Source organism: Megalobrama amblycephala, linkage group LG20 (assembly GCF_018812025.1).
Source record: "Megalobrama amblycephala isolate DHTTF-2021 linkage group LG20, ASM1881202v1, whole genome shotgun sequence".
Lineage (NCBI taxonomy): Eukaryota > Metazoa > Chordata > Actinopteri > Cypriniformes > Xenocyprididae > Megalobrama > Megalobrama amblycephala.
Window position 1 is genome coordinate 25,530,226 of NC_063063.1, and position 72,089 is coordinate 25,602,314.

The 72,089-nt window shown below is 37.9% G+C and overlaps 1 long non-coding RNA gene across 2 annotated transcripts; it reads left to right on the forward strand.

Annotated features, from left to right (window-relative positions):
* Positions 1-8,821: 8,821 nt before the first annotated feature.
* On the forward strand, positions 8,822-50,726 carry LOC125255418. Of its 2 annotated transcripts, XR_007181892.1 has the most exons (7): positions 8,822-8,877; positions 12,846-12,954; positions 34,719-34,855; positions 39,293-39,556; positions 43,001-43,876; positions 45,072-45,216; positions 49,709-50,726. It is a non-coding gene; the product is annotated as an uncharacterized LOC125255418 (long non-coding RNA). The 2 variants fall into 2 exon arrangements; XR_007181893.1 differs by lacking the exons at positions 8,822-8,877; positions 12,846-12,954 and adding an exon at positions 32,373-34,174.
* The last annotated feature ends 21,363 nt before the right edge of the window (positions 50,727-72,089 follow it).

Genomic DNA, 72,089 nt, shown 5'->3' on the forward strand with positions numbered 1-72,089 from the left:
CCTCAACCCATCCTAGGTGTATGACTTTCTTCTTTCTCTAAACACAATCAGAGTTATATTAAAGGTGCCCTAGAATTAAATATTGAATTTATATTGGCATAGTTGAATAACAAGAGTTCAGTACATGGAAAAGACATACACTGAGTTTCAAACTCCATTGTTTCCTCCTTCTTATATAAATCTAATTTGTTTAAAAGACCTCCAAAGAACAGGCGAATCTCAACATAACACTGACTGTTACGTAACAGTCGGGGTGTACGCCCCCAATATTTGCATATGCCAGCCCATATTCTAGGCATTAGACAAGGGCAAAACGTCTGGATGAGCACAGCTGAATCATCAGACTAGGTTGTCACGGTGCACACAAGAACAAGATGGTAAGATCCAAGTGCAGCGATGTTTATTACAGGAGACTCCAAGCATGTAATCCAGAACACAGGCAAAGGTTAAACTCCACAAAAACAGTCCAATACAAAAAGCCAGAGAAACAAAGTGCACGTAACAAAATACAACAAACCACAACCAAGGACAGAAACAACTGAGACTAAATAGACAGACACTGATAACAAACACAAAACAGCTGAGTGCAATGAGTAGGATAATGAGTCCAAGAGTGAGTATGGGTATTGTAGTCCAAGGGGTGAAAACAAGAGTCCAAGATGGAGTGCCCTCTAGTGGCTGATAGGGCACTCTCACTGGTGATCATGACATTACCCCCCCTCAAAGGAGCGGCTACCAGACGCTCCACCAGACAAAACAAAAACACAAAAACTCAGGAGGGAGGTGGACAGGAGGAGGATCAGGGGGAGGGATGGTGGGCCAGCTCCAGGGTGCCCAACTGATAGCCAGGGTGGTGCTGGAGGAACTGACCAGGCTGGTTCCAGTGGTTCTGGAGTCCTGGCTGAGTGCCAGGGTGGCGCTGGAGGAACTGACCAGGCTGGTTCCAGAGGGTCTGGAATCCTGGCTGATTGCCAGGGTGGCGCTGGAGGAACTGACCAGGCTGGTTCCAACGGTTCAGACGGCCTGGGCAGTGGCGGCAGGGCAGAAAGCCTGGGCGGCGGCGGCAGGGCAGAGGGCTTGGATGACGGCGGCAGGACAGAAGATCTGGGCGGTGGCGGCAGGGCAGAAGGCTTGGACGGCGGCAGGGCAGTAGGCTTGGACGGCGGCGGCAGGGCTGGCCAAGGTGCTTCGTGGCCATATCAGGGAGAGCGGGCAGCTCGGTGACGGCCTCCGTGGCCGTATCAGGGAGAGCGGACAGCTCGATGACGGCCTCCGTGGCCGTATCAGGGAGAGCGGAGGACTCAAGGACGGCAGCGGGCTCAGACTGGAACTGCTCTGGGACGGCAACGTGCTCAGGCTGGGGCTGCTCTGGGACGGCAGCGTGCTCAGGCTGGGGCTGCTCTGGACGGCAGCGTTGCTCAGGTTACTGGGGCTGCTCTGGGACGGCAGCGTGCTCAGGCTGGGGCTGCTCTGGGACGGCAGCGTGCTCAGGCTGGGGCTGCTCTGGGACGGCAGCGTGCTCAGGCTGGGGCTGCTCTGGGAGCATCCTCCAGGCACGCAAGACCGCCAAAACATAGAACGTGAGGACAGCCCTCTTAGCCATCACCGGACTGATAGGGAGAGCATGCCGTGCTGGAGCGGGCTCACTGGCTGGAGCGGGCTCACTGGCTGGAGCGGGCTCACTGGCTGGAGGGCTCACTGGCTGGAGCGGGCTCACTGGCTGGAGCGGGCTCACTGGCTGGAGTGGACTCACTAACTGAAGCGGGCTCTGGAGTGGATAATCATGTGCTGACTGGAGCGGGCTCTGGAGTGGACTCACTGGCTGGAGCGGGCTCTGGAACGGACTCACTGGCTGGAGCGGGCTCTGGAACGGACTCACTGGCTGGAGCGGGCTCTGGAGCGGACTCACTGGCTGGAGCGGGCTCGGGCTGTTCTGAGTGCATCCTCCAGGCACGCAAGACAGCCAAAATATAAAAAGTGAAGACAGACCTCCTGGCCATCACGGGACTGACAGGGAGAGCATGCGGGACTGGAGTGGACTCACTGGCTAGAGCGGGCTCTGGAGTGGACTCACTGGCTGGAGCGGACTCACTGGCTGGAGCGGACTCACTGGCTGGAGCGGACTCACTGGCTGGAGCGGACTCAGTGGCTGGAGCGGACTCACTGGCTGGAGCGGACTCACTGGCTGGAGCGGACTCACTGGCTGGAGCGGACTCACTGGCTGGAGCGGACTCACTGGCTGGAGCGGACTCACTGGCTGGAGCGGACTCACTGGCTGGAGCGGACTCACTGGCTGGAGCGGACTCACTGGCTGGAGCGGACTCACTGGCTGGAGCGGGCTCTGGAGTGGACTCACTGGCTGGAACGGGCTCACAGGCTGGAGCGGGCTCTGTAGGGGACTCACTGGCTGGAGCGGACTCACTGACTGGAGCGGACTCACTGACTGGAGCGGGCTCTGGAGTGGACTCACTGGCTGGAACGGGCTCACAGGCTGGAGCGGGCTCTGTAGTGGACTCACTGGCTGGAGCGGGCTCTGTAGTGGGCTCACTGGCTGGAGCGGGCTCTGTAGGGGACTCACTGACTGGAGCGGACTCACTGACTGGAGCGGACTCACTGGCTGGAGCGGACTCACTGGCTGGAGCGGGCTCTGGAGTGGACTCACTGGCTGGAACGGGCTCACAGGCTGGAGCGGGCTCTGTAGTGGACTCACTGGCTGGAGCGGGCTCTGTAGTGGGCTCACTGGCTGGAGCGGGCTCTGTAGGGGACTTGGACTCACTGACTGGAGCGGACTCACTGACTGGAGCGGACTCACTGACTGCTACGAGCGGACTCACTGACTGGAGCGGACTCACTGACTGGAGCGGACTCACTGACTGGAGCGGACTCACTGACTGGAGCGGACTCACTGACTGGAGCGGACTCACTGACTGGAGCGGACTCACTGGAGCGGACTCACTGACTGGAGCAGGCTCTGTAGTGGACTCACTAACTGAAGCGGGCTCTGGAGTGGATTCACTGACTGGAGCGAGCTCTGGAGAGGCCTCCGGGTCTTGGGGGATGGAAGCCTTCCTCCTCCTCTTCCTCCTTTTAGATGTGGGAAGCGGAGACTCAGTGCCAACCTCCTCTGAAGCCTCTGAAGCGGATTCACGGGCTGGGACGCACTCATGGGCTGGAGCAGGCCTTGGAAAGGACACACGGGCTGGAGCGGGCACACGGGCTGGAGCGGGTGCTGGAGGTAGTCGAAGCGGCCCATTCCCACGCAGATGCAGGTAATTGGAGAAATTCCAAAAGTTTAACCCCCTTACCAGCTCCATCTCCCACTGCGGCAGAGGTTTATCCAGACAGTTATTAATTGTGTCTTTGAGGACCGTATCAGAGAGACCATACCCCTCCGCCCGTGACCAGAACTTCTGGACGAATGCCCGCACTCCCATTCTCCTCTGGCGGAGAGTTGCCAAAAGGGCCTGAGCCTCCTCAGCCCCCACGGATGACCGGAGTCTCCTGCTGCTGGATCCTTGCATAGCGGTGGTTTGTTCTGTCACGGTGCACACAAGAACAAGATGGTAAGATCCAAGTGCAGCGATGTTTATTACAGGAGACTCCAAGCATGTAATCCAGAACACAGGCAAAGGTTAAACTCCACAAAAACAGTCCAATACAAAAAGCCAGAGAAACAAAGTGCACGTAACAAAATACAACAAACCACAACCAAGGACAGAAACAACTGAGACTAAATAGACAGACACTGATAACAAACACAAAACAGCTGAGTGCAATGAGTAGGATAATGAGTCCAAGAGTGAGTATGGGTATTGTAGTCCAAGGGGTGAAAACAAGAGTCCAAGATGGAGTGCCCTCTAGTGGCTGATAGGGCACTCTCACTGGTGATCATGACATAGGTAAGCAAGCAAGGACAACAGCGAAAAATGGCAGATGGAGCAATAATAACTGACATGATCCATGATAACATGATATTTTTAGTGATATTTGTGAATTGTCTTTCTAAATGTTCCATTAGCATGTTGCTAATGTACTGTTAAAGGTGGTTAAAGTTACCATCGTTTATTACTGTATTCACAGAGACAAGAGCCGTCGCTATTTTCATTTTTAAACACTTGATTACTGCTTACTGATAGTTAGTAAGTTAGTTGTTAAGTTTAGGTATTGGGTAGGATTAAGGGATATAGAATAAGGTCATGGAGAATAAGGCATTAATATGTGCTTTATTAGTACTAATAAACAGCCAATATCCTAGTAATATGTACAGTATACTAATAAGCAACTAGTTAATGGTGAGATTTGGATCCTAAACTAAAGTGTTACCGAAAGTTCAAAACAACAGCAGTTATTTGAAATTTTACAATTGTTTTTCTATATAGTCACTTTTGTTTTTTGTTTTTCCTCAAACATTTATATTTTTCTCTTTTTTGAAGACTAAATATTATTTAGTATGTAAGATGTTTTATTAAGCCGTTGGGGACCATTGGCTGCTACTCAAAATCTTGTTTTTTCTATCCGTATGGGGACATTTGGATCCCTCAAAATCAGTTAGACAGCCTTAAAGTCTTCTTTAACACTGACACACTGTCTTATAACAAGAAAAAAAGCATTTATTCTATAAAATGGGCAAAAACCACCAAAAATATTCCTGGTTTTAGCAGTCTAACACTGTGGTCTCAAAGCTTCAGATCCAAACCACAATTTAATCTCTACATCTCAATGGAATGATGTAATCTCAACCGGCAGAGCTTTTCCTTCTTCTCTCATCACCCGTTCACTCTAGATTCATCTCTCTCTTGTTTGGGTTAGAGAGCTCTGAGCCGGTACTCGCTATGTATTTCTTCCTCAGATTATGAGTGCTACGCTTCAAAAAGATATAGATTGTAGATGTAATGACTTTGGCTTTTCCCCCTGGAGCTCTCTAAGGGCTTGACAATGTTTGTGTTTGTGCTATGAGGGCAATGTGGGTTTTAACATGGCTCGGAACGATGATACAAAATGAGATGCTTGGTTTGAAAACACTCATGTGTGCATGAGGAATGTTTAGTGGAAATTCCTGCTCTGTGTTTTGCCCGTTTTCCCGAGGCAGTGTGGCCTGCTACCTATCAGCTTAATAAAGAAAATGCAAGGACAATTTCCCTATTCTTTGCCTCATTTGCACCAAGTTTAGCAGCCTGTGCACATCTGCGCAGCCTCTGTCATATTTTTAACTTAATATTGCTCAATTTTTCTCTCAAGGCTCATTAAAATCTAAACTCAGTTGTAAAAAAATGTTCTGAATGTTGAAAAAGTTTTAGCAATCATTTGAGACACTGTGCCACACCACTAAGTCATGTCATCACGCACTATATTTTTATGTCATATTCCAAATGTACCATAATAAAAAACACTGGATTTTATTCATGCAAATCGACTATCGTAACTGTCCAGTTGCTGCAACTTGACACCGGTAATAACTCACAACAAACGACAAGGTATAACATTACTCTTCTTTAAACCGATTTATCCTACTATCACATTCATCCATCTCCGATCTGTGACCAATGAGGGAGGATGTGGATAGACTCGCCGTCTGTCTTGCTGTCTGTCTTTGACATTAGGCTGCTTTTATGAATGCCTGTTTGTGAGAGGGAAGAATCATAAATGGAATGATGTATAGGAAAAGGAATGGATGACCAGACAGTGTCAAGGGCATGAGTCTCTTTTGAGTTATGCTCCCTCATGCACGTGACTAGGTACGCATACACAATGGATCATTTCAGAACCTTATACTCTTTACACTAATAGTAAATTCTTGCCATTCCAGATTTTCCTGAGGGACACATTCATCTGGGATCCACACCTGCTGGATCGCTGTATCTCCTCGGGTTTGATTTTGTGCTGATTTTGATTGATTTTAGCCAGCTGATGGATGTTGATACGGGCGTCGTCGCGCTTCTCTGTGTGTTGTCAATCTAAACGAGACGGAAAATGAGAATTAAAAGTGATCCGTAATTCTTAGGCATGACACGTATAATTATGATATCCATCAGGGAGTTTTTGGACAGGACTTAAATCTGTTGAAGACTCAAGCCAAAAATGATATGATATTCAATTTCATAGGACTAGTTTCTCATTTGTCATTTAGATGATCCTTTTATCTAAAGTAATTCATAATATACTTTATATAGGTTCAGTCTCCCTGAAGCATTCCTTTTGGTTTCCCAGAAAGATTGTTAATGGCCTGTGAAATCAAAACTGAAGTTTTGTTGATGTCTGTTAACTTTGACGGTCTATATGGTCTCCTAAAAGTTGATTAACTTTTGTCAAATATACTTTTATATGACATTTTGTATTTATTCTTAATGAGTATTTTTGTCTAATTTTCCAGTTAAAATCCTTGAAACGACATATTTGCTTAAAGCAACGTTCTGTAAGATATTAATACTTTTTTTCAGAAAATGTAACTTTAATATGAGTGTATTTTCACTTGTTTAAAGTGTAAACAATTTAAAAACAAGCGTGCAGTATGACAAAAAAAAAAACACAGTATTGCCAGTATTGAAAAATGAGAATTAAAAGTGATCTGGAATTCTTAGGCATGATATGTATAATTATGACATCCAACAGGGATTTTTTGAACTGGACTTTCTGTTTAAGACTCAAGCCAAAAAAATATGATATTCAATTTCAGAAGACTAGTTACTCATTTGTCATTTAGATCCTTTTATCTAAAGTAATTCATAATATACTTAATATAGGTTCAGTCTCCCTGAAGCATTTCTTTTGGTTTCCCAGAAAGATTGTTAATGGCCTGTGAAATTAAAGACATCTTTATGTCTATTAACTTATGTTAGTTTTATCAAATATACTTTAATACAGCATTTTATATAAATAATACAATATTTATTCTTAATGAGTATTATTGTCAGTTAAAATCCTTGAAACAAGACAATTTTTCTGGAAGGATCATTCCGTAAGATATTAAAGGGATAGTTTACCCAAAAATGAAAATTTGATGTTTGTCTGCTTACCCCCAGCGCATCCAAGATGTAGGTGACTTTGTTTCTTCAGTAGAACACAAATGATGATTTTTAACTCCAACCGTTGCCGTCTGTCAGTCAAATAATGCGAGTGGATGGGAACTTCTACTATAAGAGTAAATAAAACTTGCATAGACAAGTCCAAATTAAACCCTGCGGATCGTGACGACACATTGATGTCCTAAGACATGAAACGATCGGTTTGTGCGATAAACCGAACAGTATTTATATCATTTTTACCTCTAATACACCATTATGTCCAACTGCGTTCAGCACTCGCTTAGTGAGGTCTGATTGTGCTCTGACAACGGCAGTGATGTCTCGCACTCATTGAGGTCTATGTGCGAGACATTACTGCCGTTGTCAGAGCGCGATCAGACCTAACTAAGTGAGTGCTGAACGCAGTTGGACATAATGGTGTATTAGAGGTAAAAATGATATAAACGAACCGACATCAATGTGTCGTCACGAGCCGCAGGGTTTAATTTGGATTTGTCTATGCACGTTTTTTCGACTCTTATTGTTCGAGTTCCCATTCACTCCCATTATTTGACTGACAGACCGCAACGGTTGGAGTTAAAAATCATAATTTGTGTTCTACTGAAGAAACAAAGTCACCTACATCTTGGATGCGCCGGGGGTAAGCAGATAAACATTAAATTTTAATTTTTGGGTGAACTATCCCTTTAATACTAGATACATACAGACAATGTATCTTTGATATGAGTGTATTTTCACTTTTTTTAAGTATAAGCAAAGGATTGAAAGAATCTGCCATGTAGTAAGACAAAAAACACAAGATATACAGTCTATAAAAAAAACAATCTTTAATATGCAGTGTTGCTTCTTAAATAAATTTGTTTTGCTGTAAAGATTTTTGGTATGGGGAACACATTCACTAATAACTACGACTTTTGCCTCAATAAACTATTAATTTACTGCTTATTAATAGTTGGTAAGGTAGTTGTTGAAGCATTTAAGTTTAGATTTGGGATAGGATTTAGGGATGTAGAATATGGTCATGCAAAATAAGGCATTAATATGTGCTTTATAAGTACTAATAAACAGCTAATATGCAAGATAATAAGCAACTAGTAAAAATTGAGAATTGTTCCCCATACTAAAGTGTTAGATATATATATAGATTTTAATGAAAATGCTCATTGGAAACTCATTCAGAAATCATTTTTTAAAATATATGTAAGTATTCGGCCACTGTGGCGTATCATGAATAAGTTAGTTCTAATCATTTCTGCTTCTTGCATACTGTGTATAGCATGGATTGTACCCAAAGCACCTGTCCCTGATGCATTACTGGTGGTTGTGAATGCTATCTACTTGTTCCTAAGCAAAATGATCAGGGGTCTCATTTATAAAGCGTGTATACGCACAAAACGGGGCTGGAAGCGTGCGTACGCCAGTTCCCGCGCAAAGGTTGTGATCTATAAAAACAAACTTGACGAGAGAATGTGCGCACCTTTAAGCAAACTTTGAGCCGTGCGTACGCACATTCTGGAGACAAAAGTGATATGAATTGAGATAGTAGATGTGCTACTTTCGATCACTTTTCCAGTGACACGCTGTTTTATGACAGCGAGGAGCGCTGGGAGCACAATAATTCCTCTTTAAACTAAACTGCAGATGTTATGACAAAATATTTTTTTTGACGATCAGTGATGCACACTTAACTTCGATATTATGGAAGACACTGCTGGATTCGGTGGTCGACCGGTCCGTTGACCAGTTTGAATAGGTCCAATGATATCTTACTGTACAGCCACAGCTGCAGGAGGTGTTGATGTCGTGTAGGATCTTCAAACAATTACCATTTGATGGATATAATTTGAGGAAAACGGTAAGATTTGCATGTTCTCTTTTTAAAATCCTTTGTCAGTGACGCGCCGAGTCAGACAATTGTATTTACACTGCAATAAATAAGTAGGCCAATCTGTTTCCACTAAAAATAGCCTATAAACTTCCTAAAAGATATGTTCACCTTATCAGCAAAACTGCATAAATTTGATTTGAATTGTTTAAAACTATTCAAATACTATTTGGCCAGTGGAAATGAATGAATCAACTCTATTCTAAAATCTTTATCTGAAGTATTTTATACAATTTTGTTTTTATGGATATTTTGATATATTTATTCTAAAACATAAAGAGGATACTGGATGATCTTTATCAATATAATGTGTGGCACAAATGGCATTTATAGTCCATATCTAATATTTTCCAATGTCTTGTACCTTTGACGGTGTTAACCATGGTGTCACGTGGTTGGGAACGTGTATGGAAATGATATGCAGATGAGGTTATGCATAGTAAAACTAGGCGTCGTAAGCTCCATATATGGTGATTTCGGGGAGGAGACAGGGTGGAGATGCACGTACGCACAATCGTCCGCTGACTGGGATTTATAAAGGGATTTGTGCGCAGGTTCTGGCGTACGCATGGTTTTATAAATCTGATTTTTTTTGTGCGTACGCAGAATCTAGCTTTTGCGCGTACGTACACTTTTAGTAGGGATCCTACGCACAGTTTTATAAATGAGACCCCAGGTCCTCAAAACAACTACTGTGACCTTTACACGACACACAGGTCGCCTCAATTTGTGTGAAACAGACCATTACATTTAGAGCTCCCTAATTTGGTACATTGTCAAATAAATGAATTAGGACCAGACTGTGTTTCCTGTTAAGTAACTTTGATGTTATTTGACATGATGTCGACATACGTGATCACACGCACACATGCGCTCTCTCCTCAACATAGTACTTCAAAGCGTGTTGGGAGAGAGTTTAATAGAGACAGATTATGGGGAGTCAACACTCATGGCCATTTGCAGTGCTGATGGTTCACAGACTTCATATTTTAAACCAGCTCAGCTAATTTACAGAGCTGAGCACATCATTACAACTGACGGCTCTCTTTGGTGTGGGGTGCACTCATTTGTGTGTGCATGCGTTTAAGATGGGCTTGTTGAGCAAAGCCAATGATGGATGCTCTTAAAGACAGCATCTTAATCTTCAAAGTAATTCCAAAATGTTATTTTCTCCCTTTCTTTCTAATGGGGGAAAATTGGGAGGAAATCAAGAAAAGAATCGGTTGGTCTTTCTAGTAGGTTCATTTGAGTGTAGCTCAACATGAGTAAGGATGGACTCAACCAAATATACTGTATATACTACCATTAAAAAAAAAAATGGAGAAATTTAATGCATCCTTGCTGAATCAAGGTAATGACTTTCACGTTGTTACAAAAAACGTATTTTGAAATACCTGTTCATCAAAGAATCCAGACAAAAAAAGTATAACTGTTCTTCACAAAACTATTGAGCAGCACAACTCTTTTCAAGGATAATAATAATAAGAAGAAATGTTTCTTGAGCACCAAATCAGCATATTAGAATGATTTCTGAATGATCATTTGACACTGAAGACTGGAGTAATGGCTTTTGATCAAATACATATTATTAAAGGTCCCGTTCTTCGTGATCCCATGTTTCAAACTTTAGTTAGTGTGTAATGTTGTTGTTAGAGTATAAATAAAATCTGTAAAATTTTAAAGCTCAAAGTTCAAAGCCAAGCGAGATATTTTATTTAACAGAAGTCGCCTACATCGAACGGCCAGTTTGGACTACATCCCTCTACTTCCTTCTTTAATGGCGTCACTAAAACAGTTTTTTGACTAACCTCCGCCCACAGGAATACACAAAAAAGGGGGGCGTGGTCTTGTTGCGCTCCCACGGAGAAGAGCAAGAGTTGCGTTTGTTGAGTGTGTTTGTCGCCATGTCGTCGAAACGCTGTTATTTTCATCCCGTAGTCCAATCACCTTTGTTTGGCCTTCCCAGGGACGCTGTACTTAGAGATCAATGGTTACAATTTATGTTTAACTCGGTTCCCGAAATTTATAATCCACATGTAAAACTATGTGCAGCACACGTTATGGCAAGGTGCGCTAAGATGCTGTCGAATCACAACACAGGAACCGCTGGCACAATCAGAACTCGTTACGTATTTCTGAAGGAGGGACTTCATAGAACAAGGAAGTCATCAGCCCATTTTTATGACAGTGGAAACAGCGGTATACAGATAAGTAAATTATGTGAAAAATACTGTGTTTTTTTACACGCAAAACATGAACACATGTTATATTGCACACTATAAACACAATCACAGCTTCAAAAAACTACGGAAAACGGGACCTTTAAAGTCAAACGAGAAACTAGACTATTTGTATTTGACTTGTTTTTTTAATCTTATGTTACTTTTAACGACTTATTGGTTTGTTGGATAATTTAATTGGTTGTATAGTTGGTTGGCTGTTTCTTTTTTATGACATGTCTTTATCCTGACATTTAAGAAAATATAGGCATGAATAGATTTTAAATAATAATTTGATTGTTATCCTATAATCCATTTCAGCATTCTTATGCTCTGTCCACAGATCAAGGCACTGAAGGGACAGTTAGCGCTTTGACAGAGCAATTAGTTTGTGTCTTTGAGGGACAGATGTAATCTGAATATTACATTAAGTCGGCCACCACTGCAAAAGAATGATAAGAAAATAAAACAGATCTTTTGGACTTCTTGGAGTTCTTTGAACATTAATGATAACAGACTAATTATAATGGACCACCTCGGGATCTCTGAGTATTTCTATGATCATCTGAATGTGGAGAAACTGTGTTTTGATGCATAACTTGGTACAGATTGTGCTTTATTATCGCTTAGATTATCAGCAGAATGAAGAAGGCGCCATAATAACCCACAGTGGTTCATTTCATGGACAAAGACTTCATGTCTGCATCAACACACAAAAGTCATTAAAACGAGTTAGTGAATATTCCTCTTGTTTTAGTTTTCATACTCCACCCTTAAAACACTTCTGGAATTTATTTCCGTCTCCAAATTTAATGGCGAGAGAACACAAAGGATGGAAACAGAATCTCCAGTCAATTCCAAAACTGGAATGTGGAACTCTTTCCTGTGTTTCATGGAATCGTCAGGCTGGCATGAACCGCACTGCTCTCAGAAGGTTATATCTGCCCCATCATAACTCTTGTCATGAGTTGACATGAAGCAGCTCACTGTTTCTTTTTGTGGTTAGTAAATAGATGAAGTAGTTTTTCCCTCATGAATTTTAGTTTGAGGAAAAATATGAGATTTAAACCATGATATGTAAGATGTGTGTTTTTATGAGTAGCCTATATTTAAAAAGGCCATATTATGCCCTTTACAAAGTCTTGATTTTGTTTTTTGGTGCACTAGAATAGGTTTTCTTTTCTGAATTTTTTTTTTTTTTTCACATATTTTACATTGTTGCAGCACCTCTCTTTCCAGTCTGTCAGTAACACTCGGTTTAAGTTCTGGTCTCTATGAAGCCCCTCCTTCTAAAAAGCACATGTGCTCTGATTGGTTGGATGGACCAGTATATTATGATTGGTCTAACGCTTTGAGCGAGTTCTGTAAATGTCACACCCCTTACCGTAACCGCGACATTCAACACACTACTAACGCAACTCAACCAGGCCTTGCCCACTTTTTTTTCCCTATGAATTGGGCGGGAATAATTTAAATGAGGGATATTATAATGTGTACATTTGTGGAAGAAAACTCAAAACTACAGTCAAGGCATTTCAGGGAGTTCAGAAACAATGCTAATATATATTACTGATATAGAGAATAAGTCTTTGCAGTAGACTTTGTAACTGTGTGTATATCTACATTAAACTGTGCAATATGACTGATGTGCATATTAGCTCACTTATAATCTAAAAGAGCAATGGAAAAGAATAAACATATCTGGTTTTCTGTCCTCAGGGTTTCAAATACGACACTCCACATAAGCTCACAGTTCATCTCCGGAACAAACTATATGGAAAATAAAGCTGGAGTTGAAGGAGGGATGCCAGAAGAACTATGTAAAGAAGTGAGTTATGTATTTGGCTGTTTATATACCCTCAGCAATGTGATTGGTTGGATTTTAAGAACATACTGCTTCTGAACTTTCCTTTAAAGCTCCAATATATGACATGTATATACACATATTGTAATTAAGAAAATAAAACCCCTGCGACGTGATGTTTACAATATTCTGATGCATGTCAAGATAGGTCAGTAATTCCAGTGAGTCACCTCTCTTATAGAAGTACCAGAGTGATGGTTGGGTTTGAGTAATTGCGATCTGAGGAAATAGGCTGTGAAACATATGTTTGTGGGCGATTACGGGGGCTGGGGTGGGCCTGACTGATGTGGTGTGACTTCATCAGCGGTTGATGGACCTTTCTGACCCCACCCATCACTCTTGAAGTCTTCCAGTCTCCTCCCTCTTCCTACTTTATGAATCCGAAGAACATTAATCTCCACATATTTATGTTCAGCAAAGTAGCGTTGGTCCATCTGTAACACTTTTTTGGTGTGTAATGTGTACACACCAAGCTCAAGCTCTACCATTGTGAGATCAATTTTAATTTTGAAGACTAGATCCAAAAAAGCAGCAAGATTGAAAAATGATGAATGTTTCATAGCTTTAGAAGAATGACAGAGTTAGCTGACAGAAGAAGCATTTTTCGTTTTGACATGTTTGGGTGATGTATAAGAAGACATTGACACAGATTTGGGTTGCTGTCACCATATGAAGACTTCAGATGCAAAAGCCTCCAACTGCCGTCTAAAATTTTCTTCTAAAATATGCATTTTTAACAAGCTTGTATGTTTATGTTCAGTTATTCCACTTTAATGGCAGTTAATAGGTCCTTTTCATTGCCATTAAAGTGAAATAAGTGAGCATAAACATACGAGCTTGATAAAAATGCTTATTTTAGAAGAAAATTTCAGATGGCACTTAGAGGCTTTTGCATCTGAAGTCTTCATATACTCATTACCATTCAAAAAAGAAAAGTTTTAATTTTTAAAGAAATTAACACTTTTATTCAGCAGAGATGCATTAAACTGATCAAATGTGACAGTAAAGACATTATTAAAAAAATGTAATATCAGTTTCCACAAAAACTGTTCTTAACATTGTTAATAATATGAGATGTTACTTAAGCATATTAAAATGATTTCTGAAGGATCATTTGACATTGAAGACTGGAATAAATTACATTTTAATTAAAATAGAGAACATAAAAATATTTCACAATATTACTTTTTATGAACTCTTTATGAACTTTTTGAAGCTTCAAAATGGTAGTTGTGTAGCTGTCTATGGAGGGACAGAAAGCTCTCAGATTTAATCAAAAAGATCCTCATTTGTGTTCCGAAATGAACAAAGGTCTTACGGCTTTGGAACGACATGAGGGTGAGTAATTAATGACAGAATTTTCATTTTTTTGGGTGAACTATCCCTTTAAATATCTAGATTCAGTCACAATCACTGATTAAAAGATGTTTGTGTCATTTTGAGTGGAAAGTAGTAATTTATGTTGGTTCAAAGAAGTCTATATTACAAAAGACAGTTTATAGTGAATTTCCACTGTTAAAATGGGCAGCAAATATCATGCAATGTGAAACAGGCTTCAGGCTGAATGTAAACAGTGTTGTGTATTTGATCCTTGGCCAAATTCATCATATCTTCTGCATATTTAACTTTCAAATACTCACTCGTGGTGATATGACCAATCATTCAAACAGGACAGACACCCCTGTCATGCTGGCATAAGCAGACTTGCACACGCCAGAGGCTCTGGTATGAGAAATGTTCCCTCTGTTATTCCGTGTGTGAGATTGATTGGGGTCTCTGATGAATCTGCTGATTGGTTGGAAGAGTTTGGAGCTCAGCTGGTGGAGTCCACGGGTGCTCTGGCAGTCTGTTCTTTTCTCCATTTCAGAGAATCACGCCCTTATATGCCACCTAAAAACAGAACAAAAACTATTGTTGGTGGCTTTACATGTCAATCAGGTGTCTCTTCCTGTTCAATCAGTCAAATGCATCGTAGTTAAAAATCAGCGACCAGAGATTAGTTTATATAAAACCAGAGGATTTGTAAGTGTGTGTGTCCAATAGGACATGGAGGCAGTAGAGCATCAGAAGGCCACTCACACCCCAGCGTTCAGCCTCTCTCCTTTAGGAGAGCTTTGATTAATGAGCTCTCATGCTATAATGAAAGCATGTGAAGAGGGGGAAGGATTTCAGCGTGACGCAAAGCTGGCAGGAGTCAGACTTGGGGGTCGGGCCTCCCTTCAGGATCAAACATTATTGTCTCTTTTTCGTTCCTGCAGTCATTCTCCTCATATTTCTCTGAGTCTGACCTGCAGTTACTCATTACCTCTTTTTTGAAGTGCCTCTTGTCATGGCTGCTGTTGTCCTTGGATCTCCCCGTTCCCCATCAACTTCTCAGGATTTAGGCAAATACATCTATCTTCTGTATTGCGGCCTGCTGAAATGCAAACACCAATGAGAGCCAAGTGGAAAAGTTGAGCTTTCAGAGTCGGAGGTCAATTTGAGGGTCTTCAAAGGGGGGTTGCTCCATCTTTTTTTTTTTTCATGCTTTTCAGACAGGTTTTTATGCAAAAAGCGCTGTAAACCCTCCAGCACATCATGCATTTGATTGTGAGAAACGTACACTTTGTTTTTGGTCTCCAACAGCTTATAAAGCATACTAAATGATGTTTTTTATGTAAATGTGCAAAAAAATTTCTGTGATTTGTAGGTTTAGAGGTTGGGTTAGGGTATAGAATATACAGTTTGTAAAGAATAAAAATCATTATGTATATATCATATATGGAAAGTCCCCATAAAATGTGGAAACCCAACATGTGTGTGCACTGTGCAGGTGTTGCAGAAATGGTCCATCCATCCAACCATCCATACATCGTTTTATCATTCTCTCTGTCCGAAGGGCCTAAAACTAACCTTGCCACATGTACCAATGGCCAGTGACTTAAGAAAATGTACCAGCCATAAATATTTTTCACCGGCCATGAACATTTTTTTTTTTTTTTTTGCAAAAACAAGCAGTAATGACACCAAAATTTTAGATACTAGTGAAAATTCACAATTCTCTATTCTAATTTTATACCACAGCTAAAACTACTAGCCTAACTAATGTAAATTTAAAACATTAATAAAGACAAGTAAACAATCAGTAATTAAATAAGAACAAATAATCAAATTATAAGAAACATCACAAATAAATACATTATAACAAAGATACAAATGAAATAAACAGTACTTTTCAGGAATTTCAGGTATGTCTGGCAGTAGTTTTCAGGTACATAATTTAATCAAGTGGCAACACTATAGTATAGGGAACATGTATTCACTGTTAACTACGACTTTTCCCTCAATAAACTGCGAATTTACTGCTTATTAATAGTTAGTAAGGTAGTTGTTAAGTTTAGGTATTGAGTAGGATTAAGAATGCAGAATAAGGTCATGCAGAATAAGGCATTAATATGTGCTTAAAGGGTTAGTTCACCCAAAAATGAAAATGATGTCCAATCAATTTTTGTCCAAAAATAACAAAAACTACGACTTTATTCAGAGGGTGAGTCATTAATGACATAATTTTCATTTTTGGGTGAACTAACCCTTTAATAATTACTAATAAACAGACAATATTCTAGGAATATGTATGCTAATAAGGAACTAGTTAAAATACCCTAAAATAAAGTGTTACCTAAAGTTACAAAAGTTATTCAGTCAAGAGCAGTGAGTGTTTTTTTTCTTTGTCCGTTGTTGTTTGATTAACATTAAAAACATACAGCAGCAGGAATATTAGGCTGCTGTCACTTTAAGAGAGAAATGCACAGATCCAGTATACTGATACTGTACACATGCGTTTACTTTCTCAACTGTTTATGTTCACTTAAAGGTCCTGTTCTTCGTGATCCCATGTTTCAAACTTTAGTTAGTGTGTAATGTTGTTGTTAGAGTATAAATAAAATCTGTAAAATTTTAAAGCTCAAAGTTCAATGCCAAGCGAGATATTTTATTTAACAGAAGTCGCCTACATCGAACGGCCAGTTTGGACTACATCCCTCTACTTCCTTCTTTAATGACGTCACTAAAACAGTTTTTTGACTAACCTCCGCCCACAGGAATACACAAGAGTTGCGTTTGTAGAGTGTGTTTGTCGCCATGTCGTCGAAACGCTGTTATTTTCTGATTCCGGCTCAAATTGATAGGGTAAAATTAAAGACATGTTTACAATAACACTGAGCGCGTGCATCTCCACGTTATGGTAAGAGGCGTGACCTTTCCGGGCAAGGTTCGCTAAACTGCTGTCGAATCACAACACAGGAACCGCTGGCACAATCAGAACTCGTTACGTATTTCTGAAGGAGGGACTTCATAGAACAAGGAAGTCATCAGCCCGTTTTTATGACAGTGGAAACAGCGGTATACAGATAAGTAAATTATGTGAAAAATACTGTGTTTTTTTACACGCGAAACGTTATATTGTTATATATGTTATATATATGTTATATTGCACACTATAAACACAATCAAAGCTTCAAAAAACCACGAAAAACGGGACCTTTAAGACATAACCGACTACGTTTACTTGGATACTCGCTATTTTTGACATAATTTTGTGTGAATTTGTCTTCTCAAGTGCAAGAAGATGTAAAAGAGAGCTCAGTTTAGTATTCACGTGCTGTCTGAGACGCACTGTGGTTGCGTGCACACACTAAACTTCCCACTCAGTGTGCGATTAACCAAATGAGCTCCCTTTTGCATCTTCTTATGCTTGGATATTTAAATTATCAAGGCTGCGCTGGACCATCAACTCTCATGAGCGTTGTTCAAGTTCATTCAGTGTTAGAATTCATAAAAATGTTACTGGCCAACTGGCGAGTGACACCGTTTCATATTATTTTTGCTAGCGCAATTAAAATTCAAGAAATCAAATGGAATGTAAAAGGCATTCTCAATTCAGTTTTGAATGGCTCTCGACCCGTCAAGGCATTGTGAGCCCCTTCACTGATTGTACTGCACTGGAAAGGAAACTTCTCTTTTTTTATAATTTTTTTGGGCAAACAGTTCAACAATGTCTAGAAAACCTAAAGTAGAGCTCTCTAGTGAATGTACAGATAATGGATTGATGGGGAGAGGAGAACAAGCTGTAACTGTGGTTTGAGATGTCTTTTCAAGGAGAGCTAGAGAGAAAGCGAGGAAAATAGAAGGAGAAAGATGAACGTTTTGATGGGCGCCGTATCAAAGATGAGGTGGGTGGTGTAATTGGTACAGCTTGTGAGTTTTGGCACATAGTGACCCATCGTTGGGCATGAGAGGGGCAGCATATGGCCCGCTTAGCAAGGGCTTGGCCCACCTTTACGTAACCGACTCCCTCTGTCGCATCCCCAAAGACATGCAGGCGTGTGCTGGGTGCCAAAAACCACAGGCTTAGTACTGTTGCCAAATCCTTTACAGCAAACCAAGCCAATGGTTAAGTTAAGAGACGGCCCAAGACTAAGTGACTTTCATCTTCAAAGTTAGCCCTTAAGGATAGATTGATATTGTAACAGGCTTGTGGTAGCCAGGCTTCACACAAAATGGTGAAGTGGCCTCAATTTTTAAGTGATACTGATCATTTGCACGTTTTAATAAGTGGTTCAAATTTGTTTGGTAACTACATTACTTAATGTCAAGATGTTTGCTGTATATTATTTGTTTAGAACAGTAATATCAGAGGCACATTTTTTTCCCAATGTTTCTCTGACATTATAAACCTGTGATTCATCATTTGATCCAGACAGACAGAATAGTTTTCTCTCTGTCTGGATCAAATGATGAATCACAGGTTTATGTGGAATCTCACCCACAGAACCAATCCAGAAATACAAAGAAAGGATACATCAGCCATATACATGCATTTCCTCCCACAGACCTGCACTATGCAAGTCTTCAAAGGCAGCATTCATATTAATATTGTGTTAGACATGAATTTGACATTTTCAAAATTTGACATGAATTAGACATTTTCACATCGGTAGAGGAAGACATAGATGTTGACATATCTCTGTTTGAATCAGCCCTGGTTTGTGCTTGATACTATACGTATAACTTAAGAATACATGCCTAAAATAAAACAAAAGTGGTTGTCATTCTGAATGCAGTTGTTGTCTTAATAGTCAACTTTTTAGTTGAGTTTATTATAATAATTTGATTATTAAAAATAATGATTTTATTAAATTATTATCACTGTTTTTGAATTTTATTATTATTGTATTGTTGTTGGTGTTAAAGGGATAGTTCACCCAAAAATGAAAATTTAATGTTTATCTGCTTACCCCCAGGGCATCCAAGATGTAGGTGACTTTGTTTTTCCAGTAGAACACAAATGATGATTTTTAACTCCAACCGTTGCGGTCTGTCAGTCAAATAATGCGTGTCAATGGGAACTCTATCAATAAGAGTAAAAAAAACCCACAACAGACAAATCCAAATTAAACCCTGCGGCTCATGATGACACATTGATGTCCTAAGACACGCTTATACTTCAATGAGTGTGAGAAATCACTGCAGAGATGTTCACAAGTCTTTTATCTGGAGTCCGAGTCAAGTCTGAAGTCTTTATCACTGGAGTCTGAGTCAAGTCTGGAGTCTTTTGTCACGAGTCCGAGTCGAGTCTCGAGTCATTAAAAAAAAAAAAATTCTCATAATCACAAAATTATATGATCTTTCTATAATCTGTTTTATTTGAAATTAAGGTCCTATGATGTAAACATCTAGTTTGTTACTTTATAATCCATTACAATGTACAAAACTGTCGTCCTGGCAACACGAGTAATCATTTTCAATACGGTCGCTAAACAGACACAAGATGGCGCCAGTAAGTCGCAGTTTGTTATACAGCAGTTTGTTAAACAGCTTCCTTGATATTGACTACAGTCATTATCAGAAAATATCAAACTTCGCAATGTTTAAGAATGTCAGTTGAAAACTCTACACATGCTGAATGTGATACATTAAAATATGAGCTTTAAGTAATACATGGATTAACATCTCTTTCTCTCTCTTATGGACACACATTAAGAAATAGAAAAGCTGCAAATAAATAATAAAATTCATTCATAAATATTCACAAAACGTAGTGCTAGGTTTAAAGTCTAGATTTTTTTTTGTTCATATTTTAACAGGCTGGCAATTCAAATGAGCCATGCAGCTACACCACAGTATAGTTGTATACTACATATACATATAGCTACATATAGTTACACCATAGCTAGTTGTGAGTTAATGTGACTAACCTTTGTGGATGCGATGTCTCATAAAATTTGATGATGTTGTTGCGGCGTCTTTAATTGTTTTCCCACATTCTGTGCGTCTAGCTGATCTGACGTGATAATAAACCCAAACGAGAGAACCTATGGCACGGTGGCTCCCGTCATGTTGCATGGGACTCTTATTATGACATTTCGGAGTTTACGGACACGGACATACGTAATCAAATTCTATGACAGGCGTCCAATCTACCACGACACGTAAGGAAATATATGTGACGCAGATATAATAAAAACATTTAAATACAACACAAATTCTTTATTTATTATATCAGTAGTTAAGGGTAAAAGACTTGAGTCGTTTTTAAAATATTCCGAGTCTTTTGTGCCGAGTCGAGTCAAGTCTGAAGTAATTTCAGTTCGAGTCCGAGTCCGAGTCTGAAGTCTGTTAAAATGCGACTCGAATGCGACTCGAGTCCGAGTCTCTAACTCGAGTGCCCATCTCTGCATCACTGCCATTGTCAGAGCACGATCAGACCTTACTAAGTGAATGCTGAACGCAGTTGGACATAATGGTGTATTAGAGGTAAAAAATGATATAAATACTGTTCGGTTTCCTGCACAAACCGATCGTTTCGTGTCTTAGGACATCAATGTGCCATCACGAGCCGCAGGGTTTAATTTGGATTTGTCTAAGCAAGTTTTTTTGACTCTTATTGATAGAGTTCCCATTGACACGCATTATACAGCTGACAGACGGCAACGGTTGTAGTTAAAAATCATCATTTGTGTTCTACTGAAGAAACAAAGTCACCTACATCTAGGATGTGCTGGGGGTAAGCAGACAAACATCAAATTTTCATATTTGGGTGAACTATTCCTTTAATGAAACGGGAACGCCCAAATTCAAGAGCCCCAAACCAATGGGGAAATATTTGTTTCTGGTGTGCCGTTACGTCTGGTCCTTACATCATTTTTTGGCTCAAATAGTTTCTGTCTGGGCAAACCATGGCTGCTTCCTGTTCAAATACGCTAGTTAGAAAAGACGTCTAATTTACATAGTGAGTCACAAAGGCCCTTTATAATTCTCTTTAAAGTTTTAACACTTTTTGATTCTTGCCCCCTACAATCACCATATATTTTTATACATTATAAACATACTTGAGTTAATTATGCTGCTCTTTCATTTTCAGCTTTTTTTTTTCTTTGCATCCAAATCACTATGTTAACACACCACCCTCTTGCGTACCAGCCGGTTCTTATCTAAAGAACTGTAATTAAACTGAAGCTCCTCAGAGCTTCATTTGAAGAGGAGATGCTTCACTTTAATTACGCATTCTCCCCTGCCTCAGTCATCGCAGCTTGCTTGCTTTATCCGTGTTCTGTCAGAACGGACCCACAACAAGGAGAACACAGCTCTGTAGAACCGGAATGGCTTCTTATCCACGTTCAGTCAAGCTGGGTATGTTATCGGATATCAAAGGGCATGCAGGATTAGCCATAAACGTGCATTAACAAAAATGTTATTGTTGGATCCCAGCTGGGCCCAAGCCAGTGCAACAACCTGGGAGGCCATGCAGATGTAAAGCAGAAGATACATGATTGGATGATGAGAATGAATGAAAAACATAACACTTACTACTAAGTCTTCCTGTTATAACTATTTAACTATTAAAAAAACTTACTTATGCAAATGTAAAGCTAAATCTGTTTTCTGGTGTTATCTTTAACTGTAGAAAAACACTTTATTGTAATGCCAAGCTAAATGTTTGGTCTATTTGCAGCAATTGTATGTATTTATTTATTTATTTATTTATTTACTTACAATTTTATATTTTCATATTTTTGTTTAGTATTTTAAATTTCCATTTTTTCCTTTTTGCTTACTATTTTTACTATTTTTTTGTTGATTATTTTTTTTTAAATTGTTTACTATATTATTATATTATTTATTTTATTTAGTATATCATATTTAAGTATTACTATTTACTATTTTTACCATTTATTTTTTGTTTTCTATTTTTATTATAATAGTTTTTGATTACTATTTTTATTTATTTTTGTTTAACATTTTTAATATAAATTTTTACTTTTTTTTACTTTATTCTTTTTTTTGTTCACTATTTTTATTATATTATTTATTATATTTAGTATATCAGTAAATCTGGCAAGATTTAATACAGAAGGTTTTATTATTTACAACACAATATTCGTTAATATTTATGTATTACTATTTACTTTTTTTAGTATGTATTTTTTTGTTTACTATTTTTATTATAATTGTTTTTTACTATTTTTATTTATTTTTTGTTTAACATTTTTAATATATATTTTTAGTTTACTATTTTTATTTTATTATTTATTGCAGTAGTATATTAGTAATTCTAACCAAATTAAATGCACAGGGTTTTATTTACAGTGCAATATTCATTCATTTTTATGTATTGCTATTTACTATTTTTAATATTAATTTTTTGTTTACTATTTTTATTTTTTTACTATTTTTATTTATTTTTGTTTGCTACTTTTACTATATTATTTATTATTTTTAGTATATCATCTGGTAAGATAGAATGAACAAGGTTTTACAGCATGGCATTAAGTACTATCAAAATGTACAGTATTTAATATGCAGACCTAAACAATAACTTTTTTGTTAAACAGAACCAACACATGGATGCTTTTTTGAACTTTTGACTAGGAGTGTATTAAATCAAGCATGTCGCATGTGATCCTATCAGGGCATTCCCTCTGAAAATGTTTAAAGACTCGTACTCCAGCAACACTGATCCAAATACAAAACATTTATTACACACAGGCACAAATAGGATACACAATCATCCATTAAAGCCATCTGTTTTGGGTTTAGAGTAAGTCCTTTCTTTCCGTCAGTGCCATGTTTTTGACTGAGGGCAGGTTAGATGGGGGCTACTGCTCACGGACACTAACAAGACTGATTACAGAAGGGCTATCGGGTTTCCCTCACACACATACACTGGCACATTGAAAGGTGGGGGGCGTGTAGCTCTTCCCCTCATCTGTGAGTGTTTACCGACTACATCTCTGGCCCTAATGACAGATCAGCCCCGGGATAGACCGTATAGTGCAGGGCTCATGTCCAGATGTTGAGTGTGTGGATGCATCACTGTTGCTGTGTATCAGATCGTCCCGGTGCGGTGTACACTTGGGGCAGTTTGTGTTTGTATGCATTTGTTCCCCTTAGTTTCATGCTCCTAAAATGTGTGACTTTAAACAAAGATTTTGAAAGTCACCACCATCCCTTTTCCGGGCCATCATAATACCTGCATGTTTATTTGGACCTAGCTGGATTTCCGTAGTCTGTGCATACACCTGGATTACTTAAAAACCTTTTTTAATGACAAAAAGAACAAACTACAAATTCTGGGACTTATTGCTAATCTGTATATGTCTCTCCAATTCCACTTAGTATACACATATGGCAGTTGCGGTCTGAATGTGTTTGTTTGAGTGCATGTTCTGTTCATTTTTTCTAAATTAGTCCTTCTAAACACAGATTTGGGAATTAGTACTGTATCTTTCTTAGTCACTCTGTGAGGCAAGTTCTTTCTTTCTTTCTTTTCTTTCAAACTAAAGAAATAATTTGGACTCTTATATCAGATTAATCGAAATTATTTAAAAAACTTGGTATTAAGTTAACTTTTGGGCAGTTATATATATGAAACGTACATAAATATACATATAATATACTAACATATGATGTACTAATATCAAGTTATTAGAAATAAAATTGGTTTTATATAAAACCAATTTTATTTCTAATAACTTGATATTAATACATTATATGTTAGTATATTATATAAATATTGTTTTGAATATTGAAACATATTTTAAAGTACTTTGGGGTACAAGCAATATTGATTTTTATTATTTTTATTAATATATATATATATATATATATATATATATATATATATATATATATATATATATATGTGTGTGTGTGTGTGTGTGTATACATACATATAATATACTGACATATAATGTACTAATATCAAGTTTTTATATATATATATATATATATATATACACTACCGTTCAAAAGTTTGGGATTGGTAAGATTTTTAATGTCTTTAAAAGAAGTTTCGTCTGCTCACCAAGGCTGCATTAAAAATACATTAAAATCAGTAATATTGTGAAATATTTTTACAATTTAAAATAACTGCTTTCTATTTGAAAATGAAAATGTAATTTATTCTTGTGTTGGCAAAGCTGAATTTTCAGCATCATTACTCTAGTCTTCAGTGTCACATGATCCTTCAGAAATCATTCTAATATGTCAATTTGCTGCTCAAGAAACATTTATTGTGTACAGATGTACAAAATATTTGTGTACAATATTTTTTTTCAGGATTCTTTGATGAATAGAAAGTTCAAAATGACAGCATTTATTTGAAATACAATCTTTTGTTACATTTTAAATGTCTTTACTGTCACTTTTGATCGATTTAATGCATCCTTGCTGAATAAAAATAAATAAATTAATTTCTTTAAATTCTTCTCAAAAAAATAAAAATAAAAAACAGTAGTATATAATGTTACAAATGTTAATGTTACATTAATGTTACATTTTATATTATATTCCAATAGAAAACAGTTATTTTAAATTGTAATAATATTTCACAATATTACTGTTTTTACTGTATTTTTAATTAAATAAATGCAATCTTGGTGAGCAGACAAAACTTCTTTTAAAAATATTAAAAATCTTACTGATCCCAAACTTTTGAATGGTAGTGTATATATAAAGCCAATTTTATTTCTAATAACTTGATATTAGTATATTATATGTTAATATATTATATAAATATTGTTTTGAATATTAAAAGGTACAAGGTACAAACAATATAGATTTTTATTATTTTTATTTATTTATTTATTTTTAAATATCTTCTTTTTTTATATATCCATGTGTAACATAAATTAGTTTGTTATTTAGGGTGGTGGTTGAGGACCTGATATGACATTAGTGGTATTTAGCGCTCTCAACTCCAGCACATAGATTACACACTATCTGTCTATTTCTCGCAGCCTCTTTCCTCCTTTTGCTTTATTTTCTTTGAGATACTAAAGTCCTGCCAAACCTTGTACAGTAACGCAGTCCAACTTCATACCTCAGTCAGCATGTTCAGTGTTCTTCCTGTGTGGTACGGAGCTCGTGCTCATGTATACTGCTGAAGGAAGCTTTCACCAGCCTTCTCCTTACCCCAGCAGGGAATACCAGTATCTGATTAATGTCTTCTGTTTGGCCACAGTCCTCAATCCATTCTCACAGCCGTGTCTGTGTGTAGTGCCCCTCTTACAGCTCTTTAGCTCTGATAGATGGCTCGGTGTGGACCGCAGACACAAACACTTGAATAGGGTTTACTCTGAAAATACAAATAGCGAGAAGTAACAGGGGTCCGTACAGTTTGCCCTCTCAAACCGGGTTGAGTTAGTGCAGGAAAGAGTGTGGCAATGCAGTCAGGCATGATAGAGAGAACTTGAAGGTGGCTTGTGCTGTTCGTTTTTTCTCATGTTTAATTATATGTGATTGGACATTTGGAAATGTCAGATGTTATTGCATATTAGAAACATTATGTTGTAATTTCTGCTTTAGCTCCACCAAATCAAATTGCAAAATCAATGACTGTTATCAAAGGTTCAAAATTATGAGGATCAGATTTTTAAGAATCAAAATTATGATATCTATTGTTGTCAAATATTGTTTAAAATGAGTTACTGAAATGTAATCTTGACAAATGATTTTGGAGAGCCAGGTGTTACCAAGATGGCCACCTTCAAGGCAAGTGGCTTCAAGAAATTCACCTTTAAATCAAAATGTCTTTTATCTTTATCAATAAATGTTTTGTCTTTTTAAATATTCAGACGTCTACACCCTTATATTATAATATGTTCTAATTTCTCAAAGGCGTCTAATATAGGAACATTTTTCAGATGTTTTAAGCTTAGCCAGACAGTTGCATTTTTATGACAATGACAAAGTGAAGGATGTTCTGGTCTGGCTGTCTCTGCTTGTGCCTGCATAAAATATATGGCTGTGGTTTGGGATCAGCCTGTGTCTGAGGGGCCTGCACAAGGAGGAGGAGAATCCACATGAAGGGCAGACCAAAGCTCATATTAAAAGAAACAAATAGGACAAAACCCCAACATATCTGCCTTTCGTTATGTGTCTATCTATCTATCTATCTATCTATCTATCTATCTATCTATCTATCTATCTATCTATCTATCTATCTATCTATCTATCTATCTATCTATCTATCTATCTATCTATCTATCTATCTATCTATCTATCTATCTATCGTTCTATCTATCTATCTATCTATCTATCGTTCTATCGTTCTATCTATCTATCTATCTATCTATCTATCTATCGATCGTTCTATCGATCGTTCTATTGTTCTATCTATCTATCTATCTATCTATCTATCTATCTATCTATTGTTCTATTTATTGTTCTATCTATCTATCTATCTATCGTTCTATTGTTCTATCTATCTATCTATCATTCTATCTATCTATTGTTCTTTCTATCGTTCTATCTATCTATCTATCGTTCTATCTATCTATCGTTCTACCTATCTATTGTTCTATCTATCTATCGTTCTATCTATCGTTGTATCTATCTATCTATTGTTCTATCTATTGTTCTATCTATCTATCTATCTATCTATCTATCTATCTATCTATCTATCTATCTATCTATCTATCTATCTATCGTTCTGTCATTCTATCTATCTATCTATCGTTCTATCACTCTATCGTTCTATCTATCTATTGTTCTATCTATCTATCTATCTATCTATCTATCTATCTATCTATCGTTCTATCGTTCTATCGTTCTATCTATCGTTCTATCATTCTATCTGTCTATCTATCTATCGTTCTATCTATCTATTGTTCTATCTACCGTTCTGTCGTTCTATCTATCTATCGTTCTACCTATCTATTGTTCTATCTATCTATTGTTCTATCTACCGTTCTGTCGTTCTATCTATCTATCTATCTATCTATCTATCTATCTATCTATCTATCTATCTATCTATCTATCTATCTATCTATCTATCGTTCTATCTATCTATCGTTCTATTGTTCTATCGTTCTATCGTTTTATTGTTCTATCTATTGTTCTATCTATTGTTCTATCTATCTATCTATCTATCGTTCTATCTATCTATCTATCTATCTATCTATTGTTCTATCTATTGTTCTATCTATCTATCGTTCTATCTGTCTATCTATCGTTCTGTCGTTCTATCTATCTATCGTTCTATCTATCGTTCTATTGTTCTATTGTTCTATCTATCGTTCTATCTATCTATTGTTCTATCTATCGTTCTATCTATTCTTCTATCTATTTATCAGTTATCTATCTATCGTTCTACCTATCTATTGTTCTATCTATCTATCGTTCTATCTATCGTTCTATTGTTCTATCTATCGTTCTATCTATCTATCGTTCTATCTATCTATCGTTCTATCTATCTATCTATCTATCTATCTATCTATCATTCTATCTATCTATCGTTCTATCTATCGTTCTATTGTTCTATCGTTCTATCGTTTTATTGTTCTATCTATTGTTCTATCTATTGTTCTATCTATCTATCGTTCTATCGTTCTATCTGTCTATCTATCGTTCTATCGTTCTATCTATCTATCATTCTATCTATTGTTCTATTGTTCTATCTATCGTTCTATCTATCTATCGTTCTATCTATTGTTCTATCTATCTATCTATCTATCTATCAGTTATCTATCTATCGTTCTATCTATCTATCGTTCTATCTATTTATCATTCTATCGTTCTGACTTTCTTTGACTTTTTTTTGCATATCATTTAAAATAAAGTGACAAAGCTGACCTAGTTTAAGAGCTAGCAGCCTACTTCAATTAATCTTTGTAAAGCTTTATGAGGCACTGAAATGAATATGTGCTTAAAATTCCTCTGATTTGGTCTGATGTGGCTGCTTTGGATTTCCGTGACGCAGTCGCCCTCACCCCTGCTGCAGCACTGTCTGTCTAATTCTGCCTAAAAGATCTCTGCTCTTTCCTCTCTCTGCAATTAGCCAATTACCACTAATTAACCTTCCACTGCATTAAACGACATATCCTCAGGCACTTTTTCCTCTTTTCCTTAAGAACCTCTTATAGGGCTGCGCCTGGCAGTTTTATGACTCTACACGTGCCTTCCTACACAAGTACAAGTCAGGGCGGTCTGAAGCTACGTTTTGTGCGTTGTTTATTCTTAAACAGATTGTCAGGGCAGAGTATGTATATGTTTGGACCATGTGCATGGACCAAGATCATAGCTGAAATGTATGACTCCATGCACTAGGCTGGAAAGAGGTTTATTGAATCAGTGTAAATGTTTACTTGTCATGTGGTTTCCATGTCCCACCATCACCTCAGTCAACACTGACCCATAACAAGCTTGAATGTACGTGACTGGTGCTGGGGTTTGCGTGTGATCGTTTTGAGCTATTATTTCACCTGGCAGGTGACACAGGTGCTGTTTTAGCTGTTTAAAAAGCATCCTGTTTAAGGTCTTTGATAAAGACAGACAGGCCTGTATCATCATGTTCTCACCTTAAAGAGCCATATTTGACACTTTTAGTATTGTTTCAGTATTGAAGTCCACTTATGTTAGGCAGGCTCTCAATTAATGTAAAACTTTATTATATTTAACAATGAATTCAGCAACATAAAATGCTGATTATTTAACCAAAATAATTGCAATTAAATGCATAATTTAATTCAAATCAATTCACATTTATTTGTGTAGCGCTTTTCACAATACATATCATTTCAAAGCAGCTTTACAGAGAATGCATATCAATATTAATTTATTCTGCATCAATATTTTCTTAGGGCACTTAGGGCCTAATTGAGTTGGACTTGTAACCCAAAGGTTGTGGGTTCGAATCTCTGTACTGGCAAAAAATGTAGGTGGGGGAAAATGAACAGCGCTCTCTTCCACTCTCATTACCCACAACTGAGGTGTCCTTGAGCAAGGCACCTAACCCCCAATCACTCCCTGGGTGCCACAGCAAAAAAAAAAAAAAAAATGGCTGCCCACTGGTGTCGGTGTGTGTTCACAGTGTGTGTGTTTTCAATATTCAATGCTGTGTATGAACTTGGATGGGAGAGCACAAATCCCAAGTATGGGACACCATACTTGGCTTGGCGCCATACTTGGGACACCATGTATTGTGTCCCTACATTAGAAATGTAGTGTTCATTCTACTGTACTTCTAAAATTTGTAAATTACCTTTTATGATTCACTAAACTCTGTTTACCAGCATAGTACTGAATACTCAGTAGGTGTTGATGTGTAAATATGCTGTCATATGTTTATGTACTCATGATTTTGACATTGATACCATGAAGATTTCAGAATTAATCATTTTTATGGTTGCGGTTAACTGCCGAGGGAACTTCATCAAACTCTTCAAAAAGGCAAGAAGAGTTTTCCATGATGCGTCTTTTATTGAAACACTTTAATGACGTTTTCTCAGTCATGCAAGTATAATGCTGTAAGTGGCTCTTCTAAGTGCTGACCATCACTTGGCTATATTCTCATGTGCTTCATGGGAAATTCATAAAATTGTTCCAGTGCTTGCTGATTGGAGTGCATTGCTCAGTATTCAACCTTTCAGATCCATCAGCCCACTGATGAGGCTTCCGTCTTTGAGACTGAACAGAATGGTGATTAGTGGTGTTTCCTCGGGCACTGAGGCTCCGCTAAACGGAGACATACTACGGCGTGGCACCGCTAATGTTAACCAAGTCTTGAACTGATGCTCCAGTGATGAGCCACATTTCAAACTGTCGGGAGATGAGAGAGAAGATTCTCAGAAATGCGGCTGATGTGGATTGCGTGCTGCATCCTCTGAAACATCAGAGCCTCTGCAATCCAGATGAACAATTAGACAAATTAGAGAGCGAGAGAAAGAGAAGTGTGTACCGGTTTGACCTACATTATGAGGACCCAATGTCAGTATATTGTAGTGCGTATTCAGGTTTCAGGCCACGTCCCCTACATTATGAGGACATGCCGATGTCCTTATAATTCAAAACGCTAAATAAACATACTAAATGTTTTATTAAAAATGTAAAAGTGAAATTTGACGTTAATAGACATGAAGTAAAAGCCTAAAAACTTAGGTCTTTAATATACTCCATGTCTTTTCATTTGCATGCCACCAACTGTGTGATGTTTTTTCTTTTTGAGTGAATGAAATACAAATGTGTTGAAAGCAGAGTGGCTGTCGTACATATTGAGTTGGCTTTGTCTAAAAGAGCATGCTGCTGTTTTATGAATCAACCTGTGTGTGCTTAAATGGCTCTGCTCATGTAAAGCATTGCATCCTGCTGGTTCGATGGCTCCCGTTCTCCTGCTTAGGTTAAATTCCAGAGGTTGGAATCTTGGCAGGTTTCACTACCTTTTCCTGGTGGCCAGCAGTGCTTGACAAAAAATGGCTATAAAACTAACCTCCACCTATCTCAGCAGTATCCGCTGTTGCCCATAGGACAGGAAGCGTTCGGTAGGTAAACCCCAGAGTCTGTGTGGGCCAGGAGGACCTCACGGAAAGCAGCCTGCCTGTCCCTGTCTTTCTCTGCAGGCGGCCATGTTTAACAGTCTCTTCCCTGAAGTCATTACCCAAATCTGATGAGGAGCTGTGAGACAAATCTCTACACTGGTAATTAATTAGATGTTTTCATGAGTCCCAGATGACTAAGAAACTCTTAATAAAATGATCTGAGACATATAAGTCATTCTATTTTGTTTAAAATCATCAGTATGTGGTGTAGGCCAGGGCATTTCACTTAATATGATTGCAAACTATAGTGAAGGTGGATATATAATAAACATTAAAGAAACTAATTAAGGCTAGGAGAGGAGAGGTATTATATTATTTTATTTTGTATTTTATATTTATTTCACAGATTATATCTATGAAATAAATAGTATATAAATTTTACTTTTTTCTGGATTTTCAGAAGGATAATATCGAAAATGACTTCACATTATCCAACACTTTTGTTAAAAAATAAACAAAACAAAATTTAATTTTAACGGTAATATTATAAAACATAGTTTGGCTTTCAGATTCGATTCAGATACAGTCCTTATTCACAAAGAGTGATTACCTCATCCGTAGCATTCCACACGTGAAAGCAGAATGAGAGAGAGAGGGATGGTTAAGAAACAGACCGCTGAGGATTTGCAGATAAAGAGAGTCATTATGCGGACAGCAGAGAATTTAAGTGTTCTCATTAGCTCAGAGCATATGAAGCGAGCCATCAGATCTGTACTGATTAGTCTCCATCTTCCTGCAGGTAAAAAGAATCTGACCAACCACAATGCGGCATTTCTCCAGCCCACCGCAGATTTCGAAGACTGTCCATGCCTACAGGCCTTTTTACCCTTTGTGTTCTTCTTGCCTTATTCTTTATTGCTCTCCTTTTTTTCTCTCATAGTACATATTTAAATGAATAGTAGTATATGTACTTCAAATCTCATTCACATATTCATGCAGTACATCAAGACACATCACACACTTTACAATAAGATCTTATTTGTTAGCATTGGTAATGCATTAAAGGGTTAATTCACCCCAAAAATGAAAAAAACTGTCATCAACTCACCCTCATATTGTTCTAAACCCGTTCATCTTTGAAACACATGAAGATATTTTAAATGAAATCTGAGAGATTTGTGTCCCTCCATTGACATTGTCCGTGCAACTCACATTTTTTGCTTCAAAAAGAAATTGTAAATCTAATCCATATGAATTGAGCGGTTTAGTTCAAATTGTATGCAGAGACACAATCACTTTTTATGGTGAACAGATTTCAGGCTTTTATTCACATATAAACATTGATCAGCAAACATAAACATAAGCTCAACCGTACTTGCTTGATGCGCGAGAACAAACCTCATTGGTTCTTGCGGAAGCTCGAAACGGCTGTGTACCACACGAAAATGAACCTCATTGGTTCTCAAACGTCAAGCACACATGCGTTGATGAATGTTTATATGTGAATAAAAGCCTAAATTCAATCTGTTCATCATATAAAGCGATCGTGTCTTTTCAGAAAATATGAACTAAACCAGTCAATTCATATGGATTAGTTTTGCAATCTCTTTATGAACTTTCTGAAGCGTCAAAGTGGTGTTGCAATCAGTCTAGTAGTCTCGAGTTCCAGTTCATTTCTAGGTACTCCAATTCACATACATCCAGTCTAGCAGTTCCAAGATGTTCCATTTCTATCCATTTTTCGTTTAGAACCCCAAACAATGGAACATTTGTAAAACTAACAGAGACAAGAAAGACCACACCAGATATAAAATGTCTATTATTACCTCTGATGGTTTAGCAATAGTTCCCTTATCACAGACTCCTACACACTCCTTTATGCACACACACACACACTCACACACAGACCACACTTTCTCTGCACTTTTATTTTTGAGCTGAAATGAAATTTCAGGGAACAATAAGAAATGAAAAAACAGTAATAATAGAATCCATTCTGTGACCACTACCGCCTTTGTACTTAATAATTTTCTGTAAAGAGAGAAGCCACGCTTGGTGGAATAGTGCAGGCTCTCTCCTTGATTGCTTTTGTTCTTCAACAGTAGTCCTCCTTGCCCCCGTCAGCCTTTAGTTATGAGAGCTTCTTTCTTTTTTTCCTCTCACAAGAAATTCTAACTTTGACAACAAGCTCTAAAGGTCACAACAGCATTTTTTAGATACAAGCAGGAGGCTTCCCTTAAGATAAAAGAAAGTCAAGGGACGCCATTAGCAACAGACTTAATGTTCATGTGCTCAGCTCAGATCAGATTCAACGGTTGTTTCCCAGCTAGAAGGAGCCAATGATTTGACCCAGTTTTAGTGAACACAGAAAAGAAACAGCTCTCTAATGGCAGTGACCTCAGCACCAGATTACTTTATCTCTAGACATCACTGTCCACTTCCTGCTTCAGTCAGCAGTGACACAACACGGGGAGATGGTGGGGTTATCTGAGCTCCTCGTAGAAGAGTTCATATGAAGACTGGCAGAACTGTTGTCAACACTTTTTCTCACTGCCACTGCCAATACAGACAAGCTGCTGTAAGACATACTGCTGCTGCACAAATAGCATATATAAAATCACCCTTAGCAGATATATACAGGTGGAGCTGGGGAAGGTGGAGGGTTTCAGATGAACTTTGAAAGCAAACTGCTGGGGGTGGGACGGTTCAGATTTCTCACGGTTCAGTTTGTGGCACGGTTTTAGTGTCATGGTTTCAGTACAGTTCGGTATGTGCTATTTTCAGTAAAAAGTAGGACAACTGTCAAATAAAGATAAAGGAAATAAAAACAAATAATGTAACTACAAGAAACAGCACAAATAAATACATGAGAGATAAGATACAAAAAAAAAATTAACAATGCTTTACAGGTTTTTCATGTATCTAACAGCTTTCAGGTAGAAATTGAATAAAGTAATCAAATATAAAATAACTGCATATAAACTTCTTTGAATAGTTAAATAAAGAAACATTATTGAAGTTACAAAAGCTATTCAGTCAAGAGTTATTTCTTCGTGCTTTGTTGTTCGATTAACATTAAAACTCATAGAGCAGCATTGGCGTGATTAGAGCAGAAATACCAGCAGAAAGTTTTAAACCCATATTTAAACCCTTTTTTTTTTTTACATTAAAAGGGAATTGCACAATTGAAGTATCATAAAAGTGATTTGCACAATTCAAGAGTTATATTCCAAAAGCCATATGATAGACTTCCAAAGTGTTTTTACACCTTAACAACATTCATTCCCATTTACTTTCATTGTATTCCAGTAAATGTTCTGCTGAATTTCTCTTTATGTGTTCCATTGAAGACAGAAAGTCTTACAGAATGGCAATATCATAGTCACAACGTAAGTAAATGATAAGGGATTTTTCATTTTTGGGGGAACTCAAGCTCAAACAGTAGAGCATGGTATTAGCAATGACAAGGTCATGGGTTTGTTTGTTTTTTGTTTGCTTTTTTGTTTTTTCATTCTTTATTTAGCCAGGATAAATAAAAAAATCCCTGGGAATCAAACCCATGACCTTGGTGTTTCTAACGCCATACTCTACTGTTTGAGCTTGAGTTGCCCCAAGGAATGCATGGACTGATTAAAAACAAATGTATACCTTCAATGAAATATAAGTCACTTTGGATGAAAGCACCTGCCAAATGCATAAATGTAAATGCAAAATTTAATCTTTAATACCATAAACTATTTTACAACAGTTCTCATTAATATTTAAGGACACTTTTTTAAAGTGCTCTGAAAATGTTCTAGTGGTAATAATTGACCCTTGCCCTTTGGGTGGTGGCAATAAAACTGTCCTTGAAACTGAGCATACCCATTTACTTTACAAATCTTGTCATAAAGAGTTTGATGTCACTGATATTTTCTCATTCTTGGCACATAGGAATCACATGGAAATATTGCAGCTTAGGAAAAATCCACCCTGTGAAGAACAGTGACAGCCCAAGGACGTGTTCTGGAGAATGGTTTGGAGAGAGAAAAAAAAAGACTGCTAAAACCACTGTAAACTCATCAAACCAGGTGGGTTCACATAGATCAATCTTTGAGGCCAAATGAAGTCAAATAAGTAGCCATTTTTGGGTGGTCACCAGCTTAACATCACCATTTATTCCCATTCCTAGTCTTTGCACAAGACATCTCCATTTATGTGCTGCATTTGAGTTTAATAGTCCCTGAAATTTTGACATGTCATCGATCATTTAGCAAGGTTTATTTGTGGCTAAAACGAGACTTAAGTAGCTCATAGGCTAAGTTTGCCAGCTGATCTCGAAAGATGCAAGACTTTCGAAGGAAAATTACTTCATTATTGTATAGCTTGAAGTAAATCCATGATGCAAGGACACACATCATCCCTTCAAAAAACGTAGGATGAGGGGTGTTATTCTTAGCCTCTTCTGGCGTTTGGTTCATGGAACTAAGAACATTTGTGTCTAAAAAGATGGCCGAGGCTTAAACATTAAAGTAATTAGACTCAAAAGCAGCATGGGAGAGAGAGGAAGATGTGATTGTAAATCTTTAGAGCTGCCAAGTTTATGACAGTGGAGGATGAGAGATGTCCAGAGAGAAGATGAAGAGATTAATTTGGCCACTGCACTTCACTGCAGGGATTCATGGAAGCAGTTGTTCCCAAGTGCTTCCCGGCTCTTTAGGTTTCAATGTTCTTGATTGCAGCGGGATGTGAGCTGAACTGGATGAAGCTGCAGGATGACTCATCATTTGGACCAGGTTTTTAAAGCCCATTCACAGAATCAGTCAGGGGTGTATTGCCCTGCTTTCTCGAGTACAGGTGGTCGTGTTAATCGGACTGGCATGCTAATTGGGATGCATCTGTCCTTGTAATCAAGGGCAGCTACCTGGATAACTGCAGTAGACATGCCAACTAAAAGGAGATGTTTTGTAAAACATTTAATGGGTCACAAAAAAAGCAACAGACCATTGCTCCAACATGCCACCAGTCAAAGTAGTTTTCCTCTTTTTGAAAAATACACCAATCTTTGCCTCTGACTGCTAGCACACCCAAAAAGCCACATTTATTTAACCTTCTAAATTAATTAGTGTGTTTGGGCTACCATGAGTAAGCCAAGCTGCTGAAAGCCTCTGAATTTTTAAATGAGTTTTTAGCTTTTATGACATATTTTATGTTTTTATACTTATTTTGATGACAATGATTCATTTAGTTTTAGTTGCCGATAATTACCCTGTTGAACGTTTCCTTGTAATCGCCCCCATGTGCTGAATTCAGGGGCCCCATCTCTGTTTTAATCAGGGATGGGAAGGTGGGCGAGAGGCCTGGATGCTGGTAAGCTTTGAGGGGGCTTCTGGATCCGGTTGTGGGCCTCTATTGATGAGGACTTTGATCCATTGTGCTCAGTTCCCTCTTTAGAGCGCATGTGTTAGAGATATTAGCAGAATAACACGCCATTCATAATTACGCTAACTGAACAGTAGCTAAGGGAATTCCCAAAGGTAACATTTCTTAAACTCAAATTACATGTGTTGCTATTACAACATGTTGTATTAACAATAGCTGTTTCCTCTGTGCGTTCACAAGAGTTTCTTTGACGTCTGGGACGTTTTTGGCCTTGATTTTTCCAGTCTAATCACGCCTTACCTAACGACCTGGCACGATCCGATCTAAGTCATTGATTTTAGTGATGAATTGGGGTAGTTTTTGAAAAATGAGGAAAGGATCTTAAGATTACTAGATTAATTTCCATCACGCTTCCAGGTCCGCCTGGCCTGAGATCTGTGCTTCAGTTGGAATGGACACTCATAAATAAGGCTATTACTGCAATCAGAGAGAAATATGAAAAAGGGTGGACTTTCATCTGTTAGATGTTAGTATAGGAAAGCTTTCATTAAGAGGGAAAACGAACTCAGAATTGAGGGTCTCTCTAGTATAGGCTGAGAGATCCCAGGCTCATTGTAGATCAGTCAGAGAATTTGCTAGTATCGTATTTATAGTTATAGAAGAGTTTGGAATGAAAAAGTTTTCCTCACTTCGATCTTAATGTGTTTCTGCTCAGTGAACTCACTCCACAGCTCTAAGGTTCTATTCCATCTCTATTACTCACCTGTACTGGTTCAATTTTTCCCCTCTTTAATTCAGATCATTTTACTTTCACAAATATACAGTGGCCCCAAAAAGTATTTGGACACTTAAGCCACAGTTATAATAAATATATTGTTCAAATATGAGGTCATACTTCCATGGTTAAAAATAATTCAAGAATGTCTCAGAAAAGTTAGTTCTGTGGAAAAACTCTAGCATAATTTCTTTAGTGATGCCTCTTGGTTTGGTGTTTTATATCTAATGAATTGAAAGACATTTGTGTGATTTAAGTGTCCAAAAGTGTTTTTGGGGCCACTCTATATTACTTGAATGCATTAAATCCTTGAATGTTTGTGGAGACAGAAACCCTTCTTGATGTTAAATACAGCATTCTTAGGGTAATGTATTCATTTTGTCAAGCTTTTACTCTCTGGCCCTATAGGAGTTTTACACCTGGTATTATAGGAGTGCTTGATTATGATTTCACTTTTTTAACTTTAGTTATTGTGTAATGTTGCTGTTAGAGCATAAACAACGTCTGCAAAGTTATGATGCTCAAAGTTCAATGCAAAAGGAGATATTTTCTTGTACAGAAATCGCTTTTTAAGGACTACAACAAATGGCTGGTAGGGACTACAACAAGCTTCTTCCCGGGTTAGTGACATCACAAACCCCAAAATTTACATAAACCCCGCCTCGAAACACGCAACAAAGAGGGTGAGGCCATGTTGGGCTGCTTTAGAGATGAGGAAGAGTTGTTGTAGAAGAGTGTTGTTGTCATGCCGTCATTTTAAGTCGGACTGCTTCACAAACGAGGGTCAATTCAATGCTGGATTTGCAAAAAAGATTAACGTGACGTTGAGTTGATTCAACTCCACAGCAATTATGTAAAATTATCCACTAACCATTCAGTTGTAACTTCGTCCTGAGTCTCTCCATCAGTGTCCGACTCCGGTTTGAACAATGTAAGGCTGAACACCGTTACCATTTACCATTTGCACAGTTACCATACCATTTTTGCTGTGTGAGATTCTCCAGGTTTGTTGTTGATGAGCAACTGAAGCTTTGCTCTTCTGGAAAGGAAGCCAGGAGCATCTGAGAAATCTGTCCTGATTTCTTCGAGGAGAGGGTCTATGGGCGGGTGAATGTATGGGCTTTTTCAGATCTTTCAATCTAATGGGCAAAATAAGCTCACACAATGTGACTGTGACCCTAGACGACAGAAAAACAAACTTGTTAAAAATCAGGAATGGTGAGAGAACATTGTGCTTGGTATGTTTTATTTTGTCTTCAAACCAAGCTTGGGTTTTCAGCCAACAAAGTTTAAATCCCATCTGGTTAGCGCACTTACTATAATGTTCATGTATCAGGTCAGTAGGTGGAGAGTGGGTGGTCTTTTGTGGCGTTTCAAACACATTCGACAACATGAGCGTCTACACTCTGAAAGCAATTCAGTCAAATGCATTTTTGACTACCTCTGGAAGTGGTCGAAAGTGGACAAGCTCAAAACTTCTTAGACCCCATTTACACCTGTATTTAGCATCGTCCACTTGTGATCCGATCGATCAAATCGCATCTTAATACCAGGTGTAAACTGGGCCTCTGTTAGATCTGGATAAGAAAGGGCGAGTTAGCAAAGAAAGAATATTGCCTGACATATTAGTGAAATTTTAAATGACATACTAATGCTTCATGTCTTGATTTTTGCACAATTGGAAAACAATTCTTACTGTTTATTAACTATTTTCCTTTGTTTCTTGTGCCCTCAAGCAATGTATTTCACAGGACAAATATTGAGTAATCCCCAAGTTACTGAGCCATGTCTTAATGTTATTCAGGGTTTTTTTTTTTCTTCTCAGTTTGCCGTATACGTTGGTATTGATTTTCAGGAAATGGGCTTACTTCTGTTTGCCATCTTACTGTGAGAATAATGTGAACCTAACCAGATGATCTGCTCAAGCATTTACCCAATGAGTCGTCGGTAAATCAGTGGCTCTTTGGCTTGAGCTCTTCGACCACCAGCCGCATCCAGTAGAATCATTTACCAATGAGGAGACACAAAAATGTTAGCATGATCTACTGCTGGCCTGACAATAAATCAGACCATGTTGAATTTCCAGCTATTCCTTTACTAAATGAGTTTATCAGCATCTCAAGATTAGTGAAGGGTCATGCAAAAGATCTCATGCTGTTTTATAAAAAAAAGTCCATATATGGTTTATCAGTCTTACAACTAATTCAAATTTATGCAATGTTTATGTGAATAGACAAGAAAAATCTCCTGTTAAAAATAGAGAACGAACATTTCTCTTGTAGTAATTATAAGTCATGGTATTTTACTCCCACATTCCAGCTGTTGTCATTAAAAAACGAATATACCATTAGTTTACCACGATTTGTTGCAGGTCTCCAGAGAAAAGCCATGAAAAACATCAGTAGAAGAACATCTCAGGGTGACATCCCTATGGACCTCAGAGTCAGGGTGACCATAAAGAGACCCCCGTGTTTCACCCCCATGTCCTGATGGAGAAAGGTCAGGGGTCATAGGGAGCATGGATATGTCCATTCCCGGAGGGGCGGAAGGGTAATGGAATGGCAGATTCAGGCCAAACGGAGCAATTTGCACTTATCCCATCTGAACATGGAAGAAAAGAGAAAGACATGAGGAGGTAAGCACTATAATGACCATTTAGATTCGCCACGGAAGACTGCTATAATGTGAAACATTGAAGATTGAAAATGTGTGAGATAAAGTACTACTCAAAAGTCAGCAGGATGCATTAAATTGATCTAAAGTCACAGTAAAGACATTTATAATGTTCTTTTGAACAACTTTTGACAAATCCTGATAATAAATTCATTGTTTTCACAAAAATATTAAGCAGTTATCAACAACGATGTTGAAATGTTTCTTGAGCAGCAAATCAGCATATTAAAATGATTTCTGACAAATCATGTGACACTGAAGACTGGAGTAATGGTTGCCAAAGTCATGGAAAGTCTGTTCACTCGGCGGCCATATTTGCAACGCCTCCGGGCAGCTATTTCGGGCATCCAAGACTAAGTCCTTTCTATTTGAATGGGGGAAATCCTGAAATCTCAAAAATGGCTTGGCGAACTCACAATTAAATAACATATTTCAAATCAGCAACAAAATCTAACAAGAACTATCCCATAAATGTTGTTTCATGTATGTCCACCAAAGTGTTTTTAGCTAACTGAAAATGCTCGGCGCTCTGCTGGAAACGCCTAGCGTGTTTGAGAGTGCTCCGGCAGAGCAGTGTTTTTTTGTTTGTTTGTTTTTTTCAGTTGAGACGCTTTGTTGCTATGATACGGGATATCCACGGCACCGTTACTTGTAACTGATTTCGCAGATACTTTGTTCCAGACTAAAAATGTCGACACAATGTAGAGTACTTGCTGTGTATGATCGAAGACCAGCAATATTAATTTCTCATCCATTTTGTTCTGTTCTCTGTTTGTTGACGTTGTTGTACAGCAAGAATGTTGTGACAGTTGGTCGGTGTTGTATTTGTCTCACCCCTCCTCCACTCTGATTGGACGGCTGGCTAAAAAGTGACAATGATGAGCGTAGCATTTTACCAAAGACTATAGAATAACACAAGACGTGTCACTCGTATAGAGTGCCTCAGGAATGACGCATTTTTGTAGGCAAAACCCGGAAGCGAGTTAGCATTTTAGGACTTCCGGTTCCAACGGCGTAAAGTCTATGGGTTTTTTGAATGGGTTTTTGCTAAATTGCCTGAAATAAGGTCTGTGGTTAACAAAGCCTCTAAATACTTTCACGTTTTGATCTATGACATAAAACACACCAGTTATAACCCACTTGTGATTTTTTTAAACTTTTACTGTGTCTTAAAATCGGCGGTTGCTAACAAATTGCTAAAAGGGACTACTTCCTTTGGCGGGGACTTTAGACGTCATCATTAAAAACGGGACATTTGGACAGCATTTCTCATGAAAAAGTGGATAAGTATTAATAACAGCGCAGATCATAATCAGCGAACATGTTTTTAAATAAAGTTGTTTTCTAAATAAAGTTTGAGGAAGCTTGGTGGTGACGACGTTGATCTGCGACCATGGTGTGCTGTAGTCCGTTTATAGCCTACTGTTAGCCTTTTATATCTGACGACTTTATTTAGGCTTCAAAATCTATAAATGTTGTGTTCACTTGTAAAGATTATCTTGATAGACAAAACGTGTAAGTGTCATAACCCTTTGTTAAACACAGAGCTTATTTTCTGCGATTTTCCAAAAGTCTATGGGAAAAATGCATAGGCTTTCAACCGAGGGAACCCGTGCGCCGCTAACTTCCGGGTTGGCCTACAAAAACGCGTCATCTCTGGGGCACTCTATTGTTTTGAATGGGAGAAAGTGTAACGCGCAATATGGTGGAATAAGTCCCGCCTTCTAAATAAGAGCCAATCGCCGATGGGTAAAGTCTTCGCGTCACTTCAGCGGCCGTTAGAATCACCGGTTTCTATAGAAACAGTCAGACGTGCGCCTCCGAAGAGACGCACATTTAGGTCTGCGCGTGCGCATTAGCTTGATCCAGCCTGAAAAATACAGTTTTTTTGTCATGATTCGAGCGTTCAGAAACTAAATTTATGAGCCGGTTGTTGTTAGGTTTCATTGTTGATTTCAAATATGAAATTTAATCGTAAGGTTGGCGAACAGTTTTGGAGAATTTGATGTTTCCCCATTCAAAGAGATTGCATGATGCCCAGGATACCCGAGAGGCGTTTCAAAGATGGCCGCCAAGTGCAATGACTTGTCTTAAAGGGACTTTGATTTTACTCAAAGTTGAACATTCTTCAACTCTAGTTGACCGGTAAAAAACGGCACGCGCGCTACGCTTCAGTGTGAAAAAGACCCTCGTTACGCTCCTGCCATTTAAAAAACGTAGCGCTCCCATTGAAAACATATGGAAATGTAGGCCTATGCTAGCCACTGGAAAAAAAGCTTTGGCGGACACACGGCCTTATGCTCAAATAGCATGTGCAGTCCTAAGCGCGAATCTCAGGTTTATATGGGAACCGGAGCCTCTAACGGCAGCTGCAGTGAAGCAATGACTTTATCAATCAGCGATTGGCTCTTTTACTTAGAAGGCGGGACATATTCTGCCATATTGCGCATTGCAGTTTCTCATATTCATAACTAATAGGGGTGAACCGTCCTTCTATATCTATAGTCTTTGCGGTTACTGAACATTCAGCTTTGCTGTCACAGGAAAAAAGTTTTAAGATATACAAAATTAGAAAAAAAAAGTTGTTTTAAATTATAATAACATTTCACAATATTTACAGAGCCCCTAAAGGGACATGGTGTTAAAAGAAAATATGAGATGGGTAGAAAAATTATGTTTGCGTTCATTGCAAGCAAACAAAAAGTTTCTTGGGGGAACGCAAATGTTTTGCCAGTGACAGCAAAAGTTTTGAAATATATTTTTACCTCCCAATCTCTTTTTTTTTTTTTTTTTCTTCCCACCACCATGTCCCTTTAGGGGCTCCATATTGTTTTGCTGTATTTTTGATCAAATAAATGTAGCCTTGGTGAGCATAAGAGACTTCTTTCAAAAACATAAAAAAATCGTGCCGACCCGAACTTTTAAACAGTAGTGTGTGTGTGCGTATTTGTGTTTGTGTGTGTATTCCTTGATGTCTCCAGACAAAACAGACCTGTGACCCATTTTTGTGTCATGACCCACCCATTAAGAAGCACTGCAGAGTGTTATTGGCTGTTTTCCATGATCAGTACTGTCTGGTCTGGTTATGGGCTCTTCACCTGTCAATCTGTCACCATGGATGACAGACCGCTCCCACATACTAGGCCCAGTCTGTCACAGGAACAGACGTTTGCTTACCTCATCAGTTGCTGTTTGAGAATTGTATAGAGTTAACATGATAAAGCAGGCTAGCTCTTCAGTTTACGTTGCATGTGCTCATGTTAAAACAAATGCTGTGCATGCACGTGAATGTTATATGATTGACAGCGTGGGTGAGGGACAGCAGAGGTCTGGATGCGCCGTCTGTCTCTGTCGCTAATCAAATGCGTTGGTCTCCGAGCTGATTTTTCCTCCCAACCTCCTTCAGGCAGTTTAACAATAGAGCCAGGAGCCCTCTTCACCCCTCAGACAGCCCAACATCCAGATAACCTGCTTACAAGACTTCAGACCACATGGAAACGGTTGTTTTATGACCATTATTAAGCCATTGTGATCCCTTTGTATGGCTTTTTATGGTTTTGTCAACTTTAACAGTATGCAGAGACTTCTGAGATTTTCCTTCGTCTCCCCTGCTTCCCTGTCTGTCTACGCGTCTGTCTTCTCTCTAATGAAAACTGTCAGCTACCAGCATCTGTAAGCCCAACAAATATGATGTGATGTTTCTTTCCATTTATTTTATACCACAAATTATATGTAGCATATTAAATGTGATGTTTGTTTCCATTTTACTCCTCGAGGAGATTTCTGTGGCACTGGCAGTAATTAACAGTTAGTATTCTGTCTTTTCTCATTAGTTTTCAAGACTGGAAAATATCCAAAGAAAATCTGATTCTTGGATACTGGGACAAAGCAGGCTACGGGACTCAAGACATTAAAGTTCTGAATCAAGTATTGGGGTTTTTTATGATATTCACGTAATATCCTACTGTTTCATGACTATCTCCAATCTGCCTTCCAGCTTTCCCACATCAAGTGCATTCAAATGAGCCACAGTGACAGAGGGTCTGATGGGACGTATTGATGCCCAGGTGATGAAGCTGATCCTGGGGCGCTAGAAAGATAGATCCCCTTTATCTGCTCCCCCCTCCAGCGCCACTAACCGCAATCAGAGCCACCGTGCGCTGCTTCAACTCTGGAAGAGCAATGAGACCCCGGAGACCAGCCAAGCTATTGCTTTGATCTGAGACAGAGAGGGAGAGACAGAGAGGGAAGACCCTCATCTTGCCCCGGCCCTTTAGGAGAGGTCATAAAAATCGTCTCCATTAGGCAGACGCTTCAATCTCGGCACCAATATTTACTTTACAGGCCTTCATCAGTGAGCTCGTTCTAGACTAAGTGTCTCTTTTTGGCTGTCTGTTGCATCTGAGATACAATTACTAAAGTGTTTGCACAATTTCCATTAGAGCAGTGTTAAAACATGCTTAAAGCTCAGGGATGCAGTCAGTGCTGGCAAAGAGCAAATAAGTTCAAACGCACACATATGTTAGACTAAATTACATTTTTGTCTCAAATCCTTCCTAGGTAATAACTAACCTTTTAATTAAAGATAAAAGTTTTTAATTCTTTTTATAAAAGGAAGATAAGGCAGGGTGATGACCTCATAAATTTTTATCAGATTTTCATTAAATGCGTATGGTAGGGGTTGGATTAAAAGGTGAGATGATCAGATACTTTCACGTGTGTAATATTGAAGGTTATGATTGGAATGTGTGTGTATATACTGGTGGATCCAAAAGTCTGAGACCAGATTAAAAATGTCTTCTTTTTTTTTTTCATTTAAACCTGAAAATAGGCGTTTTAGAGAAGTTATGGCATAGGCATACAATAAATATTTGAGATTTTGTACTATTTCTAGGTCACTAATCAAATTTCCGACACTGACCTCTTTATGACATAATATGTGAAATTTATATTACTTCATTATTTTTTCTATTTTTTAAAACGAATTTATATGCTGCTCAAAATTGTGGTCTTAAATTTGTTTTATTATATTTTATTATACACGCGCACACACACACACATATGTATATATATATATATATATATATATATATATATATATATATATATATATATATATATGGGGAAATAAATAGAAAGTTATTACATAGAGCAAATATTTTGAGATATTTTTGTCATAAAATATTTGTTTGAAATATGTTCTGTGTCATATGAACTATTGAGACATTGACCATGTGAACTCCTGTATAATATAATATAATATAATATAATATAATATAATATAATATAATATAATGTATTAATATGATATAATATATATATTTGTTTAGGAAATAATTTTTTTTACATCAAATTGTTATACTGCTCAAAATTGTGGTCTCAAAATTTTGTATTATACATATATTGTATATTGTATTATACATCTGGTATAGATATCTAGTGGTTCAGTGGCTTATATCTAACTCTCTTTTTCACAGATACACACATATAATAGTCTTGTGACAATATATTCAGGCTGAATGAGTGAACCTGGATCTCATTAGTGTGTGTTGACATGAGGAAACAAGAGACTGACTTCCATCACGGCTCTGATAGATCACATCAGTGCTGGACTGCAAGCAGGTATCGATCAGTCTGGAGATGTGTGTGTGTGTCCTGGGGTGTTTGAGTGGTACTCTGGGTCTATACCTTGTAATATTGCCCAGTATGAGGCCTGTCTGTGTGCTGCGGTCTGCAAGACTCCCCACCACAGTGTTCAACAAGGCATGAGAGTTCATGTATTGCTCAAATAGAGAGAAGCTCAGAGACTAACAGAGTGTGTGCTTGCGTGTGTTACAAAGTTCTTTGTTCTTTTTTCTATGTGTATAGCTTTCGGTTTCCTTGCATTACATGTTTGAATTAGCTGTGTGTATAAACTCTGAATTTCTCTAGCTGCGCTTTAAACATGTATCTTAACTTCTTTGTTTTAGGCTACGCTTGTAGTAATTGTGAAAATATTCTGGAATACTTGATTCTGATCAGTCGATCATGTCATTCTGAGGTCAGATATTTTTGTATAATGGCCACTAAACCAACACACTCCCATGGTAATTCTTAACTATTTTACATTTTGGCAAATTCATATGAATTCGTACAATTCTAATTTATACGTTTTCCTATGATCTTCTTATACCCCACTGAGAGTTAGGTTTAGAGGCGGACCTTCATAATTGTTTTTTTTTTCTAAAAGTCCCAATACGAATCACAACTTACAAATTTATATGCAATAGTTACCTGGTAAAATAGTTACATTTTCTTTTGAGATCAGGTAGACTAAACTGAATAATTCACAACTTCTGACTCAATATTTCATATCCATTCCTTTTCTTTTTTTTTTAAGTAGTTAGTATCTTTTTGTTGTATATTTATATCTATAAAATATTATTGAAATTTATCTGATGTTGATACAAAGTTAAGACAAAAAACAAATATTTGAGATTTTTTACATTGGCCATGTGACCTAATATTATATTATATAATATATATATATATATATTTTAATCAAATTGTTATATTGTGATCTCAAAATTGTGGAAACTGCTATTTATTTATAATATAGTATGTATACATTGTTGCAATATACATCTAATATAGATATGACATGACAAGATATATGACAAGAGTTATGACACGATAAAAGAAATATTTGAGAATTTGCACTTCTAGGTCACTAATCAAATTCATCATGAAATTACAGAAGAGGATTAGGGCCAAGCAATAATAAAAAGCAATAATAAAAAAAAATAAAACCATCTCAAGATTAAAGTTGTTAAATTTCGAGAAAAAAATCGTTAAATTTCGAGATAAAATGTTGAGAATAAACTCTTTAAATTACGAGAAAAAAACGTGTTAAATTTCGAGAAAAAAGTCGAGATAAAATGTTGAGAATAAACTTGTTCGATTACGAGAAAAAAGTCGTTAAATTTCGAGAAAAAAGTTGAGATAAAATGTTGAGAATAAAGTCATTAAATTACGAGGAAAAAGTCGTTAAATTACGAGAACAAATTTGTTAAATTCTGAGAAAAATTACGTTAAATTTAGAGAAAAAGTTGAGATAAAATGTTGAGAATAAAGTCATTAAATTACGAGAAAAAAGTTGTTAAATTACAAGAACAAATTTGTTAAATTCTGAGAAAAATGACGTTAAATTTCGAGAAAAAATTCGAGATAAAATGTTGAGAATAAATTCATTAAATTATGAGAATAAAGTCATTAAATTACGAGAAAAAAGTTGTTAAATTACGAGAACAAATTTGTTAAATTCTGAGAAAAATGACGTTAAATTTACGAATTTGTTCTCATAATTTAACGACTTCTTTTTGTAATTTAATGACTTTATTCTCATAGTTTAATGACTTTATTCTCAACATAAATTTTTTTTCTCAGAATTTAACGAATTTGTTCTCGTAATTTAATGACTTTTTTCTCGACTTTATTTTCAACATTTTATCTCGACTTTTTTCTCAAAATTTAACGAGTTTTTTCTCGTAATTTAATGAGTTTATTCTCAACATTTTATCTCGACTTTTTTCTTGAAATTTAACGAGTTTTTTCTCGAAATTTAACAACTTTAATCTTGAGATGGTTTTATTTTTTTATTATTGCTTGGCCCTAATCCTCTTCCGTATGAAATAACCCACTCTTAAAAATGTTAAATTTTGTCATCAGTTCGTATTGACTAAACTAAATAATTCACAGCTGGCAGTTGATTTCTTAAATTGTTAGTTAGCGGCAACTTAGTAATCATATGAAATCAATATTTTATCCATTTAATTATTTGTAAAGTAGCTGGTAGCTTCATGCTGGGGTCGTCATCACTTTGTCAAGATTTATTTTGTAATAATGACCATCTGATTGTGCAATATCATACTGTTTGTGTCAAAGTCAGTTTGCCAGGACTAGGACTGTCTCCATGAACACCCAAATGCACTGGTAGTCTGTCAGAGACAGGGATGAGGGTATAGGAAGAGATAACCCTCCCCCGACAACACAGACACATGTGAGAAGCAATCTGAGCTTACCACCATCCCTCATAGTCCCTTGAGTCTGATTATGCACATCTCAACCCCCTAACACTGTGTTTGTACTTAGACCTACAGGATAGACACGTCAAAACATCAAAACATGCTGGAAAAGGGGTTAGAAATGAGAGGAAATTTAAAATTTTTGAGAATGATTGTCTCGTTGTATTGATTGAACTTTATATGGCTTCTGTTGTATCGAGTAAATATATTAAAAGACTAATAATGTTCAGGATTGATCCTGAAAGAAATGGGGAGGAGTGCCTGATGGCTAAACTCATAATACACCATCACACTTGAGGTTTGGGTTATTGGTGACCAATAATTTATTGTCTGGATGTATTAGTGTCTCCAGTTTTTGTAGTGCACCAATGCTTTGTTAAACCACAAGACATTTCTGAGTGTCTTTATTAGCAAAACATGTGTTGGAACAGCAGGATTTTCAGAGAAAACACTGGAATATCAGCATCCCACCTGGACTCTGAACCTGCTACTAGCTAATGTCATGTCCAATTTCCTGCCCGCTTTCTCTCCCGTCGACTCCTGAATTGTCCATTTGGAGATATGTCTGTCAGTCACATGGCACACATACACTCCAAGTCATTCAAAAGTATGGGGTCAATAAGATTTTTTGTAAAGAAATGACGAATTTTTTTTCAGCAAGGATGCATAAAATAGATCAACATATTAATAATATTTCTATTTCAAATAAATACTGTTCTTTTCAACTTGCTAATTATTAAAATAATATATCACAGTTTATATTACACAGAAATATTAAGCAGCACAACTGTTTTCAACATTGATAATAATAAGAAATGTTACTTGAGCATCAAATCAGTATATTAGAATGATTTCTGAAGGATCATGGGACATTAAAGACTAGAGTAATGATGCTGAAAATTCAGTTTTAACATCACAGGAATAAATAACATGTTAAAATATCTAAAAATAAAACAGTTATTTTATATTGTAATAATATTTCACAATATTACTGTTTTGATCAAATAATAATAATAAAAAAACAAATCTTGCTGACCCAACACTCTAAAAAATGCCCAATTAACCCATTTTTCGCGTCAAAAATGGACAAACCCAGCCGTTGGGTTAAATTTTTAAATTAATTTTCAAATTTGGGTTGAAACCACACAGTATTTTTTAAATGAGCAAATGAAAATATAATGAGATTTTTTGTTTTTATATGATACTAGTGCTGCACGCTTAATCGTAAAAAGATTGCAATCTCGATTCAAACACTCACACGATCTTATTTTATTAATGACAACGATTCGCCCGTGTCTATTGACTAGTTGTACGTGGCCGCCATGTTGGATTTCCTTTGACAAAATCATACCGGAACATTCAAATCTGTGTTCGTGCTGCCGCGCTGAGCCAGCAGTTTTGAACCACACCGTTGTTATCTCTGTGTTACAAATATTCAAATGATCACATAAGTACTAAGATTAAAGTTTAAAGTTAGGCTGTAAACACTGATGTCTACAATAGTGATCAAAATAGAGCAAATCACTTTTTAAATCTAACATGGCGCTTCAAATAACGGTTGTATCAATTACATCTGATGCCATTAGGTGGTGACAAGTGACTGTTAAAAAATGAATTTGTCATTGAATCATTCATTCAAAAGATTTGATTTGATTCGAAAAACACTGATTCATCCAGTAATGAAACAAGTTTTTATTAATTCATTCATTGAAGTCATTCAAAACCATTTTCTTAATGAATTCATTCAAATTAATTCCATCAATTAATATTTTGTCAGAACCTCAAGTAAATTACATGTTATTTTGTTTAGTTGTATATTCATAATCGTGATCTCTATTTGAATCCAAAATATTGTGATTCTCATTTTTCTCCAGCTCTATATGATGCGCATACAAATATGAAAATATATTGCCAGCTTCCTTACCACTAACTGAATCTTTAGCCATGAATTCATGGCAGCTTCTGATGTGACCTGAGATAATCATAGACAACCACCTTAAAACAAATGCACACTCACATACACTCCATGTGACCCTCTCTCTTGCTGACAGGTCTGTCAATGGCCCACAATCTGAACTGAAGATGACCAGCAGGAATGGCTCGCTGTCCTCGCGATGACCTGGAGCGTGTGTGTGTGTGCAAAGGTGCACATCCCCATCCATGTACTTAATCATGTGCTAGCCACCAGCTAACACAGACTGTCTGGAGAAGACGCAGGCCAATGTGAACTGTCAGTAATCAACATGGCATTTAGTCATTCCCTGCCAATTAGCGAAGCATTACCTGCCCCAGGTCAATGGCAGAGCCGCATATCAGCCGGCTGATGAAACCGGAGCGATGTGCACTCCACGCAAGGATCATCTGATGTCACCACCGCCGTAGCTCTATGCCGGTGCATGGAGGGGTCAGCCCGTATTCTCCATCAACTGCAGCGCACACGACTGGAACATACCTGTCAGTGGATGTAAGGGAGCGGGATCATGGAAACGGATGATGTTATGAAGAACAGAGCAGGTATTCAGGGAAAATGACATCTTGAAAATACTTCATGCACTTTAACAAAGATGTTTCATGTGTGTGTGTGAGACAGGGACTGGTGGGAAACTAAGAAATAGATGGAGAATGAACAGTGTTTTATCAGTTGTGTTTGCTCTGTCTCAGTGTGACTGCCTGGCTGCCCTGTCAGTGACTTTAAGGTTTGTTGGCTAATCAGTCTCATTTTGCCTCATTAGCCGCCTGCGTGGAGTTTCTTTCAAACTGAGATGATGTATTACCAGGCCAAATAGTCTTCTGGCTGCCCTCAGGGGTGAGACAGGAATGAAATACATGTGTGTGTGTGAGGAAAAAGGACAGACGGAGCACTAGGTGTACATTCAACTGGTTAAAGGAAATCACAGATTAGGCCTCTTTAGTGTGCCAATCGTGTCTATTAGACAAAAATGAGATTAAATGGAGATTTTTGTTGTACCACTGAAAATTATTTAGACTTCTTCATTTTGCCCTTTTTTTTCTTTTACTTAGTTAAAGGGTTAATTCACCCAAAAATTAAAATAATGTAATTTATTGCTCACCCTCATGTCGTTCTACACGTGTAAGACCATCATTCATCTTCGGAACACAAATTAAGATATTTTGATTATATCCGATGGCTCAGTGAGGCCTGCACAGCCAGCAATGTCATTTCCTCTTTCAAGACCCATAAAGGCCAAAAAACCCCAAAATAATGACTTTTCAACAATGTAGTGATGGGCGATTTCAAAACACTGCTTCGGAGCTTTACGAATCGAATCAGTGAATTGGAGCGCCAAATTCACGTGATTTCAGCAGTTTAGCCTTTTGATAGGAGATCCGAGTCACTGATTCGATTTGTAAAGCTCCGATCAAAGGTGCCCTAGAACTTTTTTTTAAAAGATGTAATATAAGTCTAAGGTGTCCCCTGAATGTGTCTGTGAAGTTTCAGCTCAAAATACCCCATAGATTTTTTTAAATTCATTTTTTTAACTGCCTATTTTGGGGCATAATTAGAAATGAGCCGATTCAGGGTGTGTGGCCCTTTAAGCCTCGTGCTTCACGCCCCAAGAGCTCGCGCTTGCCTTAAACAACAAAAAAAAGTTTACACAGCTAATATATCCCTCAAAATGGATCTTTACAAAGTGTTCGTCATGCAGCATGTCTAATCGCGTAAGTACAGTGTTTATTTTGAAGTTTACATTGATTCTGAATGAGTTTGAGGCTATGCTCTGTGGCTAACGGCTAATGCTACACTGTTGGAGAGATTTATAAAGAATGAAGTTGTGTTTATGCATTATACAGACTGCAAGTGTTTAAAAATGAAAATAGCGACGGCTCTCTTGTCTCCGTGAATACAGTAATAACCGATGGTAACTTTAACCACATTTAACAGTACATTAGCAACATGCTAACGAAACATTTAGAAAGACAATTTACAAATATCACTAAAAATATCATGTTATCATGTCAGTTATTATTGCTCCATCTGCCATTTTTTGCTATTGTCCTTGCTTGCTTACCTAGTCTGTTGATTCAGCTGTGCACATCCAGACGTTCTGCCCTTGTCTAATGCCTTTCATAATGTTGGGAACATGGGCTGGCATATGCAAATATTGGGGCGTACACCCCGAATGTTACGTAACAGTCGGTGTTATGTTGAGATTCGCCTGTTCTTCGGAGGTCTTTTAAACAAATGAGATTTATATAAGAAGGAGGAAACAATGGAGTTTGAGACTCACTGTATGTCATTTCCATGTACTGAACTATTGTTATTTAACTATGCCGAGGTAAATTCAATTTTTGAATCTAGGGCACCTTTAAAGAAATCGCCCGTCCCTATATTGTTGAAAAGTCGTTATTTTGTTTTTATGCTGCACAAAAAGTATTCTCGTCGCTTTATAATATTAAGATAAAACCACTGAACTCACATGAACTGATTTAAATATGTTTTTAGTAGCTTTATGGATCTTGAGAGAGGAAATGTCATTGCTGGCTGTGCAGGCCTCACTGAGCCATCGGATTTAATCAAAATATCTTAATTTGTGTTCCGAAGATGAATTAAGGTCTTACAGGTGTAGAACGACATGAGGGTGAGTAATAAATGACAGAATTTTCATTTTTGGGTGAACTAACCCTTTAATTAAAAAATCATGGTTGAGTTTTAAGTAAGGGTTTTTCTTTTTTCATGACGACCCCTAAATTTGATGATTACCTTACAAGGGACCGCTTCCTGAAAAAGAATCATATTAAATTCAAATTTATTTGTGTACCACATTTTATAATACATAGTGTTCCAGAGCAGTTTGACAGGTAACTTTGACACTAAAAATACATAATTATTTAATAAATATATAATAAATGTGATATTCTATAATATTATACATTATTAAACATATGCTTATTGCATACCTTCCATTTTCACCTCCTAGTGTATTTGAGGAGAAAGATTAAAGAAAGACATTGTTAAAATGATAAAATACATTATAAAATATAAAATACATGTGTCCCAAGAAAGAGAAAGAAAGCATATTATTAAGAGTATTATATGCAAACACACAGAGGGAGTAAAGAAAGTCTCCTTTCACAAAGTGATCTTAGCGAGACGTCTAGCCCACCCCAACACCCCCCAATCCCAAATTTCATATAGCAAGTCCCAAGCCATCTGCATTTTGGCTGATTTACCTCAAAATTATCCCTAAAATCATTAGCGCTAGTATAATCTGTTTAACTTGGCAAAGGGTTTCCAAAATGATCCTGGCGATTTACTCTATTAGCACAACCTCCCGTAGGGAGCATTTTGTTTTCCTTTGTCTTGTTTGTGTTTATAACTTGCATGATTTATTTTAATGGTTTTTATCAGCTTTTTATGTCAGCGTGTGTTTTTTATCCTGAGAGAGGAAGTTATTGAGAGTGATAAAGGCTAATCTAAGCCCCAGATCTCCATTAAACAGCTCTATTTCCTCACTGAGTGAGTCTGGAAATGGAGCTGCTTTTAAAGAATGCAGTATGACCTTAAGGGTACTGGTGTGTGTGTGTGTGTGTGTGTGTGTGTGTGTGTGTGTGTGTGTGTGTGTGTGTGTGTGTGTGTGTGTGTGTGTGTGTGTGTGTGTGTGTGTGTGTGTGTGTGCGTGTGTGTGTGTGTTGGTGAACAGGAAAGAATGACACATTTAAACAAAGCACACAAGGGGGTTTATTACTGGGAAAGGTATGGCCTGTTGCATATTACAAAAGCCATTTTGCCTTAAAAAATGAGCAGAAAAACACATAGAGACCACAAAAAGTTGTTGATTCAGTATTTCGAACAACATATATATTGCTTATATACATATATAGCTTATCCATTCAGAACTCTTCTGAATCACTGACTACCATGACAGATCCATAAAGAACAGGAAATTTAAGGAAGTGTTACACAGATTCTCTTTTTGGATTTTGTATCATACAGATGGAAAAGCAAATCTGTAACTTTGATGCTCTAGTTACAATTAACATGATCTACCTGGGTTATGATGCTGGCATGTGGTTCTCTGAAGTTCTCTGGTTGCAACTTCAGAGAACCACAGCAGTAACATATATTTACGAGTAGACTGCATGAGGGGAAAAAATGGGTTATCAGCCTCAGCTTATCAGCTACTGTTTTGACCACAATTCACAATCTGCTACAAATCTGGCAGGAACAATAGAATGTCAAGGGAAGCAGAAGTGTAGAGCCCTTTGAGAAGTAAAATACATAAAGAGTCCTCTGTAACTGTAGCATAATACTACCATAATAGCAGTAAACTGCTGTGTTTGCGCTTTTGATTCTTCTTTATTTTTTCTTGGTACAGTAAAAATTGTTCAATTCATTTAACTTGTCTTGAGGCCTACTGTAAATATCAGTTTGTTCCTCACAAGTTATTATAAGGCTTCAGAAGACTGGACTATAACGTATGTTGAATTCATTACTTTATGGTACTTTTATGGGGCTTTTTGTCTTTTTTTTTTTTTTTTGGAGCTTGACAATATAAATTAACAACATGAGGGTCAGTAAATGATGAAATAATTTTCTTTTTTGGTGATTTATTCCTCTACATGTAAAAAAAAAAATCTCTTTGAAGTTTGAACATAAACAGATATGGCCAGTCTACATGATCTCCTCATGTTAGAGATTCTTTTTTGATCGTGCAATGTAAAAACATGTCCCTTAGACTTACTTTATCACTGTCACAAAGACTTGTTTTAACAGATTTGTGTGTGTGTGCGTGTGTGTGTGCATGCATGCGCTGTTAATTGCTCTAACAAATGTTTGCAGTCTTAGTTCAAACCACAGAAACAACTGCTATATTACTCAAAAGTCTGTTTTGTTTCATTGACTTCATACAACACAATGACCTTATATCATTTTAATCTTGCTTGCATTAATGAAGAAAAAATGTTGTTTTTTATTTCACCTTTTAATGAGTTGTAACAGTACAACAGTATTAAAGTTGAAAGCTTTTTCCTGTATAATATTTTGCCGTAAGCAGAGAAACACATGAGCTGAAAAACTCATTTTGCAGAGGCAAATCGAACGGCAGGCTCTCCTGTTTGTGCCATGCAGCGCTTTAGTGAGCCTGGAGACTAATGAAGTGCTCCTTTACAGGCAACTGGGGTTTAATTTACCCTCAACCCCCCCCCAAAACCCCCTGCAGTGACACAGAGCTGCAAAATACTCGATTCACACTGGCTTTCTCCAACAAAACAGTTCAATAAGTGCAAAAAATCTCTTTTACTCGGTATTTTTGTCGTTTTCAAGCAAAATATTTAAGTATAAGACGTATTTACAATACTGCAGATTTTTCAAATAAAACTATTCTAACCAAACTTAGTCAGGTTTACACTTAAAACAAGAAAAAAAATATTCAAGATATCTTCTTTAATATCTTAAGCAATTTTTCTTAAGTAAATCTTGTTTCAAATACAAAGTTCTCTCATGAAACTCTAGATGGCACAGGCTAATAGGTCCTTTAACCTGCTCGTAATCACATCATTATCTATAGGACACAGCTGATTGGTTCCTGCTGTATCAGTAGCCAATGAGCTTGCATGCTCATCCTTCAAATACATGGGTAGCATTTGCCTTCAGAAACCCTTCACCTTCCCCAGCTCCACCTGTATAGATCTTCTACGGGTAATTCATGTACATTATATACAACAGATCTATTCCGCCAAGACCAAGCATATCAATTATTGTCGACATGCATAAATGATTAAATCAGACCATGCATGTCTGTATACGTGTGTTTAAACATGGTTTAAAGAAGTTGAAGGCTTGATTTGGGGTATTCCCTTAAACTAAGACAGGAAAGACGGGTATAAATGCAAACTCCTCTGAACTTCAGAATCTCTTAAGGCCTATCCAGTTTGTGACTCATGCAACTGTTACACTTTACATGCATTAGTGTTTAAGGCTTAGGAACAGTATGCGTCTTTGTATACAAGTCAGAGCTTGTTTATATTATGTCATTGCGCTTCTATATATGATATATGAATGAGAGAATATGCGTGCATGAATGTGTGTGATGTGGGACCGTGCAGGAGGCCAGACGTGCCAGTGATATCCACATCTGTAGCATGGCAGTGCGCTCTCGCCGGCAGTGCTCAAAGTGGGCAGCCAGCCAAACGCTAATCTGCATTAGCAGCACAAAAGATCCAGGGAGGGAACCGCTGTGAGGATGCGCCTTCATTTACTGGAGATTTATAGAGGCCCAGAATCAGGAGTCGAGACGCCCAGTGTTTTCCCTATCATTGGCTCACATCTAAAGAGCCTGTTTTTTTCCTGAGGGGCAATCATTTGGAATCAAGCAACCACAAATCTTGGGTGTGTAGGGTGGCTGGAATTCCAGGACCTAGAATGGGAAAAATGGTGTTTGTGTGGCTGTATGTGTGTTTGGAATTGGGTAGAGAATCATATTGTAGAAATATTACAGGTTCCAAGGTTTGTACTGCCCCAATGAGCCGTTGACTCCCGAAGCTGGAATATGGAAATGTGGGGAGTCTATTGAAGGCAGAAGGTCATTGTTTGGGGGGCTGTGATGATATATGTTCTTCACTGTGGCCATTGTGTGGGGCCAACTACATCAATGCAGCCAACTCGGACCCCTCATTCACATGATGAAGCTGTTCCCTGCTCACCGATACACACTGGTTGAGTCAGCCCTTTTCTTTTTCCTATAAGGTAAAAATGTAGGTCTCTTGCTGCTGGGTGAGAGGCTCCTACAGTTTTAGGTGTGAAACACTTCCTGTGAGAGAGGAACATGTCAGGTCAATTGCTTGATGTTTACATGGAAAATGAACCCTGTAAAGCCTGACATATGAAATGTGATGGTTTATTGAACCTTTCACAAAACCTATACTCATACTGTAAACTGTAACACTCAAAATAATTAATTGGTTTGAGTAGGGCAAACTCAACTTAAACAAATTACTTTAGTCAAATTAACTTAAAGTATCTTTCTTTTGAGTTAATGAAACTGACACATTTGAAGTATCTAAATTGTTTCATTGATTTGAGTTTTATAAACTTGTTTCTTTTAATTTAGACAAACTTACATTTACCTAAAAATGGACTTGCATTTCTATTTCCCAGCATATGTCTGAGTACAAAATTGAAATCTGCTTAAATTTGAAATTTCTTAACTTAAAATTTTTTATGTATTTTTATGTTGTTGTTTTTTTTTTTTTTGAGTTTTGAGTTTTGTCAACTTATTCAGGTTTACAGTGCAGACAAAAAAAAAAAAAAAAAAAAAAAAATTGCAGATGTGTTTTATGTTGTGTATATTTGATACACCAGGTTTTTATGTCCCATATAATATTATATAGGGAGAATATGAAGCTCAGTTTCATTCAGAGGCTCAAACTAAACACAAATATGCAAATTACTTTACACTGTAAAAAATAAAAATCTTGTTTTTATAGGAGAGTTTTCTCAACTTTTGAATTTTTACAGTGTATAAGAAAGATTTCAAAAAGACACATGTACCATAAACTCAAGGTGGACATTTTTAGAATTGTACTAAAAATCCTCCACAAAAGATATTTAAACATGAAATGGAGGTCCATCGATGTTTATGTGTTCTGCATAACAAATTGTCATACAGGTTTGGAAGTTGAATAAATGATGACAGAATTTTCATTTTTTGGTAAACTATTCCTTTAATTTCATGAGTCTAGGAAGCTTTAAAAAAATCTTGTCTTAATAAAGACCGATTTTACCATAACCTTTCCCTTCCCTGATCCTCTAAGACATTTACAGAATTCCAACCATTACTGACCTTAGAAGTCAAAGGTTAGGTCTTGAAATAACACAGGCCAGTGGGGCACAGGTGTCCACCTGATCCCAGTGAGGTGGAATGTTGCAAGGTGGACAGATAAAATGTGCTTCAGATAAACTTAACCCAACCCTGATCTCTGGACGGAAAGTCCAAACAGTGAAATGATTACGGACATTTGTTCAAAGAGCGTGAGGTCAAGTAGGACTTCAAGATGTTAAAAATGGATTTTCCTTTTCCAACATCAAAGGCTTTGAAATCTGTGAAATTTCAGCTATTTATTATCTAAACTGCCCTTTTTAGGTGAATGTAAATGTAATCTCACAAGTGTGGAACAAAATAAGAAATGCAGAGGCTATGTATGTATGTTGTACTTGATGCTGCTTACGTGCACCATTTATCCTTCTGATATCGTGTTTTTTGTTGATGTAAGCAAAAGAAACTTCAGAAGATCTCAATTTGCATTTTGCAGTTCAAAGCAAACCACCAATTTCATTTGGCTAATTAACTAACATTGTGGAGTCACCCTAAGGCACTGATGGTAAACCACTACTGTTTTTCTAAAAAAGAGTCATCAATGTGAAAAATACAGAGCACGCAATCAAACTCTACTCAACTAATTTTTGTATAGGTTAAAATTTAGCAGATGCCATCATGAACAGATTGTGGGACTATGCCTTTATTCTCCCATGTACTTAAATTTTGAAATGAAATATGACTATGTATACTATGTATAATAATGTGTTGGCTCAACAACAACAAAAATATTAACACAACAGTTCAAATACATTTTTTTGAGTTATGACAACTTTGAGTGAATTTACGTTCAACCAACAAGCTACATTGACTTAGATGAACTCAATAATTTGTAGCATAAACACAAATTTTTAAGTTGATTACTCAAAAAATGATGTCGCTCCAACTAGTTGTAGCCAATTAATCTTATCTATTTCATTTCAAATCAACAGCTATCAAAGCACATGCTAACATAATTATTTAACATGAATAACGAAATGAAATTTTATATATATATATATATATATATATATATATATATATATATAGTGAATTATTGGCTAAAAGCATAAAACTTCCTATTTGGCTAATGTCGTGTTAATAATTATGCATTTTGTTGGGCCTATGCTGTTGATTTCATTATCAAAAAATACATTTTGTGCAAAAAAAAAAAAAAAAGTTGGGTTGCCGCTCTTGATGACCAATGTAAAATCCTGAAGCAAAGCCAGCGAAGATCCTTTTGCCAGTCCCAGCCATATAGAATTTAAGAGAATATATTCATCTTCAAGGATTTATCTGTCCCAAAATCTCAGCAAAAAAGTCTAAATCCATAAGAAAGAGCTTTAGCACAGAGGCATCATTCATTCATTCATTCCTTTCTCTCCATTTTTTCAACATTTAGCAGGGTTTAGGGACTGTATAGGATGCATTGGAATGCAAAGACAGATAAAAAGAGGCTTCATGCTTTCTTCCTCACGGCAGGGGACTGCGAAAGCATACACACATAAACTAAAATACAGGGTCCACCCTAACCCCCTCCACACACACACACGATTCCCCACAGAAATGGGACCTGAACACTGGCGTTCTGAGAGAAAATGGGGGTGGAATGAAATCCAAAGGACTGAAAGAGAGAGAAAGAAGAATGAAAGCAGGAATAAACAATGCTGAAAGTGAAAAGGAAGTTGGAATGAAAGAAGTAAACTGTTTAAAAAGAGGAAAAGAACAAGGTAATGAGAAGGAGAGAGCAAAAAAAAAAAAGACGAGAACAAAAAAAAGGACCAAAATAGAAAGTGTTTGTTAAAGCAAAAACCTTTTGTTTTTGTCCAAATTATCCAGACACAAACTTCCTTACTGTATTAAATGGAGCTTTTTGAGCAAGTCACTCAGTATGGGAGTCATATATTTCACATTCTTTAATGATAATTAAACCATGAATGAATGTAATGCTAATCATCTCTTTTCTCCGTGTTAGTGAGATACAGGTTGTTGCAGTCTCAGCAACGAGCAGAGACTGCCGATGGGCGCTTTGTGCACGGCTCTGAAAAGATCCGCCAGTCTGGGCCGATGGGACAGAGTTAAGGGGGTCGGAATGGTCAGGCTGGTATAAATACTTCTCATTGTGCACATTAAGGAGATGCTCCCAGCAGGGAGTCCATAAAGCTCCAGAGGAAACATGAACACCCAATGCGGCTGCTTCCCCCCGTCCTGGAGAAACACCTCACGTCTAGCTTACAGAAACAAGCTGAGAGTGAGGAGATGATGAGTGCATAAAAGACAAAGAGCACTTGTCATAATGTTCCTGGGTTGTTTTCTAATTTATGAATTGGGTAATAAAAGTTGCTCCAACTTTACTTTGTGCTCTACTTTCTGAATGCTTTCACAGAATTGGGACAAAAAGAACCTAGAAAGGAACTTTCATCAAATAGGTGAATCTTACAAAACCTGTGGAGAAAATGTTTATTGCTCATATTTCATTCCAAAATAAACCAAAATTATAATACTTTATATATGAAAAATTACAGTATTATTTATAATGAAGATTATTATTTTGCACCTCATGGTATTGTATAGCATACTGTTCTTATCCTAAATCATTATTATTATTATTTTTTTTAAATATTATGGGAATAGTGCAAGTAAATCATTAGGACACAATACAGTAATGAGAAATTGATGGTAAATGTGCTTAATGGTTCTGAAAATAATGTAAAAATATATATATATATTAATGGTCCTAAATGCTTAATTTAAAGTATAACCAAGACATTTTCTTGAGAGGTTTGATGAGGTTCACCCACATAGTTATTAGCAACATATAACTGCACATTAAATGCAGTCTAAGACTTTATGACGTATTTTCGAAGCAATAGACTTTTCTAAGACCTGTCCTAATCTATCATGTCACAAACTCTTGAAATCCTCAATATCCTCTCAGCTGTTTGTAAGTATCTTGGTGTGAGTATTTGTGTTTTAAGACAGAGTGCAACTTTAAAAAATGTGAGAAAGAAGAAAGAGGAAAGGGTGGTTGATGGAAGGGAGGGGGCTTTTGTATACAGAGAAATATCTTGAGATACCCCTTCTCAGGAGGATAAGATGGGCAAACATGAAATCAAAGTGAAAAAGCCCCACAAAGAGGTGGCAGTGGAATGATTAGAGGAAGGGGTAGAGGGGGCTCTTTTTTCCTTGTGGCTCCTTCCCAAAAAGTGCTGGGCCCCACAGTGCCATGAAAAGATCCCTTATACAGAAACTGGCTGCTCCGCCTGCCTCAGATTAGGCCCCAAATAGCCCTTCATTCGGGACAGAGTATATATCTTTTATTTTATTACTCACTCACGCATCATTTGGCCATGAGATACCCTGGCGGTATCATGGGTCTTTGTTCACAGAGTCTGCCCAAACACAGCCAGAGGAGAGAAAGTACATGTTTGAACATAGTCATGTGCATACCACATACATGATGTTCTGCATTATCACATTTAACAACAGACACACCATCCATCATATGTGGAGCTAACGGTCAATAAAAACAAGAGCATTAGCATTTCTTACATCACAGTAAATGGTCTACATGCAGGATTTCTCACTGCAGGATGGAGTCAAATAAATTAAGACTCAGTTAAACATTAATCAGCATCTTTTCCCATGCCGGCTTGGGAGTTTGGGACCAGTCTTTTTCTTTGTTATTTTACATTTATGATAAAAAGGTAACATTAACCCTAACCGGCCAGTTTTAATAATATATTAAAACTCAAAATGTTCATCAACTGCACTGCATGTGATAACTCTCAGTCTACACAAAAGCAATGGCGCACCTTTGTTTAAAAAGTGGGTGGGACAGAAGTGAGTGATTACTGGCTGGGTTTTTAAGTTTATATAAAATTGACAGGATACCTTCATTTGGGGCATTGGGAAACAAAGCTTGCATATTTCCAAATTCAATCGCGTGCATCTCTGATGATTATATTGCCCGTGCCGTGTGTTGAAAAGATCATAAATTAAACACTCCTCAAAGCGGAGGCGTTATAGCGTTGCCAGCGGCATGAGACGAGTTTTGCCGCTGTAGTTGGCACGCACCGTAAAGAGAACATAACAGTTGGTTCATGGAGTCGAACATGACGACATTAATAAAGATTAAAGGTGCCCTAGATTCAAAATTTGAATTTACCTTGGCATAGTTGAATAACAAGAGTTCAGTACATGGAAAAGACATACATTGAGTTTCAAACTCCATTGCTTTCTCTTTCTTATGTAAATCTCATTTGTTTAAAAGACTTAAGGAAAACACGCTGATCTCAACATAACACCGACTGTTACGTATGCCAACATTATGAAAGGCATTAGACAAGGGCAGCCAGTAACGTCTGGATCTGCACAGGTGAATCAACAGACTAGGTAAGCAAGCAAGAACAACAGCGAAAATGGCAGATGGAGCAATAATAACTGACATGATCCATGATAGCATGATATTTTTAGTGATATTTGTAAATTGTCTATCTAAATGTTTCGTTAGCATGTTGCTAATGTAGCCTACTGTTAAATGAGGTTAAAGTTACCATCGTTTCTTACTGAATTCACGGAGACAAGAGCCGTCGCTATTTTCATTTTTAAACACTTGCAGTCTGTATAATTCATAAACACATCTTCATTCTTTATAAATCTCTCCAACAGTGTAGCATTAGCCCGTTAGCCACAGAGTATATAGCCTCAAACTCATAGAGAATCAAATATAAACATCAAAATAAATACTTTACTCACATAATTCGAAGCATGCATGACGAACATCTTGTAAAGATCCATTTGAGGGTTATATTAGCTGTGTGAACTTTGTAAATGTGCTGTAATATAATCGAGAGCTTGTGTGGCAGGGAGCACGCGAATTAAAGGGGCGGCACGCTGAAAAAATCAGTGCATAGTTAATGATGCCCCAAAATAGGCAGTTAAAAAAAATAATTTAAAAAAATCTATTGGGTATTTTGAGCTGAAACTTCACAGACACATTCAGGGGACACCTTAGACTTATATTACATCTTGTGAAAAAGCATTCTTGGGCACCTTTAAAGGTGATAGAGAGGATTTTTTCGTCGACTGAGAATCCAAAGACTGTTACTGAGTTTTTGAAATTTCAAAGGAACGCCTCCCAAAACTCGTGCACGAGTATTGGAACACGAGTGTTTACCACCGGCATTCGCTGTGTCGTGTTAGTGGATTAATTATGTCGGACTCACCGCAGGTAACTCATAATCTACAGTTGTTACTCCTGTCTCCTGACAAAAACATTGCATGCGGCGCCTGTGGAGTGTGGAAAGTTACTGGAGCGCGCAGCCGCGCACGTCTCTCACAAGGAATGTCATGGCAGTGATTGACAAGCCAGAGGGCCAGTCCGCGCACGTCTTTCACAAGGAACGTAATGGCAGTGATTGACAAGCCAGAGGGCCAATCGTTTACGTGATGATCGCGTAAATGATTGGCTGATGTTTTTAAGGCCCTACCTCGTGCACAGATGATGTATATTAATATTATTCCTTTCAGTGCACCTAATAAATAGTCTTTTATCAGTTAGTAAAGACAGTTTCAAGTAATATTGCAAAAATGTATAAAACAAAACATCCTCTTTAGCACCTTTAACTTATAATTACTCACAAATGAGACTTCACTGGTCACGTTGTATGTTTTTGGTAAACTAAGGCTACATCCACACGAAGCCGGAGCTTACCCTAAACCGATCTTTTTTTTTTTTTCCTCGTCTCAAAAAATATCTACACGAAACCACTGAAACAACTCAAAATGATGTAGTATACATGCCAGACCATTATGTGGCGCTGTAATTCTGACACAGAGATGCACTTAAAGCAGCGAACAAGACGTGGAGCATGCATAAACCTTGCGTGCTGTATACAAACTATAGGAAAGCTTAGAAATAACGCTTTATTTTGGCTCAGTAGCTTCTGCAGCACAAACAATCATCTAGAGTCTGCTATTGCTGTTGTTGTTGCTGTTAGTGGCGTCTGACTAGGGTCAACACGTGGGGTGATGACATCATCGTTTCAGAAAATAGACGGATAGGCTGTCCACACGAAAATGCAAATATGGCGTTTTCAGATTTATCCACCTGGTTTCAAAAAATAGCAGTTTCACCTTTTGAAAATGCCGGATCCATGTGGACGAAACGCCTATCCGATACATAATATGTGCGTATTCACAAAAACGCGTTTCCGTGTGGATGGGGCCTAAAGAGAACCGGCTCAAAAAAGTCTTTCGCTGGTCGACGTGGTGTGTATTTTTGATTCACTAAAAACAACCAGTTCGTAAGCGTCATTTAGTCGTGAATCGGACTTCACTGGTCTGCCCGAATGATCCAATTAAGGGTTCATTCATTAGCTCAGGAATCGGACTTTACTTGTCGTGCTATATGTTTTTGTTTCACCGAAAGGAACCGTCTCACTAATTCCATATAACAGGCGACAAGCGACTTTCTTACTGGTTGCGGCGTTTGTTGTTGATTCACTAAAATCGATTTGGTCGCGCTTTATGATTCACTAAAAATAAAGGGATCGAGAATCGCTTTTCTGGTTGCTTTATAATCGTTTCAAAACCTTTCCATCAAAAAACATATCACAAACGAATGATTTTCATTACGTTCGTTTCGAGGACCCTATGTTGACGAAATGTAAACTTTTTTTAATAGGCCTACCAGCAGATGCTAGCTACTTTCCCAGGACTTGTTATTGCATTCATGTGACATTGTTATCATATGACCACTCTGTATTATTAAATGAGATTGTGTGAGTTCTTTGCACTGGATTAGTTCATTTGAAACCTGGAGTTGGATTAGCCTATGCATTTTTGGTTTGATACTGACAATCTTAATTAACCTTTAAAAACCTCTAGGTTTTTAAAGGGATCAAGACCAGTCCAGACCACTCATTTGGAACAACTGTTGTGTTTGTCCTTCAAAGATGGTGAGTTTTGCTCGATCCTGTATCTTTTCCGGTGTCCATCAACATAATCAAAGTGACAGTACACAATATTTGCTCAAGAGCTTGTTTAATCATTTAATGTACAATGCTCTAGTTTTTTATGTGAATGTGGATGTAAAGTATATGACATTGCTTATGGCATATGGCATTTAGCTTGGATGATGTGAAAGCCAAGATGTGCTAGACATATACATGTTTGAGCTTTTTTCATGAGCCCCGAGGTTGTTCCTTTGTAGACCCTTGGCCCAAAATCTCTTACAATAAAGAGATGTCATGCACTAAAAATGATCGTTTTTTCGAAGGCAATGGTCCTTGGTTTTTAAAGGTACCTGGTGTGTTTCCCAATGTCAGGAGATTGATGTCATAGGTAATATACTGGCTATGAGGCGAAAGGACAATTTATGGTTTATGCAGTTGAAAAGTAAAAAAATCAGCCAGGTCATTACCATCACCTGGGCCATTTTCCATGTTTTCTGAGAGAGGGTGAGAAGTTTGGGTGGAAAATGTAGAGACCTGGTTTTGCTTGAGCCAATGGAACCTTATTTTTTAAAAGGTGTCCATCTGTGTTTTTTTTAAATGCAGTGGAGGTACCGTCTGCTCCTTAAATCTTCCATCCCATAACCACTATGAAATAATCCCCTGACAGCTTGCCAAACTGGGAGAGGGGGTGGGATGCAGAGGGGTAACCAAAGCCCCCTTTGTTCACCCTAGTCGACCAACTGACATTGAGTCTGTTAAGCAACACTGTGCATCTCAAATGAATTGCGAATCTGTTGGCAGACCTTGTGTTTTAATTATTGCAAAGTTTGTAAATGTGTTTATGCATCAGTTGCGTGTGTAAAAGTCTGAGCTTTTATGCATGTTTATTCTCTGTACACTTGATTCACATCAGTGAGTGCTTGTATGACGCCTGTGACTGGCACGTTGCAGGTGCCATGCATTTGAGTACAGTAGATTTTTCCTATTGATGCTAATGATGTCACTCATTAGGTCATAACGGTGTGAGGGTCCCGTGGGATTGTACTGCTCTACATCTTGCCAATTAATGTCACATGCTCCCAGACTGATTGTCTGTTGGTTTAGCAGTAGTCTTTTTGAGCAGGAAACGCTTTTAAAATGACCTGTGTGTTTACCCGACCGATGCTGATGTCACTGTCTCCAAAAGGAGTGATTAATGTCTGCATTCACAAACTCGGAGAAAGGGACTCCTTATTGAGAGAGGAGGAAGATGGAGGAGAAATTTAGGGAGAGAGATCCAAACCTGTAATTGAACAACACATGCTGAATCACTGTCACACAATTCCCTCGAAACGGATATTGAGCACTGAGTGTGTTTTTGCACTGTGCTGACTTTCTATAAGATTTAAACACTTGATTTATAAAGGAATGAAGGGGAGACATTACTCTTCATCAGACAGATAATGTTGTTGGAAAAGCTCATTTATCTTAAGCATATTGACATTCTTGTTTAGATGAGTTTAGTTGCAAGAAGATTAAGAATTGAAGTATGAGTTGGTAAGAGATTTGATTTAGAGTAAATTGCTGTTTAAGAGAAATATTTAGTTGTGTTCATGAAGAACAACTTTTTTTAAAATTACACTCCCAGTTATTTTAAGAAAGGCTTTTTAAATTTTGATTTTGGAAAAATTGTGTAAAGGAATATTCTGGGTTCAGTTAGTGTTGTTTCAAACGCTCCCGTGTGTATCTGTTTAAGCGTTCGATGAAGAGCATCATTGATGTCTATTTACAACATGTTTTTGAAGTGTTGATCATTGTAGCCAATCACAGGCATGTTGACCCGGAGAACACAATGGCCAATCAGATGTGTTTAAGAATCTGCTCAAAAGCGCTCAAAACGTCACATTTAAAAAATTTCAGCACCGACTTGGTATCGCGGTCGGTACTTTTGACAACACTAGGTTCAATACAAGTTAAGCTCAAATGATAGCATTTGTGCCATAAATTACCACAACGAATAATTTTGATTTGTGGCAGTTTTTTGCTGTTTTTTCAAAGAAAACAAGGGGCAAATGCTGTCGATTGTGCTAAAAGGGTTAGTTCATCCAAAAATGAAAATTTTGTCATCCCAAAACCAAAGACTTTTGTTCATCTTTGAAACACAAATGAAGGTATTTCAGTGAAATCTGAGAGATTTCTGTCCCTCCATTGACATTCCACGCAACTACTATTTTGACACTTCAAAAAGGGATCGTAAAACTAATCCATATCGAGTTTAGTCCAAATTTTCTGCATAGAAACATTGAATTTAGGCTTTTATTCTCATATAAACATTCATTAGCAAACATAAACAGAAGGTCTTCTGTACTTGCTTGATGGACAAGAACAAACCTTATTGGTTCTTGCAGAAGCTGCAAACCTCAATAGCCGCGTTTCCACTGCCGGGCCAAAGGCGGGCGTGCTAGTGCGTGCCAGGGCCGGTCGCGTTTCCACTGTCACTTCTAGGGCTTGATCGTGCCTCTTCGGTGCTTACTCAGTGCCAAAGGCATGGGTTTTTCGGCCCGCCGAAAACCTTGGTCCAAAGCGGGCCAGCTGGGGCTTGAGGCGCAGTCAAGGTGAAAGGTGGAGCTAATCGTAGTCAGGTGATGGTCTACATGCTGAAATGGGTTGGGTTCTGTGACGTTTGATCAAGGGAGGTGTGTTTAAGGGTGGTTTTTAGATCAGCGCTGCAGAGCTAGCGGACCGACAGTGGAAACGCAACTTGATTTTGGCCTCAGTGCCTAAGGTCTGTGGCCATAGGCCCAGCCCGGCATGCTGTTAGCCCTGGCTTGCACTGGCCCGACAGTGGAAAAGCGGCTATTGATTCTTTATTGAAGCGTCAAAGTTGTAGTTTTGTGGACTGCCAACAGAGGGACAGAAATCTCTTAGATTTCATTAAAAATATCTTCATTTACGGGTTTGGATCGACATGAGGGTAAGTAAATGATTTTTGGGTGAACCAACCCTTTAACTTGTGTTGAACTCAGAATATTCCTTAACAAAGTTAAATCTTGTTTTTTTTTCTCTTCTCTCCAAAACACACCATCTTCACTCATTGTAGTAGAATAATCGTCATTGAACTGCTCATTTCAAGGACACTCAAATGATTCTGAGGCATCGGTTAAGAGTGTGTGTTAAGAGCATCTGTAGTGTTAAAACGAGGAGCGAGGCTTCCTCCACTTAAACACTTCAGCCAATCAGACGTCCTGTCAAGCACATGAGGGGAAGTGTCAAGGTATTTGTGCTGTGATTAACATAAGTGCTTTCCTCTGTTCCAGAACTGGTATAACTAATTAAAAAAGCCAATTATCCCACTCAGACTGGATTTCCTTGAGTCACGTCCCAAAGGTTAACAGGCAGCTTTAATCTGTTTTCACCGAGTTCTCTGGCTCAGACTGACTGTATCTAACCACCACACAGCAGCAAGCATTTATTGCAAGATCTGATCCCAAAGGGACCCACGCTGCTCCTATTGGCTGAACATCTCATGAATAAACAGTAGCATGCAGGGAGACATATCTCGTCTATGTATAAAACAGTTTAGTTTGAATTGTAAAGATCTGTCAAGCCTGCGCTCCGCTAGATAAACGTATTGGTACATTAGCACGACTACTCATTCATGGTCACCTTATGCATTGAATTTTAACTAGCTCTGCAAAATTTCCCAGAGGCTTGCTCTAACGTTCTCTAACCATAACAAATCTCAGAGGCCTGATCTATGGGTGGAAGAATGTTGCCCAGCTAAGAACTTGCCCGGCCGGCAGACCAAACTTTTCCATACTCAAGCCTGCCATGACAGATTCACTGTAATCTAGCAGATCAAAGGAGAACAGGCCAATCCGATTCCCATAATCCAGTCTAAGGGTGACTTTTGTGCATATTATACTGGCAAAAAAAGATAAATCAGATTTTTTTAAGCCTCTAACGTCTAGTCAAGTAAGTTATCACACATTAACTTTTGAAAAGCAATAGAACTTTTTGTTTTGTTTTGTTTAAAGCACCAGTTGTTTTACAGTCACTAAATTCTAGATCTTTTCAACAAGAAGCGCTTCGATATAACTCAGCAGAATGTACATATTTGTCACTGTCTTTATTTTAAACCATATTTTTTTCTCATACAAACATCCCTGTTCTCAGACTGTGAAAGGAGGCATTGCCATTGTACTTGCAGACGCTTGTGTAAATGGATTATTCACCCTTAACTCCAATTCAAGGGGTTCGACTCACCAGCCTGACAATAAGGAGATCTATATATAACCGTAGCATAGCTCTGGAATGCAGCCGTCCGCCAGGCATCTTAAGAATGACAATTAGCATATTGTGTCTGACAGCTCAATCATATTGCACGGCCCGTGTGGAGATCAGGCCTTTGATTCGCTTAAGTAGGGAACAATTACAGACTGTGTCCCTGCACGGTTTTTATATGGATCCCCCTGTACGATCACACTGTACTGTAGTTTACCTCCCCCCTCAAAATTCACACAGCTTAGCAGTCAGACAGATGGCGTGCAGTGCATTGAGATGCCGTCGAATTTGTGTGAATGTGTTCCAGGCAGGATGGGTTGATACTTTGGGATGGGATTTTTTTTAACAGTTTTTCAAGAATTTTTTTTTTTTTCTTGCAACTATAAACACATTCTCAGTACTACACTTTAGACAAATATATTCTCTTCATCATAATTAAACTTTGCAAATAAAACACAAAACCAAGTAAATTCTGTATAAGACATTGCATGTACAGTACTGTACTGTAAAGTGATGCCTGGTAAATAGCATTGAAAATACAGGGTTTGTCTGAGTCAGCTCCATACTTTAATAGTGTAGTGCACTTTCTAGGGAGTCGGCCATTTATAGGGCCATTAGGTTGTTGAAATCATCCCAGTGTTTTCCCACAATGCACCATGACAACAGGTGTATAGTGCAACCTAGGCTCATTGGAAAAACGTGTTACGATAAAAGAGCTCAAAGACTTATAGAAGCAAGCTAAAATGGCATGGTTACTTCAGCAAATACATTTTTATCTCATTTGTTTTTGTTAACACTATTAGTTTTAGGGTAGAGTTTGGTGTAGGTCAGGGGTATCTTGTCCTGCAGAGTTTAGCTCCAACATGCCTCAACACACCTGCCTGGACGTTTCTAGTATGCCTAGTTAGACCTTGATTAGCTGGTTCAGGTGTGTTTAATTGGGGTTGGAGCTAAGCTTTGCAGGACAGTGGCCCTTCAGGAGCAGGATTGGACACCCCTGGCGTAGGTAGTATGCTATTTTCAAATATGATTGGGCATTGAACTTTTAGCGCCACTCAACGGACATTTCACTTTGAAATGTAATATCATTTTGCAGAAATGCTGACAAATGATCTGATTTTTCCAATGATCCTGGTTTGGAATAGTGTGGAATATAATAATTTTGAGAAATTATGTCTCTATCATGAAGATTTAGAATCAGGCTAATAGAATCAGGCTAAGGGGCCATTCTTTTCCATTATTTTTCTATGTAAACACCCACTAGACAGACGTGTTTGACCATTGCGCTCGCGTCTTGTCTTTTGCAGCGTCTCTTGCATGGCACGGCATTCTAAAAACGCGGCACTCAAGATAAAATCAGTTTAACTTTTTAAAAAACGCATCTCAAGACCTTGCGTTTTCTTATCGCGTTTTTCAAAGCAAAAACACGTTCTGTGTGAACTGGCCTTAATAGAATTGGGCATTACTGGCTGAGCAAATGTGCACTCAGATTCTTCAATGTAATATTTAGAAACTACCAATTCAAAACCTTTTATTATGTCTTTATGTCTTGTCACAAACCCCTGTTTTTAGTTGGTGCCAAGAAAGAACTCTTCAAGTTATTCATCTGACAGGTGTAGCCTTTTGATGTTCAAACAAATGATTCTGATCTCAAGGCTTGTCACGAAACTTATCCCACATCATGTCAAACTAATTTGGCAGCAGTACTTAGGGAGGAAGACAGCAGTTTGTCCTTGCTCGTTGACACTATGCAAATACTTGCTGGTTTACATCACTTCAACCTCTACTGGATGTGTTGGTGTGTTTTGTTATGAAGTCTGCTTCATTTGCCTTTCTTTTCATTTTGTTTTTCTCTGTAAGATCTCAAGTCCTGACATGCAGGAGATGCTCAGATCAGACAAATGGCCATGTTTTGCTCATTTGCATATATATTTGTAAACCCAACCTTGATGTTTTATTATATTTAATTAGTTTTTGTTGTTTTTTTTGTTTTTTTGTTTTTTGGCTAATACATTGCTAGCAGTTTATGTAATCATATGTGCATTATTAAATACTGCACTGTTTTCACACTTTCAGTAATTTACAGAATTACTGCCTGATTGGTAATAAATACTTAAAAGTAGCAAAAAAAATAAAAATAAAAATAAATAAATGATGAATACATATTAAAGTTTCCAAGGGAGGTTTAATATGACCTTCATATCACAAAAAGGTTAAAGCCTGTTTTAATTTTTGTTGTTGTTGTTTTGTTTCTTTTAATAAAAATCTTGTGACATAAAAATGCCCAAAGTTGATAAAACATTCATGTGGTTGTGTTTGCATATAATAATCCTCTTTTGGATGTATTGATTGAAATACAATGAACATGGAACATCCACTAACATAAATCTCTATACACACCCTTGAATACAGGGCTAATAGTGATTGAAAGCAATCGACACCCTTTATTCAGCACGTTGTGTTGTGTGTGTGTAAATTTCCATGTTTCAGCACTTGAACTGCTGCCATTTTCCTCTGGGTGGGTCCAGATGAACTAGGGTGGTCATCAGGCCCATAGAACACATTTATCAGTTCTGCTTTTAACACACCAGATGAAAACTGATGCGAATCCAAGTCACTGATTAATGTGGTTTCTGTGCCATGGTTTCAAAATTGTACCCCATGCTGTACTTCACTTCTTGTTTTCCAGCTTGTGTAGACCAAGCATTTTGAAGTTAGCAGGAGAAAGACATTCAAAGAGCTGTAGGGAACTCTGTGGGTTAGACTCCCCCTAGTGGCACAAAGGGACTAGTGCAGTTGCCTTTATTAAGGAAAATAAGAGCTGATAAACTAAGAAATCAGGGTTAAGGCTCGGATCAACGTTAGCCACAGGGGACGAGTGTGACTGATCTACCCTCTGTCTGCCAGGCGGTAGGGCTGGTGGGTCCAAGCCTGGGTGCTGTCTGATTTTCTAGCCCCTGGGACGGGTCAAAGAGAGCCTCGGGGAGTGGATTGCGAGGTCTCGGGGTGCTGTCCTCACGGGGGTTCCCAAAGCCCCAAACCAACCCCCACCAGACTTTGAACTTGTATCATAACAAATGGGGCGTGAATTATAGACATGCAGCCGTTCCTGCTGGTGTGATTTGATCTTGTATTTGCAAAGGTGCACGGCCTTCTGCTTGATCAATCATGTGGAAGAGTAATTGTATTTGTGTGAGTTCATATTTTTGGTCCTCATTTCAAAGCGATTTGGTGACATTTACTGAAACTGACTTCATGCAATCACTGACGTATAACGTTCAAATAAAACACAATACCCAACTCAAAAGGTCATTCAAATTGTTAGAGATTGGCTGGGCAAATTCCTGCTCAGATTCCCAACAGGCTGCGCTGGGACATTTGCATTGCACAAAATC